This window comes from Manduca sexta, chromosome 22 (assembly GCF_014839805.1).
Source record: "Manduca sexta isolate Smith_Timp_Sample1 chromosome 22, JHU_Msex_v1.0, whole genome shotgun sequence".
Lineage (NCBI taxonomy): Eukaryota > Metazoa > Arthropoda > Insecta > Lepidoptera > Sphingidae > Manduca > Manduca sexta.
The window spans coordinates 3,500,932-3,561,879 of NC_051136.1; the positions used below are offsets into that span (position 1 = coordinate 3,500,932).

The 60,948-nt window shown below is 35.5% G+C and overlaps 1 protein-coding gene and 1 long non-coding RNA gene across 2 annotated transcripts; one reads left to right on the forward strand and one right to left on the reverse strand.

Annotated features, from left to right (window-relative positions):
* Positions 1 to 4,691: 4,691 nt before the first annotated feature.
* Positions 4,692 to 7,521, forward strand: LOC115445694 (putative uncharacterized protein DDB_G0282133). Its single transcript, XM_030172072.2, has 2 exons — positions 4,692 to 6,642; positions 7,377 to 7,521. The coding sequence occupies exons 1-2, from the start codon at positions 4,706 to 4,708 to the stop codon at positions 7,516 to 7,518; spliced, it is 2,079 nt and encodes a 692-aa protein (XP_030027932.1). The 5' UTR covers positions 4,692 to 4,705; the 3' UTR covers positions 7,519 to 7,521.
* A 29,236-nt stretch (positions 7,522 to 36,757) lies between these two features.
* LOC115445703 lies at positions 36,758 to 46,987 on the reverse strand. The gene is made up of 2 exons (XR_003938845.2): positions 46,728 to 46,987; positions 36,758 to 37,687 (listed from the first exon to the last, which is right to left on the reverse strand). It is a non-coding gene; the product is annotated as an uncharacterized LOC115445703 (long non-coding RNA).
* Positions 46,988 to 60,948: the final 13,961 nt, after the last annotated feature.

A 60,948-nucleotide genomic window follows, 5' to 3' on the forward strand; every position in this document is an offset into this window, starting at 1 on the left:
TTATCAAAATATTATTATATCGACTAATGAAAGACATTAGCTTAGCTTCTTCGACTTAGACTTCATAATATCTGGTTACTAAAATTATTCCGGTTCTTTTACCGAATAAACACCGAATGATTCTGAAACACGATTGGTCAGAACGAACCAATATGGAGGATTTTCCGTGTGCTAACCACGGAAATCTAATCCATAATAAAATAATTTTGCATGACTTAGTGGCTCAGTTCAAACATTTTTATTGGTAGTTGTTTAGTGCGGCTAGGTTTTTGTAAATTGGACGTAAGTCTTACGTGGATGGCCCTACATCAGTGGTGAAAAGATAAATATCCCGAAAGGGAATCTGACACTATGTATATCATTGGCGATAAGTTCATACAACTCGATTCCTACCGGCTTCCCTTTTAGGTTTAATTATGTTTGGCTTAATTTTTGTTTTCTGTTAAATTAGCCGCGATATGTTAACTAAGGCAATTTTGTTTTGCCTCGGGTTACCTTTCGAAAAATGTTACCTTTCGCTACTGCTACATATAGGTACTAATGTGCATAAATACGGTCTACAAATCGTTCTAATGATAAAATTCTACATAAAGGGAAGCCGGTAGGCATCGGATTATATGGATCTTTCGCCACAGCCGCATATAACAATAATAAAATTTATATTAAATCAACAGCATTTTTTCACTTAAGTGGGACGTATGGATTGGTTACGTTTGCAACAGCGTCAAATTGTGTCAAGGGCAGTTACTCGTAGATTAAGGTCATCGGTGTATATTTGATTGCTATGATGTAAACACTTCTCGACTTAATTAACTTAGCTCTAGGGAACGCCAGTTCCTGTTGAGTTGTGAAGTTTGGAGTTTGCAATTAGAATGTTGAAACCGCACGTAATAGAGGAAATAGACTCTAAAGACCTGAAATTGTCTATGGAACATTATTACTTAATGAATATTTACTGGTAATTACTAGAAAAATTCGAGGTACTTGAGAAATATTACCGGGTTCAACAAATATTGGTCTTGGCAGTTGGTACGAGCGTCGAATGGCCACTGAGGCGCATATGCTTAAATTATAGCACTGTACTGTAAAAATGACTATCATTATTTAAAATCCTAAGAGATTTATTTATTAAAAGGAACAAATCACAAAACATACATCGATGTCTGATTAATATAAGGTTTCAAACAAAAAGCAAAATTTTATTTTAATTACGAGTCGTCACAGCATGCACCTAATACAATACGAATGAAATATTAAAAGTGGATGAGAGGGGCGGGGGGTGTTTAGACAATTATAATAACAATTTAATAATAATAATCCGATTTAATGGAAAGTGATAAATTAAAATAATTAAATTTAAAACGCGAGTTAGAGCGTTTTGACGCCCGTCTGTGTCACCAACTCATGTCCGAGCGTCCGGAATGCCAAGCCGCACTTCATTAATATTTCTACGATACAGTCCGAACTGAAATAGGCGTCCGGTACCGAAGGTGTTCCTCAGTCCCGGTGTTTCGTAAGCTGAAGGCGTTGTTCACGAAATTCTATATGAACTATCAATAGGTTTTCTATATGAAGTACCAATTTAGTGAGTGAGCTAATATTGACTAAAATTTTACATAAAATTTATAGCATTTTTGTTTAGAGGTCACACTAGTCGGTAAGAGACATTCTTTGCGACACTACGTTTCATATATATTTAAAAACAGCACTTTTTTATATTTTTTAGGCAATTAGATACCAGAAAACCTTATTTGTTGGAGACATTTTTGAAACGATTAATTTGTACCTGATACTGACTCAGGGGACTTCAACAATGAGATTTTTAAGATTTAATCTGGAAGTAACACTAAATATTTTGTCATTAAAAGTGTCGTATCATTTTGAACCCTTTATTTCAAGCAAATTATTAATTATTTTTGTTAAAAATAAATTAATATAAATCGTAATCGATTTTTCTGGTATCTAATTGCCCCTTCTAATGCGACGTATCCAAAAAATTTAAGGCATTCTCTTTCCAGAATCTAAAATAAAAAGTATAAGGTGTTCAACTTAATCGATAACTACAATTTGTCACATCCCTACCATAACTGTAATCATTTGTAAATAATAAAATAAAATGCAATAAAAGAGCCCAAACTTTATTCGGAAAATATAGTCAATGTAATAAACTATATATTGTGAATATCTAGTTATTTCAAGATAAGGAATAAATGCTGATTCTACAGCATAACTCACCTGTGAAAAGTCACCAACTCATTCGTATTTTCTTTCCAGCTTGTATGTGATGAGCAACTTTTAACCACACTTGTTCTGGCTAGCACAAATTCCGAGACAGAGTAGAGACATATATTTTATAAGGATTTAGTTAATATACCATGAAAATAGGTATTTTAAAGGAAAATAAACGTTTGCCGTCTACATTACGTCAGACATATTAGCCATCCAATTAAGTTAAATTCAATTATTTTTTTTAGATTGTGGCTCCATCGTCGGCAGACGATGATTTTGCTAATGTCAAAGTTGAAAGTAGGAAAAGTTACGGTAAATTTATCAAATTAAGTTGATGTGACATATTAACAAATGTCATATAAAGATCGCTTTCTATTCAGACGTATTTTAAGCAATGTGTCCAAATTAACACTTCTTCTGAAGACTCTTTTGAAATAAATATAAACAAAGTATTCATTGTTTCACTCACTCTCGTGTAATCGCTGTATTGTCCGAGATGAATAAGATTGATGTTTCGTAACTTTTATTTCAGTCCGGTATCCATATTTAGTTATTAATCTGAGTAAGACATACTTATGAAATAGTTTATACACAAAAATTTGTGTTCCAAGAAAAGGTTAATTAACTATACTTATTGTGACCTTTATCTACAAATAAAAATATGTGGGACTATTATTTCTTATCAACACCTAATGAAGCGGTGTTAACAAGGGAAACCCACTGTATAGATTGCGATGAAACTATATGAGCCTTAAAAATAATTAATAAACTAATCAAAATGTTTCTCAAATATCTATTGCGTATCGATATTTTTAAAGTCGTCATTGTCACATCATTAGCATAAAAAAATTGCTAAGAAACTAGTTACGTATATTTCATATTAAGGTGGTAGCTCAAGGTCCATTTTCATACATTTTGTTTCGGCTTTAATCTGGGTAACTAAACAAGTATTGGCAAGTAAAGAATTTAAATTCACGTCTAGTTAGTGATTAGTTCTCGCAGTTGAAAGAAAAATGTAAAATAATTAATAATCATGGATATTTCAGCCTTTAAAATTTAATATGACGAAATTTTAAAGGCAGAAATATCCATGATTATTAATTATTTTTACATTTTTCTTCAACTGCGAGAACTAATCACTAACTAGACGTGAATTTAAATTCTTTACTTGCCAATACTTGTTTAGTTACCCAGATTAAAGCCGAAACAAAATGTATGAAAATGGACCTTGAGGTATCGCCTTAATTTAATAAGTATGCATCCCTTTCTGACCTTATGTAAGCGATAAGTTTAAATACTGTCAATATACGTTTATATTTATTAGCAACTTTAGTACGTTTTCTACGGCTTTCAGTTGCGAAGCGGCTTCATACGGCTTCCGATTCCTACCGGCTTCCCTTATAGGTTAATTTACGTTTGCCTTAATTTTTGTTATCTATTGGCTGCGATATGTTAGCTAAGGGTTTTTTTTAAAATTACCTTTTGGAAAATGTCACTCTTCCCCATTGATGGCTTTAGTTTTTATCCGCGGTGTCTTATCAAAATTCTCATAATCTATAACCGTAAGCTGTGGGTTTGAACCTGCGGACATTCGTCTTGGCAGTCCGTTTCACACCCAACTAGGCTATCGCCGCTTCTTGTGCATTTATCGTTCGCTTTAACGGTGAAGGAAAACATCATGAGGAAACCTGCACATCTGAGAAGTTCTCTATAAGAATTTCGAAGGTGTGTGAAGTCTACCAATCCGCACTAGGCCAGCATGGTGGACTAAGGTCTAACCCCTCTCAGTAGTAGAGGAGGCCCGTGCTCAGCAGTGGGCAAGTATATAATACAGGGCTGATATTATTATTATTATTAAGCTGTGGGTTTTGCCAAAACGTGCCCGAGTAGGCAAATAATACGGGGTTTCCGCTGTATGACTGTTCTCTCTCTATGAGTAATTTATGACATCATAAGTTTAAGATGTTTGTTATTTCATTTGAATGCGTTACACCTTTGGACTACTAATTTAATTAAGAAAATTCTTTAACTGATACTGGTATCTTGCAAGAGGTATCTAGAGAATAGCAAGATATATACCACATATACACTTTATATATAAATAAAAAAAGATATTGGAATAATCCCACACATTATCATCGAATGTGAACTCTTAAATAACAATATAATTTTATTATGTATAAAAACAATAAGACCATTGGTAATATTTACGTCACAGTCTATACGAATATACAAAGTTGAAGAGTTTGTTTGAAAGCGCTAATTTCAGGAACTAGTAAACCGATTTTGATTTATTTTCACTGATAGGAAGCTACATTACTCCGGAATGCTATAGGCTACTTTTTATCCAGAAAAACTTATTCAAGCGGGCGAAGCCACAAGCAAAAGCTAGTAACTGATAACCTTGGTCACGCACCTATATAAATAAGTTGGGATGACGAATCGACGACAGACGTTAACGAGGACCAGTAACAAGATGTTGTTTGTGATTGTGAGTTTATTAATAGCGGCTACAGCGCGAGCCGAGTTCGTGACACCTTTATCTTTAAACTTGAATAAGGACCAATTGTATACCGGGAGAGTTGTCGTCAACAACAGTATGAATAAAGCCACTTTGATCAACGAGAATGTGGACCCATTTATTATTAAATTCAAAAAAGATATGGATGATTTCCACCACAGCATGGACGAACTGCGACAAACCATGGACAAGAACCGAGAACAATTAATTAATGATTTTAATAACGACATGGATGAGTTTCGCCGCAGTATTGATAATCTGCAAGAAACCTCGAACAAGAACAAAGAACAATTAAATAATAATTTCAATAATTATATGGATATGTTCTACCAGAGTATTGATGATCTGCGAAAAACTACGAGCGAGAATAAGGACCAAACGATTAATAAATTTTACAATGATATAGATAAGTTCTACGAAAGTATTGATGATCTGAAGCAGACTATGAACAACAAAGAACAATTTAATAGTACAATAAATAAAGATTTGGATGAATTCTACAACAGTTTCAATGATTTCCAACAGACCATGAACAAGAACGAGGAACAATTTCATGAGACATTCAGTAGAGATATGAATGAATTTTACCACAGTATTAATGACCTGCAACAAATCATGAACAAGACGAAGGAACAATTTAATAATACATTCGATAACGATATGGATGTATTTTACCACAGTGTAACTGATCTGCAACCAATCATGAACAAGAAAATGGACCAATTTCTTATTAATTCGAATAAAGATATAAATAATTTTCATCACGGTATTAATAGTCTACGACAAACCATGAACACGAGCAAGGATCAATTTCGTGATAAATTCAACAATGATATTGATGAGTTCTACCACAGTATTAATGATCTGCAACAGACTATGAGCAGAACCAACAATCAATTTCGTATTAATTTGTATAATAATATGGACAACTTCAACCAAAGTGTGGACGGTATGCGACAAATCATAAAGAAGATCATTGACCAATTTCGTATTGATTTCAATGAAGATACAGATAAGTTTCGCCACAGTGCAGACGACCTGGAGCAAGTCGTGAAAAAGTACAACGAACAATTTCGTAATAAACTAATTAATGATATGGATAAATTCCGTCAAAGTATCGATGATCTGAAGCAAACCATGAACCAGAACAAAATGCAATTGCCCATTGTTGTCCATAACGATAGAAACAAGTTTCGTCAAAGTATTAATGATCTACGGCAAACCATAAACCAAAACAAAATCCAATATCGTAATAATATAAATAATGATATGAATAAGTTCCGTCAAAGTATTAATGATCTGCGGCAAGCCATGAACCAGAACAAAATCCAATTTCGTAATAATATCAATAGTGATATGAATAACTTCCGTCAAAGTATTCATGATCTGCGGCAAACCATGAACCAGAACAAAATCCAATTTCGTACTGATCTCAGTAACTATATGAATAATATCCGCCACAGTATGGACAAGCTACGACGAAACATGTACAATTTGACCCGAAGCATGGTGCCCTATGCTGATACTACGATAATAAACGATCGTTACATAGTGACGATACCACTTAGCGGCTACGATGGGAAGGATATTGAAGTGATGGCGAATTCAGATTGGTTGATGGTAAAGGCCGTCCACACAGACGAAGTTGGAGGCAACAAATCTTTTATGATAATAGTAGATTTGTATAGTAACGTCGATCCGGATGGCGTGTGGATGTATTCAGGAAGTGTTTTGGAGATAGACTTTACGCGGAAATTAAATTTAAAAAATAATGGTATATTTTGGTATTCACACAATGGCGAGCTTGTAGTGGCGCAAACGGGGGAACAAGACAGTGGCGGACTTGTAATCAATGGAGTGCCATATAGAGGTGAAACAAAAGATAAAATAAGGTACATATTTTTTTAGCTGTATCATGAAATTTGTAATTTATAAATTTCGTTTCATAACTCGGCATTACCAATTATTGTACGAAAGTTTGTAATTTTGTTCCGCTTCTTAAATTAACTATATCGATAAGCATTACAGCATTTTATTAAATTGTGTTATAAGCATTGTGTAATGAGTTTATGGATAGGATTTTCGAAATTTAGTTGTACGTTATGGTGGTCGCAGGTATAGTTTATATCAGTCGAATGTATATCTTTTACGGATATATGTATTGCCTTTATTTCCAATGTAACACTTTTATATACAAATACAAAGTATTTGTCGCTAGCAGGGACAGCCTGACATTTTAGCTCCGTTCCTTACGTACCTCGACAACTAAAAAACCATGCCATATGAGTAATTTAAAAATCAAAGAGTTATAGTTTAAAGCTGATTTTGTTTTTCTTTATTATTTAGATTTTATGTATATCTATTATAATATTATATTTAAGTAACAAATGAATTCCGTATTATAACAGTTTTTCTTCTCACTCTGCCATAATATGAGTAATTAAAAATCATAGCGTTATTATTTAAAGCTGATTTTGTTTTTTTATAATTTAGATTTTAGGTGTGTATATTTAAGTAACGCGTGAATTCCGTATTATGATAGTGTTTCCTCTTACTCATGACATATGAGTAATTTAAAAATCATATCACTATAGTATAAAGCTGATTTTGTTTTTTTTATCACAAGGTCGTTATATATGACCATCGAGGATGATGGGGATTCCATTGTGGACAGTGAGGCGACATCTAAAGGTGAAATATTAAATAAATCAAGGTATTTTTGGTTTATGTTGTTAAGTTTTAAAATAAAATATGTAAATTATAACTGAGTACTTCGCAAAATTATTGTTTTACTATTTGTTATTTTTGTTCCGTTTTTAAATTAGTCTACCTTCAACTATAAGTCGCAATCTTAATGAAATAATGACCTATTTCAAAAACGTTAATTTGTGGCAGTCGTGGGAAACTAACTTTTGTTTGCTACCTTTTTTTTTGAAGTTGCTATAAAATTGAGTTTATTAAAGATAAGTAAAAAATTAAATCTATAGCATGAAAAAAAAGGGAAAAAACTAAAAGGCCGCAAACAGAAATTGGTTGTTTGACGATTCCCACAAATTGGCAATTTTGGAATGGGTCATTATTTTATTAAACGTGCGAAGTATTTGAACTATTGTGGACACTAGGTTAAAAGTTCTTAGTTAAGTTACATTAGTTTGTTGTTTATGTGATAAATTAAACCTCAAGTTTTATAATTATTTAAACCATAAAAACATGGATTGGTGTTTTTTCCAAACTTTTATTTAACTTATAACTGGTAACACCATTTTGACGTATAATTTTTATTAGGCACCGAGTCCAAAATTGGTAAACTGTATATAAGTAATGTAAAATTATTTTTTTTTGTTTTTTTGTGGTTTTTGAATGCGGTATAATTTTTTGTTAAAAAGTTTTAATTGACTATGTCTATCGATATTTGGTTAAAAAAATGAAACCCACACAGAACATTGAAAGGGTTTCAACAATAAAAAAAATGAATTTATTCAATTTTTTGGCTATAATTTTTTATCGTAAATCTACGGTCGTCCATTTTCAACATTATTCACCAATAAATCTATAATTAATAACAACGTACTTAAGACATGATACCTTTCTGAAAATAAAATGGTATATTGTTTCGCAAATAAGTTGGCAACAAAGAATTTATATTATAAAAGTTCGTTACGTGATTCCCTTCATTTTGGTAAGTGAGAGAAAGAGGGACATTACGTTGATTTTATTCGTAAATGCAATAAAATGCCTGTTGGGATACAAATTACTGTTCAATCCACAGCTATTCTGCAACGAGATATATTTCAACTTTGTTTTAGTTTCGTTACAATTTGTTACGTATACGAAACTGAGTGTAACAATTAGTATACTTATTTAATATTATACTTTTCGCAAAATATACACATAATTAAATTAAGTTTTTGCTTCAATAATAACTTACACTCATTAATGTAACAAGGAAAATGCTTATCGCGGTCAACGTAACAAATTCCCTAGCTGATAATATAAAAAAATGCTTAATTACTTTTCAAGTCATCGTTATCTTTCTTAAGTATTTTTAGCCATTTCACGCCTACAAACCGTGTTATAAAACAAAACTCGTGAAACACATTAGAACATAAAGAACAACCGTTATACTTAAATATACTGTTGTAATAAAAACAAGTTTGACGCACAAAACGGCGCACCAAGTATCAAGAAACATTTTCTTACTAAACATTGGAAAGTGCGGCGCGCCATAAAAAGTCGCATCGAAACTTCTTTTCTTTTTGGCGACAGATGTGCCAATATTAGGGCGGTGATATTTCTTTATGACGTCATTTAAATAAGGAGACACTAACAGCCCTCGGTTACCGCGACCGTTCAAAAGTTTATCGAACATAATTTCGCAGACAGTGTAATCTTAGTGATATAAGGCGTAGATGAGTTACTGAACCGGTCGCACCTGATAGCCTATTACTTTTTAAAGTGCCAGTATTGCTGTTGATGTTATTATAATTTAGGAACTCTGTTCATTAGTTACGACTAATAGATTAGCTGATGGTAGGATTTTTTTTTTCTTTCCCAAATGATTCGAAAATGTATGTATAATTATCGAAAATGGGTGATAATTGTGTATCTAGGGCGCGAGGTTCCTATTGGATATGTAATTCCCCCAAAGTAGGATATATTTCGTATCCGCCTGGATATCGACCATCGTACACAAGGTGGTAAAACCCGCCATTGTGACTATGTAAGTGTGTCGTGTTCCGGAGTCAGCCCGTGTATAACCGGTACAAACAGGCCGGCATGATTGTGTCGACTGCCGAGGGGTAATCATCTGTGGTCAGTAGATATTCCGACTCCACTCCACTTACATGTGCAGTGAGGTATCTCTGCCGTGTCCCGATAAAAATCTCGCACTTTATTCAATTTATTAGAAGAGTTTTAATAAAGGAAAAATGTATATGTTTTTGTTGTTTCTGAAAACGAGACGAATTAGCCGGTCGTTGGATGATAACCCCCATGGCGGATAGTAAACACTAAACTCAATCCGAACTTTTATTTACAAAGTACTTTGTGCATTGCATTACGCTTATCATTTCCAGAAGTAGGACAATAACCACCGTAAAAAATAATAATGGCTAATAATGGCTACAGATACTATTTTAAATCATACGAATTAATACGAATTTTGGGCATATTCACTGAAATTGTCATTGGCTAAATTTCTCTTTAGCTTTTAGCACCATTTGGCAACACTAACGGTCCGCAATCAATTTTTAACCGCATTTGTGGTGTGGCTTGCTGGCATTGAATAGAAATATCATTAAATTCTACCATTACGTACCCCATTTCATGTTATTGAAATCGAATGCATTGACAATAATATAGGTATTGCCTATGAGGTATGACCATATATTATGTAGTTATCAATTAATGCTAACATGAATGATTATAATTTCACAATTAAAGAGGTTTTTGAAACTTAGGCATGTTTACCGTCTGTCGTGTTCTTTAAACCTAATATTCCAATTACAAAATGTGTTTTTTTTTACAAAAGAAATCGAAAATAATGGTGCTATGTTTAGAAACTTTGTAGACATTAGCAAAGAAATATTGTTCGGTGGTTCTAGAGCTCTTTTAGGTATCTATCACACTGGTGGATTGCACGTTTTCATTGTGCAGTAGTGTCTCAGCGAATTCGCCGTGGATTCGCAGCGAACGCGCAGCGCACATGCTACGAACTCCCAACGCCTTTTGGATAGTCAGTAACAGAACGGATTTCAACGAAGAATGATTTTAGCTTTGTTGATACATAGACGCAAAAAATGAAAGCGAAAGTAGGTACAGCGACGCATTTGGGAGAACTACTATAAAATGGGAAGGAAAGCATTTTTTGCTAGTCAATTTGGGGGTGATGGAGAGGTGAAATAATACTATGTGTTGCTATGCCAATGAATGAAACTTTGTTCCTATATGTGAATGTCGGACATATATATATAGAGGTGTTGCATCCAATACAAAAATACTTAAGACGCGACGTATAGTTATAAATGTGTCTTTACATTTATAATTATGATAATTTAATTGCAAATAAGCGTTTTTATACGAGAGTGTATAAAATGACGTTGATGGAACGAAGGTGTTCCGCATCCCGCATTCGCTTCGCGTCCGCTGCGAATTCGGGACAAGTTCGCTGCGCATCCGTTTTGCTCCGTTGTGAATTCGCCTGTGTGATAGGAGCCTTACAATCAAACTTATAAACTTTGAAATTAGTTTATATTATTATATGGAATTTCAAATATTTAATTTCAATAACACATACAAAAATAATTGAGCTTTCGATTTTGAACAGCTCGCAAATTTAGTCGCAACGACCCCTAGCATTCTGTTTTAAAATTAATCTTCCCATAAATAAAATGAAAAAAGGTTGGACATATTTAAATTTTAATTAATTCCCTACGGATGTTCCGCTTTTGTAGCTATTTTAATAACAGCGTTTCTTTTACGTAGTTTATTTTCTTTGAGTTAACGTCATACACTGCGAGTGTGTGTCTCGTAAAGTCCTTTTTATAATGTTTTGGGAACTGGACAGCCATTTAAAGGAAAAACCGCGTTAATATTAAAATTAAAGACCGGATTACATGTTAGGGTTCTTGGCGAGGTAAATATGTAATTTTACTAACACATGGATTATTATTATAAATACGAAAGCGTGTAAACATGTTTCTTAGAAGTAAATGCAGAGTTGAACGGATTTGGATGAAATTTGGAACACAGGCAGGCATGTCTTGGATTATAATAGGCTTCTTTTTGTCCCAATAACTTGCTTAGGAAATAATGATTTTTTTTTTATTAGATCTTTAAAATCGATGGTTTGAGCGTCTTGCATATTATGTTTTCGATCAGTCAAAGTAATAACAAGTTGCTTTAAAGTTTACTTTTATTAAAAATAAATCCATATTTTATAAAGAGCTAACCTACTTTTGGTTTCGTGAATTGCAAATTCATCAACAACAGTCATGGTTCTAAATAAATCGGATGGATCGCCGGCAAATGATCCATATAGATAATAATTCGAACATTTGTCTCGTGCAATCGATAATTAGACAAAGGAAGAGTTTTAAATGCATAAAACATCCTAACTAAAAAAAAATACATTTAAAAACTATAAAAAGTCAGTCCTACCTAATCCAATGAAATAAAAAAAAAATATTCACCAATGTTTTTCATAAGAATGTAAGCCAGACGATTTTTACCTGCCCTCGTTGCTACGATAAATACGTAAAGGTTATTTTCCAAACCACTGGTCGTTTTTATTTGACGTTCATAACTCGTAAATAAGTTTTTTTATAGCCCACGTTGTTACTTTGCCTTTGGAGCGAAAGTCAAAATTGAATCTTTATGGGCACAGTTTTTGTAATGGAGTACACGTGAGTGTCCCGAGGATTAATATAGGTATATAATGTCACCCTAAGTCTTTCTTTCGACTTTGAAATGTCTTTGAAGGTTCGACAGCTACGTAAAAGGACAATTTGCGTATATTTACATCAATTTGATTATTAGATTTGATATAGATTCGTATCTATAGCATAAGCATATTTGATGTTAAAGGCATTTAAGCCTGGCCGCAAACGATTGGTTTCCCGATCAGGAATTTGAATCCGGAATACCGTGTGACTAGCGCAAACGGTTAGTTTTTTTTAATCTCACCACCATTTTGTATAGATTGCATTGGTAAAAACAAACAATAATTTATATTTCAAGGTATTGTTTGTTTGTTTTTGCTGTTTATGGTCGGTTGCATCGCTTACCATCAGGCGAACGGCAAGCTCATGTCGTCATTCAAAGTTATAAAAAAAGTCTGTTTAGGTACGTTGGAACAGACGGTAGTCGTGCAGAAGTAAATGTTCTTTGAGGTGCTTTCCGATTCCAACGCCATAACCAGTTAAATAAATGCATTAATATTTCAGTGACGGCGAGCATAGCTGCGTATGAGGATAATTGAATCAAGCCCGCGGATGGACGCGCCTGACGGGTCAGAACATCCATTATCCGCGCCGATGAGCCAATTTTTACTAATACTTTTACCACGCACTATATTCGATGTTCTCGTAACTAAGTTAATAACGGGAAGTGGTAGGTTTGAAGCAATTTTGGCTGGATTGTTGGGATGAGAGGGGAATATTTCTGAACATAAAAATAAATAATATACAAGTGTGTTTAATACGCATTGTTCTGACTTCGTTCAGAAACTCTTGATCCACGAAACACAGATTCACAATATCGGACAATATGTATGGCCATGTCTATTCATAAACAAAAGGACAATCTAGAACTTGCAATTAATAACTTTTATAAAGCAATGCTACTACTAATTGTAGTACCTAAATCAGTGTTACCTAACCTTTTCAATATTGTTACTCCTTTAATCTACGTGGAAAACTAATTTTACTTCGCCCTAAAAATGTTATCAAAACAAACAACACAAGCAAACACAAACATCTTTATTAATCATAAATTGCAATTAGCCTTACAATTTTAACGTCAACTCTGTTACTTTCTTTTATTTTACGATCGTATAATTAGGTTCTTTGTTAACCCCGTGAAATAGCTGATTTACCCCCACGGGGGTAATTACCTCAGGTTGAGAACCCAGGACCTAAATATATAATAGTAGTACCCTAACTGTAAAGCGTATTGACATTTTATATCTTGACTAGTTGACCGGACAGACGTTGTCCCGTCTTAACTATGAATTTGCAGCGCGTTTTCTGTCAATCGCTGACAGTTATTTCAAACTGTCAGCGATATAAAATATAATAATATAAATATATGAACAGGTATATAAAATTAATATTTTCGTTAAATTTTCTAATTATCTGCGCAGCTTTTTGATTTTTTTTTAAATAAAGTCATTAAAATGCTCACACAAATCTATTCCTATCTCAAATATTGTCAATTATTTTTTAGTGGATGTTTATAGGGGGAGGAGCGTGAACACTTACTATTAGAAACACTAAAATGCGTCAATGCCTTATAATAGATATAACCATAACCGCGAAAGCATATAACCATAACCTAGTATATTATGATAGGATACCGGACTCATTTTTGTTCTTTACTATTATCAAATATTTAAATAATATAAATTATAACACAGAAGGAATTATTGAATTCCGGTAAAAAATCAGCAAGTTATAAGCCTTTGAATTTCGGTAGAAGGGGTAATTAACAAGAAACAGAAAAGAGACGAAATAACCACATGTGACGTCATCGGGAATTACGACACGTGCAAAAGAAAGAGATGAAGCGATATCCCCACATCGCGCCCACTTCTGCACATTATAATATTTTAAATATGAATTACTCACTCATTTTTTAACCAATTGTTATGCAGTTTTCGCAGGAGTGCTTCTTTTTCGTATTATTAACATTACATATAGAATAATGTACAAAATCAAGCATAGGCCGGTCCCCTATTGTGTTTGTCTTTAGGTTTGTCTATCATACCTTAATGTATTAAGTAAATTATGCTGAAAAAATGTGTGGTTAGTGTTTTTTTAGCTGGAACCTTTTCGGCAGTATCATGGGATGAACGTTGCCTGAAACCAATATGTATTACTTTTTGTATTTATACCTTGTTATAGATGTTTGTGTGCCCCACCGTGGCGAAGTGTGACAATTTTCAAAAGTTAAGCTAAAGCAAAAGAAAAAGCCCTAGTTATCATATCCCGGTCATTTTACATAAATCAAAAATTAAACATTAATAAACCTAAAAAGGAAGCCGCTAGGAATCGCGTTGAATGAATGCTTCGCCACTGGTGCCTCAGTGTATTGTGTGAATAAATGTTTCTTTCTTTCTTTAAAAATATTTAGCTACCCATCAACGCCATCATAACAGAGCACGTCAGGCACTTTAATTTTATTTCCACATACAAAATCCATTACCTGGCCTGTGCCCCGTTGAGAATGCAATGTATGCGAAAACAGCCGACCTTCGACTTTCCCACAGGACACCGCCATATTCCAGATATTCAATAAAGCGAACTAACACGTTCAGAGGCGGACCCTTTGCAAGTCCCCGACGTCTAGTGACGCATCTATGTACGATATTATAAGGAAAATAGTGAGGTTAGGTTTAGTATTTTTTATAAAGGAAGTATTATCGTTCGTCTGATGTAAGTTGTTAGGCGTTATCTTCGGTAAGTACTACGATTGGCCATAAACAGTAGTAACATCATCTAGAATTACAAAGATCTGTGGGCCTCACTGGCGCAGGGTTTATATACCACGATTCCTGCCGGATTCCCTTTACGTGGAATTTCTGTAGAATCTCAGTATCATCAGAATGATTTGCAGACCGCATTTATGCATATTACCTATACGTTATGTCGGGTTCCCTTTCGGAAAGTATCCCTCGACGCTCGTCACCCTGAGACACAAGATGTTGTATGACAAGTAACCACGCTCACAATAATGTCCCTCCAATCAGAACATAGTAATGAAAGTACTTTGATGGGCGCAGAAATATTAATATATTTTTGTCAGTCATATATCCTTTAATAAAAATTTTACAGAATAAACCATGAAAAAAAATCGCCAGTAAGTATGTTCGGTAATCATGTAATTCGGTATATTTAACGTACTTAATTTTTATATTTAAAAAAAATCTACGAAATTGTACGACTTCATAGGTAAAACATATTCCACATATTGGTATGGTACCCTTCTTCTTAAAAATATTTCATTAGGCTCGTATAAATGTTTCCTAGAAGCATCTTGACGGCCAACGTAACTCTAGATAAAAAAGGTATAACCAGTGCTAAACTTTTAAAAAATGTGACCATGTTTTATTTTTCTAGAAATTCCGAATGTTATTTATTTACAATCGACTGAACTGCTTCAGTGAAAAAAAAGAAGCGCAAGGAATTACCATGCTGTGACAGCAGAAGTAAGCAAATTTAAGGAGCGTTCCGCCAGACCTATTCTATTTATCTTGACAAACGATATGATTATTATTATTTTACATTACGGAAAACGTTTACCAGTTAACGTGCAATTATATAATAAAAAAAATATTTTGGCTGTAACGAGCCATATTGAGCCGGTTTTAGATATGCGAGCACCCCTTTTCTGGCGACCTTTTTTTAGGTGCTGGAACAAAATTTTTCGCGTACATTCTCAAATCGTTGGCGTGCCTAAATTATTTTATCGCGTGCCATGATTCGACGTTCGTGTTATATTTAATAACCTGATAATTATAATGTCGATAAACGGTGATAGCCCAGTTGGGTGTGGAACGGACTACCGAGACGAATGTTCAATCTCAAGAAAACACACGTCTGGGTTTTCTAATATTATGTGCCTATTCTTTATGAATTACCGGTTGCTTTAACCATGAAGGAAAACATTGTGAGAAAACCTGCATACCTGTCGATAGGAGTTTTGAGTCCGGTAGTAGAGGAGGCCCGTGCCCAGCACTGGGACGGTATATAATACAGGCCTGATATTATTATTATACTTATAATGTCAAGTAACAAAATGTTGCGTTCAGAGAAGTGCACGAAAATGATGCTGGTTTATCTGTTTGGAGGTGCACCGGCTGATGGCGATTCCACCGAACCTAACTACTACGATGGATTCAATTTGACGATCATGTGCATTTAGATGCAGTCGCCAATAATTACCGGACAAAATTATTTTATCAAGGATATTTTAACCAACGTCAGACATTGTCACCCCACTCAAGCAGTGTTGCCAGCGATATTTAAATCTGAATACAGTATACTTTTTCGATATATTTTTCTCGGTATTCGGTTTATGTAATTTAGTTTTTTACGAGATGGAAAGCTGTTGTGAATTGAGCACCGCGAGGTTTTGTGACCAATTTCGTAAAGGGTGACATTTTGGTCGCCGTCACAAATACTCAATAAATTCCGATTTATGATTTTCGTATGTAATATGTAAGAAATCTCGGGGGGCCGTTACTATTTACGATTATCGGGTTTGACAAGTACTTAAAGGGATGAACACTATCTGATAAATTCGGTATTATGTTTGGGACTATTTCGCGTCTGCTAGTAAATGTGACGATTAGAGCCGTTTGTGTAGAGTTTTGTTATTCCATATTGTTTTGTTAGCATATTAGGGCTGCAAACCGACACAATCTTAGCTTCGATCTAAAAGTCGTGTGAGAATCATATGACTTTTTTTTACCATTTCTGGCGAGTACATACTCTAGAAGTACATCGTAGTGGGCACTTAACTTAAATTCGGATATATGGCTGTCAGTTTACAGATTACGTTTAATACGAATCTACTAATCCGTGACAGAATAATTTATTTACATAACATTCTCTCAAACATACCAACATAATACAGTCTCATGCAATATTGGACATAAAGTAAACTTTATTTCAGTTTAAATTGCAGGAGCAAACGTCTAGTCTCATCTACAGTAATATAATAAAGAGCTAAAGTTTGCGAGTTTGTTAAAATTTTAGTTTGTTACTTCGGGTTAATCTTGAAACTAGCCAAGCGTTTTTAAAATTCCTGCCCCGGTTACGTGGGTATAGTTTTTTTGTGAGGAATATTGCTATTAAGAAGGTTTAAGGTTTAAAGGAGGCCATATACATGATCCTAAAGTTATCAAGTACGACTAATCTACAATAAAAGTATGACATCTGCATATTTTGGTATTAACAAAGAGTTCTTAGTTCATATAGAGCGGATATCGGAAAGATTGTCATACAAAATTTTTCGCTCATACGATGGTTACTCTACCGTGAGGTAGCAAAACACTAACATAAAATACTTTATATATTATCCATGTCATAATTTGCACGTTCTTATGCGCATATTAGCATATTTTCTGTGAATGTATTACTTTTGTATTAATATCTAAAAACGCTGATGAGAACAATGAGATCACAACAAAATTAATAAGAAAAAAATCAATAACAATTAAACTATATTTCGGATTTTATCGAGGTTTTTATATTTCTCCAGACGTTTCGAAGACTTTGCAGCCTTCGTGGTCATGAAACGTAAACGTCAGGAGAATATTAAAATATAAAACCGCGATAAAATAAGGAAACAGTTTAATTTTAATGTCTAACATTGGCGTAAACATAAGAAATCATTAATTTTTCAATGCCATTTTATCCTGATTACTTATCATTAGCACGAATATTCAGCAAATACCGGTACCGTCGTCACAACCATGTAAATTTTCCAGCTTTCTGCTAAAAACTACATTACATTACGGTTTTTTCCACATAGTAAACTAACCACCTCGTTTTGTGTAAATGTACGAAACACGTATGGCGGTTTGCATTCTTTGCGAAGAATTCTAGCGCGGTATGTTGCAAATTTTATAAATAAATAACGCTAGATGCCGACGTGGCACTGTAACCGTGTCGGACGTCGCTTTAATTATTTTGAAAGATGAACTAGAAGATAGTGGCGAGGAGTGAAATTTTCTGAAAGGGACCCCGACATATCACCCTTAGTTAAGTATTGGAAGTAATTTTAGTTATTTGTGTGAATTTTATTTTTTGTTATTGCTGTCTTAATATTTTTTTTCAAAGTTAAATTATAATGTTAGATGTAACTGTTTTGGCCAAGTGCTGTAAGCTTTCATTCAATTTATAAATAAGTAACATATAGGTACTAATATGCATAAATTTTAGGGACAATTAGATTAAATAATTTGTGAAAGGGAAGCCCGTAGGAATTGGGTTATATGGTGTCTTCAACACTGCTAGACGACATGGTCGAAACGTAAATCGAAATATTGAGGCGTCGTTGAATATTTGGTTCAGCGATGGGGTGGACTTAAGCACGGGAGGTTTTGAATTCGACTCTTGTGTTAGGCAGCATGTTTGTGACCATTAGTGGGTCAGTATATAGGGTCGTTTTGACATTGCGTTACTTGATTAAACCAAATACTTCTTGAAAATAACAACTTGCAATAAAATACTCGAAACGTTTATGTAAAATAAAAAAGTGTAAGTTTCGAATAAAATAAATAATAATAAAAAGTAATTTTAATTTTACACGCCCTAATGCCTCTAGTATGAGAGAATTCGTCACAGCGACAACATCACACTTTCAGTCAGAAACTGTCATGCACACGCCATATTTGCACTAAACTAAGACATAATATGACAAAATTATCAAAAATCAGTTAAAAATGGGATTTTTCGTGATAGCATAAGTTGTGGATGATTTTGGCACATGTTAGCAGAGGTAAAGACGACTTTGTGTTTTCATTTATTAACGCAACGTGTAAATGACTGTATAGTTAGGCTAGTATTCTAAAAAGTGCCATCATAACTACAGAGTGTAAGACTAACACGAATGAGTATATAATGTGTACATAGAAAGAAGACATTAAAGTCTTAAATGTAGTAGAAGCAAATTGTTTCGTAACACATTTAACCCGAGTCGTCGCCAAACAAGCATGAAGCCAAACAACTTGTTATTCCGCTCCTTTCCGTCTGTCATTCTTTGTTCGTCATTTATTTGCTCTTTTATGAGCATCTGTTCATATGTCTTCAATTTGTTTGAGATGCAGTCGGTATATAATTGCTAATTGTATGTTTCAGTTGATAGAATAAAAAACATACAGTTGAATTGAGAACCTCCACCTTTTTTGAAGTCAGTTAAAAGCGTGTTTTGTGTAAATGACTATTTGACGAAATTGGCATTCTCCAATTTTTGTATGCAGCGTTTTACGATGATGAGTGAAGTGGGCTCGAGAGTAGTGTCGACTGACGAGTGTTGATTAACCCTTGCCAGTTGACACAATTATGCCGGAAAAACCCAGGCTGATCTCGTAACACGACACCTGATCTGACTGGTGGTAGGATATATTTTATATCCGCCCGAATAGCGACTACCGGACAAGGCGTTAAAATCCGCCATCTTTTCAAATATTTTGAATATATCACTTTCAATTATTCCACCTCATCTACAGACGCTTAAGTTTCGAGGATGGATTTAAAAATGTGTCTATTATGCGGAACAAGTAACAACGTTCATACGTAATTAGTTAAAATTGTAATTTACTTTTGCTGGTGGCAGGATAAATTTTATACTCGTATCTGTCTGATAGCGACAACCGTCCATAAGGTGTTAAAACATGTAGGCTTACGTAAATGTGTCGCGTTTCGGGTTTAGCCTGTGTATCAGTTCCAACAGGCTGGCATAATTATGTTCACTTCCGAGGAGTAATCATCTCTCGTCAGACATTTTATTGGACTCTACTTATCATCAGATGCAGTGGCTCGCCTATGCAGAAATTATTTCTTACAATAGTACAAATATAACATTTATTTTAGTAACACCTTCCACTACAAATATTTGCATTCATTCTAGCACTCTTTCTTCGAACAAGAACTAGTAAAGTTACCATTTTAATGACCCACTTATCCAGTTCTAAGATGCTTCTCTCTTTATTATTGTCAGTTCGCGCCAAGTCTGCGCCAGTAGCTAACTATTGCACCGTCTTCGCGAACTATCCACGATAAATATACTCCGGTAACTTAAAAATATTGTAACAAATATGTAAATAGAATTTGTGAAAGTATATTTCGTAACAAGATACGTAGAAGTTCTGGTAAGAATGGGTTGTTTGCTGTTGCGTAACTATTGAGGGATGATCACCTCTCGTCAGTCAAAAATCTATTGGATCTTACTTCACTTACTATCAGGTGTAGACTTTTTGCTGTGCTCGTATAACTAAACATATATACTTTGATCAGGGTTGGGTCTGTAGGTACTCCTAATAATTCAACACATTACCCGAGCTCTTAAATACAGAAGTATGAACTAGTATAGAATGCATGTGGGGAAGAGGACGCTGCCCCTTCTCCCTTTGGTATCCCTATGATTGTGCTTGAACTATACATGCGATTAGTTTTAAAAGGCATCGCATAACGTATAACCATAACAAACAAAGTAACTACGCGCGGATTTAAATCCCATAAGAGCTCAAACCTATGTCTCGTTAAGCCACATTTCCCCAACCTACTTACCCTCAGGTATGTTATACTTCCAAATTTTCGGTACAAAAGTTTTTCGAAACACATTTAACTGTGTCAACACTGTACGATAAGTATGAATTTATGGGATAAAAAGTGTTGACTTGTTAGCCACAATTTCGGGGAAATGTCACCCTTGAGCTGGAAAGTGGTAACGGTTTCATAATTTTATATTTGCGAAATCTTTAGAGATTCAGCGAGTTTTCAAGTAAAACAAGCGGATTGTGGGGATTTAGTTATGAGTATAGCTTTTTATTACGCACTGGGGACTCTACATGGAAATACTTAACTTGAAATTAGCGGATTTTTTGTACCGCCACCACAATTTTGGGGAATTTTGTGTATGATTCATATTAGTGGCCAGAAATTATCTGTTGTTCGCAATTTTTATTTTGCTTGTTCTAGACCGTGCGTTGTCGTCATAGTAGTTTTTTTGTAGTAGTTTTTAAATGTAGAATTTATATAAATGGATTGATTGCTGGTGTGAACGCAGATAGCCGGGTTTCTAATGGCTTATCATCTGTGCTTTTGGTTTGTGGAATACAAAAACTGTTATAATGCAAAAAAGTTCTAAGATTTTTTTGTTAGTTCTTTCAATAATAAATTTTATAATTTGTAGATATCTTGCAATTTAATGAAAAGTTTTAATTTTTTATTCAACAATTCTATGAAGATTTTAAAATAGACCATAAATGGTTCCTTTACCTTATAATAAAACATTTCAAGCGAACCGTAGTCAACACAAAGTATTTCGAGTAAAATAAATGTAAATTTTAAAGGTTGTTGCCAATAATTTCTCTAATACACGATCCAATTTCAGGCTTGAAACTAAAACGATAACTGTATTCGTATTTCATTTCATTTTCTCGTGTCGAAAGCTACGACCCACGCTTTCGTATACTGTTTGGGTTACCAGTAGCAAAACTAATATATGTCTTTAACCTAATGGCAAGTTCTATTGAAATTTAAATAGTAAATCCTATCATTATTAAGGATGGATGATATTGTTAATTTCAACTTGGAACGACATTAAGTATGTCCCAAAACCCTAGCATTTTTAAAGGTTAAATGTCATTTTAAAAATTGACGAGAATATAGTGTCGAGTGTGAGCTAAGTACATAATATGTTGAAACACATTATATAATATATACCCAATATTTAAACATAGCGTCTAAATGCACCATATATGTCTGGCAACCCCGGTTACATTCATGCAACACTAGTTGCACTGTGGCAACACTACACATTTTCCCCTGTAGGCACGCGTATGCGCCACTTGACATCATTGTGATTCTTTTATATTTAAATAAACAATAAACAGTTACAATCTTAAAACTTTAAGTATTTAATGAGCCACGAAGAACCCCCCGCATTAAAATATATTTTTTTACTGCATATAAATTCCAATAAATTATTTTGTTTACATAAATTTGCTATCTACATGAAAAAAAAAAAATGGTAATGCAGTCAAACTTTCGTGGAGTGAGTTCAGTTATTGATACTGCGTTATGAGTGTTGGTATTGATTTGCTAACGTCCCAAATGGAGATTTCGGGTCTCATATAATACAGGGTTTCGGGCGAAAACTGAGGACGGTTCGCACTTCTACGATTTTAAATGATAGCAATCTATATACAAGATTTTCTTGAACTAACTGCCAATAAAACTAAATTAAGTTCGGACATATTCGATCTTGTCTTAGAATAATTATCTGTATAAGTCCGCTCTATATAAACTCCGCGCTCATACCATGGTTACTCAATCTACCAAGAAATAACATAATATTAATGTAAAATACTTTATATTTTTTCCATATCTTGATCTTCACATTTTAATGCGCAAATTATTTTTTTTCCATAAATTATTACTATTACTATTATTTTTGTATTAATATTAAAGTACGCTTTGACATCTTGTTACATGTATGTAATGTCATTTCAAATAAGACAACGACTTAATTAGTAATAACTTTTGGAGCACAAATTTGGTCCTAATATCCGATCTACAATTAAGTATATTGTTCAATGTTTTTATTATTTAATGATCAAGGAAGTAACGATGTAACGTTTATTACGTAATTAAAATTTTTGAATAACCTATATTTCACTGATACAACTATCCTAAACCACCAGTATTCAAATTTATATTCTAAACACTTAAATAAAAACACTATATTCCTAAAACCCTTTTCAAAAAACGTACTCTTCCTTACCAATGCTTTCAAGAAAAGTAGTCGTTTAATGAACCATCCTTTGAAACGTGTCGTGGGGCTGTGAATCTGGCTCAAGAATATTGATTTTGTGAAGGCAATTAAGATAAAACCCCCATGGAGGAAGGCACGGCGACATTATCGGCCTCGGTGACCATGCTTCTTTATTATTGATGGGATAATAGAGACATATCGCGGTTCTATTGGATTATCTATACTATCTATATTGTTATTAGTTTTGACCCAGTCTTTGTTAGGGAATTGTTTTTGATGTAGTATTTTATGGTAGTAAATAAGTATAATTTACTTATACATCGGGTTGTTTTAATGGGAACCTAAGTTTGTAGGAAGGTTTACAAATAATAGTTTGGGTCATTGTCAATCGTAACTCACTTGGTTAATTACTAAGGCTAATATGTTTATTGACGGAAACTCCTCAAATGAAAGTGTTTTTATATAAGTTGACGATAATTAAAGCTAGAATTTAGATGTTGACCAAAAAGTGAAATAAATATTTTTAACATAATAACAGACAATTTGAGTCAACCTTTAGTGTTACGGTTGTAGAAAGGTATCTTGGTTACGAGACCAGATAATCCTTTGTTCTTAATTCAAATAATTGTGTGTTGGACTTGTCGATGTAGCGTGTTCGCTATAGTAGCTATGTATAAGTCGTAACGGATTTTCCGCTTTTATCAAATGTTGGTGCGCATATTACAATCCTACTTAGTTATATTCATTGACGTATATTCTATTGACGTGAACGTCCATTTAAACTAAGTATTTGTTCAACATCTGAACTAAAATGGCAACCAAAATGTCACTGTTATAACCTATATCTTCACTTGAACAATAAATAATTTTACTTATTGGAGTAATATTTTTTATTCGAATCCAGGTTTACACTTAGACTTGAGTTCTTATATCAGGAGCTCCATTCCGTACACAACCACAAGCTGTCAATATTGACCACACTAAAGTCAGTTTGAATGTATTGCAGTTTAATTCATTTGAACACAGTGAATATTCGAAACGCCAAATCTAGTACGTAGTACATATTATATATATATAGATGATTATATCTAATCACGCTAAACAACACGGCAGAACATCATTTTCTTGTGTAAGCGCTTTTGATGATAGATAATATAAATCTAGACCGCGTGCTGGCTAACCTAGTTCGTACTATATTATTAGACCTGATCCTGTCCTAGCGTGTCCCGGAGACCTTGTGAATGGAATAATACCTTCCAAATCCAATACACGAAACGTACAATCACTATTTCAAATCAGGAATTCATAATTCGATGAAAACATAACTGGCTGTAACACGTGACACCATTCGGTCTCGTGTGTTTACGATTCTGACTCGATTTTACGGTCGGTACCTTTACTTTAGGGTTATTATCGTTTGTATTTATGATTACTTACTACCTTTATGAAGTTATATTTGTTTATTATATAGTAATAACTTGACTGTATTTTATGGTTAATTAGAAGTTCTCAGTGATCGTATGAACCGTATCCATAAATACAGATACATAGCATATGATATCACACATTTCCTGCGAGATCGTGGAGGCGAAGTCGAGCTGTCTTATTTATGTGGCAAACAATTTTGTTCAAATTAGATTTTTTTAAATAGCTATGGGCCTTTTCACGCCCTTTTGTGATCCTTGTGTTCTTCACGCATAGTAAGTGCGTACATAGGTACATATATAGAAAAACACTTATACAATTCCTGCTTGTATGGAATTTACTGCGCGTTTTAGTTGCATTTGAATGTCGTCGACTGTTTAAAAAACGCCGTGTGCGTAGACCCTAAAAGGCCGCAGTTCCTTATTCCTTCTATTTAATACAATGGCTCATATTAGTTAATGATGTTATTTATCTATCGCCGAGTGTGTTTTTGTACAATTTTCCTTAACGTAATTACGACGTATATTGTTTTTGTGGGGATAAAAATCTGTTTGTTAGCCACATTATATTTATATTCTGAATGTTGTAAGTGGCATGCATATCAGCCATTTGTCAAAAAGTAATGTTTATTGTTAGATTTACGGATATGTATGCTGTTGGTGTACCTTATTAAAATAAATAAATGTGAATAGTGAATCATTTTTTTTCTTTTTGATCTTCGAAGATATTTTGTGAGCGAAAACGTGTTGTAACTGTAGATGATGTAATGTGAAGTAGTAACTGGTGGATTATACCTCATACTCGCCTGGGATTTCACTGGGTACCAGGTAGGTTAAACCCACCATACTGACCCACGTAAGTATGTCGCTTTTCGGGATCAGTCTGTATATAAAGGGCTTGAACTGGCCGGCATAATTATGTCGACTGGCGAGAGTATCACCTCTCGTTGGTTAACATTCTATCTGGACTTCACTCCGCTTACCAGGTGCAGATCACTTTTCCATGTCTGTAATTTAAGAAAGGTAGCGGGCCTTAGGTTGTCCATCGTCGTCAAGAGCTCCACCACAAACGTTTGGTCTTGTAGAAAAAAATGTTATAGAGGATATCACATAGCGCGCACAAAACTACATTGCATCGTTTATTTGAATAGAAGAGGAAGTACTTTACAAATACGATAGATGGCAGCACTTGTCGCTGCAGAAGTTGCGCTCGGATGTGGTGAAAGATGCAAATGTATTTATGTTAATTTTTTTTTAATAATTCTTAGTATACAAAAGATCTTCATAAAAGTAGTAAAACAAAATGATTCCAAACAAACGAAACTGTGTTATAAACATTGTTCTTGTTAGTGGTGATAAAGCTTTCGAAGCTATCTGTGAAGATTAGTTGTCTGTGAACTGAGAGGTCGCAGGTTCGATTTTCTAATGATAAGTTGTTTGAGTTATTTCGGTTTGGTTATCGTCATAGCGTACATATTCGAATTATTATGTAGGATCAGAAATGTACAGTTGGATGTATGATTTCTAATTTTTTATTCTCAGATATATTTTGTACCCTACTAGACAGCCGCTATCCTAAGTATCATCATCATCATCATCATCAACCGCAGAATGTCCATTACTGAACATGGGCCTCCCCCAAAGATTTCCAGTATAAAATTCAATAAATATAAAACATTCATTAAATAATTCAGTACCTCTAGTTTAAAACATGTACAAAACATTGATCCATATTTAACCCTATACAACAAACGTTTTCAATAGTGCAATAAGGGTCTGAAATGCGAGCCGTCATAAATATCTTGCTCCCAGGCTTGGACCCGCAACTTAAGGTCCGGAAAAGTTTAAGCGCCGCCACAATACTTCGTGAAAGATTAAAGCCAAACTTGAAGAATTCAGCGACCGACCCTCAGAATGGTTCGTAAAAACGTTTCTTTATTGAATATCAAAATATGACCATCTGGCCTTTGGAGCGAGCAAACTTTAAAAATATATTTTCAATTGCCAATTATCGAAATGGCTTTCTGGTTGTAATGCGTTTGTTTGTGAAGATATAAACAAAATTGAATTGTTTGTTGTTTTTTATAATGCAATTTTCCATGGTTGCTAAAGGATATTTATAATTGAAGTGGGTTTGCCTTGTTAGAGATTTTTTTTAGAAATTGTGATTCCTTAAGATCAGCCGCCTACCTGCCATCAATCTTGTATATTCATAAGCAAATCGTGTTAAATTAATGTCCAATCTGGGATCCAAATACAATATTCTTCGTTCATAGCGCATTTAAAATCTACGTTGCCACATACCAAGATGGCGATCCGTTCTGCCATCTTGCGTAAACAGATATATATCTTCTCTCGTCTACAGCATTGACATGGAAAGTTTGAATTTAATTAAGACGGGCATAAAACCACCAATGACGTCACCATGAGTTGATTGTGCCACAGAAGTGAACTCTTGTGGCGCACGGATGACGTCTCGGCCCGTAATGCCTTCGCAAGTTCGAGTCACATGACAAAAGATAAATTAATGAAGTTTTCAAATTAAATGTATAGACTTCTATAAGCCGCTGATGTTTATTAATGTTTCGGATGACAAATATTAATGTGATAACTATACGAGTATGGATCGCGGCTTTGCTTGCGAGACTTATGAATATGGGTTGGATAATAAAATTTATTATACTTTTACAAAATGTTATGTGTTTTGTCTTCTTGCTTTAATGCTTATACTATGGACTGTGAACAAGGTTGTTGTCCTGGGTTCAAATTCTAGGACAGACAAAATACTTTATTAGCTTATATTTAATGTAAGTAAGTTTTCGGTAAGTATTGGATTAACTATTTAACTACATTCAAATATTAACAAAAGAAAAAACAACATTTAAACTCGATTTATGAAAATAACAATTCTTACTCGTAAACCTTCAACATAAACTATAATCTTTCTTGTCTCTTTCTACTTTATATACAAATTATAGTTGTGAAAGAGACAAAACATTCATTAGTAAAAACTGATTTTAAAAGTTTATGACAAAGACCGTAAGTGCACTGTTCGTCAGCACCCTTTGTCTTGGCCTTATCTCCTTATCTTTCTATTTCTGTCGTCTTTCAGGTTTCTTTCTTTGTTTTACAATTTCCCCTCCTTTAATTAAAGTTAGTTAGCAGTTAGGTTTGTTTATTTTTTTTATCCTTTGTTTACCGAGACGCTAAGAAGTTTTCATATCAATAAACTACGGAATCATATTGTTTTTATTTTAGCAAGCTGGAGAGGAGGTACACTTTGTGTGCTATATAGTGGACTATTGTAGATGGTCAAGAACCCAGTACTGCGCTCGATGTAGGGCCAAAAGCAAATGCATGGCAGTACACTGCGTTTGTGTACTTATTTCATAGTCATACTGTCGTGTCAGAAGCATGAAGCAACATCAGATATAGCAATAACGTTCGAAAAATGCATCAAAGTTTATTTTTCAAACAAACACCTTGCCACTTGCTTCAAACGAAATAAACGAACCAATCTCAATCCCTTTACAAATAGCAGTTTCTGCCAAAAGCAATGCCGAAACTGCCGAAATATCATTCATAAAAACAATAGTTCTAAAAGCGTGAAAAACAATATGCGTTGTAAAGTCGAGGTACGCAAAACTAAGAACGTTTGCTTGCCAAGTACTGCGAATGCAAACACGACTCAGAGGTGAGGGCGAAACGGGGAAACACTTCAACTACAAAGAGAGTTAAGCACACCGTCGTCTGCATTCAAAAATCTACCATACAGTAAAACTCCAAAGGCTGGAAATCCTTTAATGAAACAGCAAGGTCTGTTGCTCACACTTATCCGCGCAGTTGGAATGCGACTGTTCCGTGATATGCTAAGCAAAAGCCAAGTAAACAAATTGGAAGCGACACACGAAAGGTGCCTGAATAAAATGTTTCTTAAGAGAATAATATACATGGAATGTTTGAAATAGTGTTTACGCAGATTCTTACGTCGATGGAAATGAATGGGGTCTAATTGAATATTTATGAGATAAAGATACTCTTAGGATGAAATACGAAAATGCTCTTGAGTGTGTTCAAGATTTGAGCAAAATCATAAGGTGGTTGCTGAAAAATACTGTTCAGTTATACTGTCCTATTGTTGGGCAAGGGCCTCCTCTACTACTGGGAGGGTTTAGGCCTTAGTCCACCAAACTGGCTTGGTGCGGAATGGTAGACTTCACACACCGTCAAAATTCTTAAACAGAATTCTAAGGTATAAAGATTTCCTCACGATGTTTTCCTTCACCGTCAAGGCAAGCGATAATTCACAAAGAATACACACATAATTTTAGAGCAGTCAGAGATGTGTGCCCTTGGGATTTGACCCTGCAGTCATTCGTCTCCACAGTCCGTTCCACACCCAACTATACTCCGCCGCTTTTTATTCTGCGCAGCTACTTATATAATTAGCGACAGATCGTGACTACCTGCCTTGACTAAAACTTACCATTTCTTTCTTCTGTTTTATCTTCTTCTTTATGTTTTAATAAGGCAAGGATATATGTCACAACATCCTATGGAAAACGGACCAGCAAACTGTAACAAGCTTGTTTCTAGTTTAATTATTTAAAAAAATCTCAAGTGGTTCTGAAATTAAAATAGAGCAAGACTGGAGTTTAGCAATTTATGCAGACTTACGTACAGTGGACATTTATATCAACGAATAAATGATGGAAGTTCGTGCCAGTTCGTGCCCTGTTGAAGATCTTTATCCAAGAGTTTTGCAACCTGGAATAGAAACAATACAGATTTGTTTCTTGGATCACTGTTATTTCAAAATATAATATGTATTTAGCAGTCTGTTTAAATATCTGGGTTTATGTGGAGTTGTAGCAGTGCAGGATATGAATTTATGCCTTAGTGTGTGGGTGTTTATGGTCTAATCGTATCTAATTACATTCAAAATATTACAATAAAGTTCGTTACATTGCATTTGAACACATGTCTTCAAAATGGCTGCCACAGATCTACACATTTCATAATATTCACTCATATCCATTCCCCATTAGCTTATCATAAGGTTTAAAAACTTTACCACTCCTATTAAACACAATTGGTGTCATTGTTAAGCAGGCGTTCCAGCAAAAAGCTGTCAACGTCAAAGCTCTAAAATTCGGCCGAGTCAAGAGCAAGTTTGTTAAACAAATCCCTTATTTTATTAGGAAAAAATTTCAACTTCGTTGGAGATGGTGTTCATAATACCCAACGCTGTAATTTATACCATATATCCATAAGAGTAAGGTGTAAATTCGTGTGTACGTATTCAGCATTGGTATATTTTTAACCTGTGGCTTGCTAGATGTTGTTTCACTCGAGGGTTGACGCCGTACTATCGAAGGAAGTGACCTCAATCCGTCGACGTGGAAAGTACACAGTACGTTTTTAGGTTTACCGAACGGGGAAATGGAGATTATTCTGCAGTTTTATGTTTCTCAGCTACCTTTGTAACTATGACAATAAAATTATATTGTATCGCGTTACTGAGCCGTTTAGTTTTACTGGCAGCGTGCACTACTTACTAAATTGGGATGGTCTTATTTATATGTAGTTCTATTATTGCTTTTATTGTTGGGACAAGAGAATGTTATTTTTCAATTGGTCCCCGATGCGAGTTCTGGGTAGCATTACTTTTTAATGTTCGGAATAACCTTGGAAGTTCGAGTTGCGAAAACGAATACAAATATAATCGATTCGCCCTATGGCTTATAAAATATGCAGGTTTTAGAGATGTGAAGTAAGTATTTATGAATTTATTGCCTAGAGCAATCGATTTAGTCAATTTATTGCTCCAATCTCAAAAAAGCGACGATAGCCTAGTTGGGTATGGAACGGTCTGCCGAGACGAATGTCCGCAGGTTCAAATCCCAAGGGCACACACCTCTGACTTTTCTAAAAAATCATGTGTGTATTCTTTGTGAATTTATCGTTCGCTTTAACGGTGAAGGAAAACATCGTGAGGAAATCTGCACATCTGAGAAGTTCTCTATAGGAATTTCGAAGGTGTGTGAAGTCTACCAATCCGCACTAGGCCAGCGTGGTGGACTAAGGCCTAATCCCTATCAGTAGTAGAGGAGGCCTGTGCTCAGCAGTGGGCAAGTATATAATACAGGGCTGATATTATTATTATTATTTATTGCTCCAATACAGTGTTTAATCTAGATGGGCTTCACGTCTTCGACTTGGCAAAGTCACGACTGTAGGACGATCTGATTTTATGTTTCCTTTTTTGTATTTTTTTATAGCACAACAAAAGCTTCGTTTCCTTCCTCTATCGCATTATTTCCAGCCAAAATAAAGTATCACCTATATATTATCCAAATTTTTATCAGAAAATAACATCATCTATCACTACCCTTTTCAAACATCAAAAAAATTAGGGAACATTTTCCAAGTCCAAACACCTAAGCGATACCTGCTTTGTAAACAAATCATAAGCAAGTTTGTTTGAGTCGCTAGCAAACATCCGAGGCGGTATCGCGATTCGGTGCCACTTTCAGCCAACTCACCGCCCAACTTTGCGCACCAGATTTATTCATGACTTGGCCAAATATTTGATTGATTACAGTGTCTGAGGCAACCGAGGCCTTCGATAAACTTGGCGACCACTTCATTTGGCGAAAAACTGGCTCTTGTTTAAACTTCCCGGGGCGGAAAGTGATGTTGCTGTTTTTTTACGTCGCGCACCATAAACAGTATTCAATTTTGTTGAAATACACGATGGTGGAGTTATTGCGGAGCGCGCGAAATCCTTTGCGGTTTACGTAATGGGCCGACGTCGGCGGCTCTCAGGCTTAATGCTGGGAAATGAGATAATCTAACTTTTTATGAAAAACTGAGTAATGTCTTGCTGGCATAGTTAGCCGTTAGTTTTGCTTCGTATATACTTACTTTAATGTTCCAGTTCATTGAAGGAAGGTTTGAGCCATTTACCAATATTGGTCTAATGGAAAATCAGTTTCAGTTAATTATTTCTAGAAAACGCTTTGAGCATGCGTTCAGTGAATAATTCTCTGTTACTGGTGGTCGCTAGGCAATAAATAGTATTAGAATATTCTATTGATTTTATAAGGTAGAAACCTTACCTTTATGAATTGTTAATAATTCGTAAAAGTAATATGTAATAACCGGAACGATTTAAAGGCACTCTCAAATTAAATTTTAATATAAAAATAGGAAATTTACCCACTAAATAAACTTACGAATATTATTACGATAATGCGGTAAAAAATGTATTTTACTAATTTTCTGGCAGTTGAACCTATATTTCCTTTGCACAGTTATTGCACCGATTGGCTATAAAGACTTTTACCCCATCAGCTGTGAACTTAAAGTACTTTATTGCTCAGCGTAAGACATTCCAACTTCGAATATTGCTTCTGTTCGAAAATCAAAAATACTTTTGTAATAAACTAATGGAACACAAATAAAAATTGTTTTCCTGCCAGCTTTTATAAGATAAACACATAAAAATGGTACACAGCTCCTATAATATGTTTATAGCAAAGGCGTGTATACGAAGTTCGAAGACAATTTAAATTTGAAAATTGTTTAAATTTTTAAAAAAGGTATGATTTTTTTTACGTCGCGTCATTGCAGTATGCTATAGTAGCGATTTTTCCATTAGAATAATGAGAAAATATTCCAGTGGCTTGGCATGGCAGCTCATTCAACGGCATAGGGGCGCTGTGATTGGCTAAAATTGAGATAAAACTTTACTTCAGTTGGCTGTCAAATTAATAAAGCCAACGAAAACTATGAAATCTGACTACTCGAACTTTGCATCCTCATAGACTCATAGTATATGTAAATAATAACAATATCAGCCCTGTATTATATACTTGCCCACTGCTGAGCACGGGCCTCCTCTACTACTGAGAGGGATTAGGCCTTAGTCTACTACGCTGGCCTAGTGCGGATTGGTAGACTTCACACACCCTCGAAATTTCTATAGAGAACTTCTCAGATGTGCAGGTTTCCTCACGATGTTTTCCTTCACCGTTAAAGCGAACGATAAATTCACAAAGAATACACACATGATTTTTTAGTAAAGTCAGAGGTGTGTGCCCTTGGGATTTGAACCTGCGGACATTCGTCTCAGCAGTCCGTTCCACACCCAACTAGGCTATCGCCGCTTTTTTTATGTACTAAATACTATGTTATAAAATTTAGTTTCCATTCAAAGCAGCAGCACTAGATTTATGTAATTATAACATTATTTATCCAGTTAATCCGGTGATATTTTGTGTATGATAATCATCACTTAGGTAGCTAGTGAAAGGCTGATAGGTTAGCTAGGCCAAGACTCATGTCCTTATCGGTGAGGATCGCGACGCGTTATCCTTTAACTTCCCCCAACCTGGTAACCCGAGCTGGCTAGTTTGTTTTACGTTATACCTATTGCCTTGTATTCCTTATTAATTTTGTCTCTAATTTAAAATGTCCCTAGTTATGTAAGTCATCTTAAATGTTATTTAGAAATAATAATTATTGTTATAAATTGTATTGACGTAGGTGCAACTTTGTCCGCCTACGTGATAATGTATTTTATTTATGAAACCAAGCGGCTCATAATGCTTCGTGACATGGACATCGTGTCACACCGAAATATCCAATACGTTACATAATTCATCTCGCTAATACAAACATGTATCTACTCATACATTCTAGTAGATCCGCGCTGTACCCGCAACCCACCGTTATGACACGTTTTGCTCCCGATCTATCTTGGGCTTAGCTAAATCCCACTAATACATTATTTTTATATGTTCCCGGGCGTTTCCATTAGCTGATCTCGTATGAACTTCGTCGATAAAGTAATATGTCTGAACGTAGCAACGTTACAGCTTATTCATTTTGTACTCTGATGGATTATGTTTAGAAAATGTATTTTCTAGATTTTCTTGGCGGGTAAAGCGACTGTAGGTTGTATATTGTATATAATGTAGTCTATAGTTGCTTGATGGGAGAAGTAGCGTCTATTGATGGTCGCCGGAATCATATGCCATGGTGTAACCTGAAGAGTTGTTGAGATCTGGACAAGACGACGTCAATGGGCAACAGTTACTACTTACTATTAGGTGGGCTGACAGCTCATCTGCCTTCGGTAGCAATAAAAGAGAAAATAGAAATCGTCTTTGAAGGATGAACCGGATTAAAAACGTGATTCTAGAAATTTGTTTAGTATTTCAATTATACTTACACAAGGTGTTAAAATCCGCAAACCGCGTGTGTCGCGTTCCGGGATCCGCCTGTTTATATCCGGTTCCAACAGGCCGGCATAATTGTGTCGACTGCCGAGGGGTAATCATCTCTCGTCAGTAGACATTCTATTGAACCCAACTCCACTTACCATCAGATGTAGTGAGGTCACTTTGCCGAGCACATATGTAGAATAAAAAGCTTATATTTTAATGTTAAGGCGATACCTCAAGGTCCATTTTCATACATTTTGTTTCACCTTTAATCTGGGTAACTAAACAAGTATTGGCAAGTAAAGAATTTAAATTCACGTCTAGTTAGTGATTAGTTCTCGCAGTTGAAAGAAAAATGTAAAAATAATTAATAATCATGGATATTTCTGCCTTTAAAATTTCGTCATATTAAATTTTTTTGTACTGTAATGTTAACTTGGAGTTTGACGAACTTGAACCAACTTTCGTTATTGAACCTTGTCGAGTAATTAATTGCTATGAACCCAAAAATGTTTTGTGTGGGCAGTGATGGTAGACTGATTTGGAAGGTTGCACGATTCCGAATATGTCTAATTAAAATACTGTTAGAAACTGAACCGTTTTTATTAAAATAAAAAGAAATATCACAAAGTTCTGATATACTTTTACAAATATTACACAAACCAAACGACCGGTACGACTGTCAATAAACAACTGCTCACTGCCAAAACGCAACTGCTGTGATACGTCCAGTGTTTATTGCAAAACGTGTCACAAATACCCTCACCAAGATATCTATCTTAACAATACATATAAAGTACTAAGTTTTACACGCAGCTCTGTGTCTAAGAACGTAGCGATGATTTTAGGGTAAATTCTTGTAAAAGTATAAAAGATTTTTTTGAATTGTCATATTTAAGTAGATGTAGTAGAGTAGATGTAACTTTGACTTTTTGGACGACTAACACTTCAGTGCTCCTCGTGACTATGAAGGCAGCAGTCTTGAAACCTCGAGATAAAATTATAATATAAAAAACTGTCATAAAACTCGAACACTAGTTTTATTTCGATGAGTACGAAATGATGATATTTTATGATGGTAATATTTAAATCCTCGATTTCACGAATTTTTCTCCACTGCCTCCGAAGTGTCAGGTAAAAATTACGATAGTGTTCATTTTGCCGATTTGCGTAAAATTTATCAAAAACAAAAATAAATATTTACCGGAATTGAAACAAGACTTTAAAATAAAGATTTTGTCATGAGGAGTGTTCATAAAGATATGCATATTGAATAAATAAATAAATATTGCATAGTCATTTTTAATTAACATATATACTCACACCCTTATCCGGTAGGGGTAGGCAGTGACTATCAAGTACAAACTTGAAACACCTCTTTCCCCTCTTCCACATTCATAGTTCTCCTCAAGTATTTACGCCGCCACGTAACCTGCTCCCTTTGGAGGTATTTTTAGATCTGTATAAGACTTACAATACCTGGATTAACTCCCTGCCGCTCCACACCAATCCGACTTTGCCTAGTAAGGTTTACGGTTGAATTCTTTAAGACGTGTGACATTTGCCAGTCGGAAAATACAAAATAATTATAATGGAGTCGGGCGGCAAATTAAAAAATCTATGGTTCGTAAGCATGTGTAGATTAGAGATAAGTTTATATTTAAGTTATGATTTTATTAAACGATCTTAGTTAAAAACACCATTTATTTCACATTTATACGTTTATAAGATTTTTTTTTAATGTGCCGCCATAGTTTTTGTGCCACTACTCGCTGGCCAGACTCTAGATTAGAAATACATTATAACTCCATCAAGTATGCATATGTGAATTTAATATGGCTCTTTAATGTCACAGACTGAGTCATCAATTGCATAACTTAGTACAAAATTAATCACTTCAATTTGCTTTATTAACCTAGAAATACTAGATAGGTACTTGAATTATTGTTTTTAAATAATACAAAAATGTGCCGCGGTAATAAGGCAGTAAAGGCTTATGTTCCTGATTTATTTTTATAAATATTATAATTAGGCGGTTAAAAGGCTAATTGACTTAAGCGACAATTTTTTTCGAAAAAATTTAACTAGTTTAAAAAACAGAAAAAAATGCTGATTATAAATATGTATGTAAAGCGACAATTTTTTTCGAAAAATTTAAAATAGTTTAAAAAATATATAGAAAAAGGTATTGATTTTAAATATGTATGAAACTTAGTATCGCTAAGAAATGTCGCTTAAGTCAATTAGCTTTTCAACCGATTATAAGCTTTGAAGACGTAGACGCGTCTCATCAAATGTAAATGGAAAGTAACTAATTTAAATAAGTGACGATCACGAATTTTGACTTTACGGATGACCAACACCTCAGTCCCCCCCGTGATTATGAAGGCTGCAGTCTTCGAAACGTCGGGAGAAAAATGAAATACAAAAACCCGCGATAGAATCCGAAAATTAGTTTAATTTCAATGTTCGACGATCACGAATGTTCATTAATAATCATAATATATCAGACGGTAGTTTTAATACTCATCTCATCTCATCGGCCTACAACTGTCCACTGCTGAACATAGGCCTCACCTAAAGCGCGCCACGCTGCTCGGTCCTCCGCTCTCCTCATCCAGCGTCCACCGGCGATCCTACGAATATCATCGGACCAGCGGGTCGGAGGTCGTCCTATTTTAATATTCGCAATATCATAATTCCAGATATTGCATTATAACCCAGTGTGCACACAGCCTAATACCTCGAAACGCCATACACAGCTCAGGCCGCAGTTTTAATTAAAATCGAATACACACGGTATTTGCGAAGTAACCGTTTCGGCTGCTCATATACTCAGTGAGTTCTCCAGTATACCGACTAACTTTATTGGTTCGAACTTGAACAATGTGACATAAATATGGTAATGTGCGAACTGTTGAAATTAACTGTTGGATAAATATTGTTACTTGGCGTTTTTGTAGTCTGAGGATATTGGAGTTACGCTACTTTAGACTCTGTCACATACACATTAGGATTATATTTGTGTAGGTGAGTTGTGCATTCTAGAATAGGGAAAAACTATTTATAATTTTTATGATTCAAGGTGATATACACAATTTGTCTTATATATAAAAGAAACAGTTGGTAAAATCCCATTTATAAATATTTATATTTCTTTGGAAGCAACAATAACAAATAGAATATAAAATAAATATTTACAATTGTATTAGTCGCTTGTCATGGTAACTCGTAAACTAGCGAAGTTAGGGACATTCCATAAATTAATGTAAATTCTGGTCGTTTATGGAAATAAATGGAATGTCGCCTAACAAAGCTTGTAAGTCAATCGAATGAAAATAAACTTTTACATATGGCAACATCAAAATTATTTTTCTTAATAAAGCCAGCCTTTGGGAATTGAAAGGAATAAAATGGAAACTACAAATTCAAAGATATGATATTACTTATGACCATTGGAAATACTAGAAAGTTCCGTCAAACTCCTACTAAGCGCTTGTTCCCAAATGAATACGGAGGCATGTATTTCTAACTGCAGTATGTGTTTATTATCCATCTTGCGTTAAAGAACGATGTTAGCATTCCGTTTGTTTAAAAACCTTAGGTGCATAAGCTTAAGTTTGAGAATTCATTGAAACGGAACTATCTCTGCTTTTGCTGTCTAACTATAGAATTTATTGTCCGTCTCTATATTACGTATTAATAAAAAATGTGATGTCATATCAATCATGAACGTTATTAGTAATCTAAGAAATCAGACAGTAAAACTGTTTTTAAGAGCGCGTGTTAGCATTTGAACGATCAAAATACAATCAATAGACATTTTTTTAAGCGCCGCGTTTAATGCGTGCCTCATCTGAACGCGGTCTTATTTTTCACATAAATCTATAACGTTTCAATATCCCAAATGGCCAAGTAAGTGTATTATTCGTGGTGTTTTGTGACTAGCGAAACGCTTCCCTCAGGCTTTTTCTTGTATTTATCTCGGAGCAGTTTCTTCTCGTATCCGTAGACGGAGTAATATGGCAGGGGCATCACTGTCGACGATACGGGCAGCAAATCTGGAATTAATTAGTTTGGTTATTTTCAGTATTCATAGAGGAAGCGCTTCTCGTATGCCGACGAACTGCGTGTACCCACTTTTCGCGTTTCGTATTCCGTCTCATGATGTGATAGAGGGCGAGCCTATCGCCATATCGGGCACAAATTCCAGACTCTGGGCTGATATTGAGTAGAAAAACCAAAAGAAGGGCTGCTATTAGTGAATTAGACATTGGTGAAAAGGTATATGTAAAGAACTTAATAAAATAAAATAAAAATAAAAATTATGTCATGTTCTATACAATTTAATACAATAGTATTCTGTTGTTGATCAAAAACCCGGTTGCAAATACCTATCGAGTATAGACCTCAGCAGTGCAGTCGTACTGTCCTACAGTTACATCATCGAGGTAGTCTGCCTTATTTATATTTATAATATGGTAATTAGGAGCCATCTTGTATCCGTATCGGTCACAAAATCAATTTTGGTTTACTAATAAAACATACTTTTGTTATTGTCGATTTGTATTTCAATAAAAAGCGATTACATTGCTATTCGACCAATGCCAGTTAAAAGAATTAAAATCCGTCGCCAAATTCCTACGTACATTACAAGTTAATGGAGGAATCTCGTTTCGGAAGGCAACACTCACTTTAGTTCGCTGAGCCAACGGAGTAAGTAAGATTCATTCGTAATGTAGTACATAAGATGAGATAGTGTTAAGTAGATGATTGTAAATAATAAAAGCAATATTTCGGCACAAAGCTTCCTCAAAAATCGCTTAGAATAAAATGCAACTTGTAAATACAAGGCAAAATGGCGCATATGGGAAGAGTCCTAAGTCCAGCAGTGGACAAAGATATAGGCTGATGATGAGGATGATTGAAGTCGATTTGACTTATACAGTAGGTAAGTTTTATTCCAACGTTGTAGTTGACTGCACAGAGTACCGTTATTAAAACCTTATTACTGCATAATTTAAAATAAATTACCGACTGAATGTAAAATGGTGATTAATAATAAATTACATTATGACGGAAGATCTCTACTATGTATGATGAAACTTATTTCTTGTTGAGTATTGAATATCTAGGAAATGTTCCAATCAGTGAATGCGTCGATGTATGTATATGCTTACGCTGGTATTCTGAAGGGGTAGGCGTGCAGGTAGCTTAAAACTATCTTTAGTAAACGTTGGTGATGGAATATATTTTATATCCACCAGTATAGCATCGTATACGAGGTGTGAAAACGCGTGTCGCGTTCCGGGATCACCCTATGTATATCCGCTTCAAATAGGCCGCCATAATAGTATCGACTGGCGAGGAGTATTCATCTCACGTCAGTAAAAACCATATCTGGACCCCAATTAAGGTTTAAAGGGGTCAATGTGTCATGCCCGCATAATAAAATCTAACAATTTTGTCTTCATTCGACTACGAAATACAGCGTCGGAACGAGTCTTTTTGGAGATTTGGCTATGCGCCTGAAGTATTGTTGTCGCTATTTATACCAAAATAAGTAGTAAGCACCTTACTTATATGCCTAGTAATAATAACAGCCTTGTGCTATTTACTATTATACTGCTGGGCACGGACCTTCTCTACTATTGAGAAGGATTAGGCCTTAGTCCATTACCGTGGCCTAGTGCGGATTTGTAGATTTCATATACCCTCAAAATTCTTATAGCGAACTTCACAGGTATGCAGGTTTTCTCACGATGTTTCCTAGTTAAAGCAAGCGATACATCACAAAGAATACAGATATAACTTTAGAAAAGTAAGAGGTGTGTCCATTGGTTTTGAACCTGCAGACATTCGTCTCGGCAGTACCTTCCATTACCAACTAGCTACCGCCAATATGTTTTTCAAATGCGCCTTATTAGAATATCTTAATTTATACGGACTATTATAATGAAATTCAAATGTTTAACGCGCTAATTGTTGCTATTACTGACCCTATTTTTCTACTTATAAGCAGTCGTATTAGTCTTGAGTGTTTACCTCAAATTTTTCACGGAACAATCCAGAATTTGATTGTACTATAAAATAAAAAGCGTTTTTGGCATATCAGTTTAATCTATTATATTCCATACGGAAATGTGTTTCAATGTTACGCTCGACTCAACATAATTGTATGTATCTTTATATTTTATAGCACTTGTAAACTCTTGACCATGGCCCGCCAGCCAAGGTTATTTTGTGACATGCCAACTATACATGTATATGAAACAGGTGCATATTAATTTGTCCGCATATAAAATACCTGAGCGGACTCGTATGCAGTTTTACATAATATAGTTACTATAGCATAGGTGTTAGGATATATTTTACAAGCGCATTCGAATGCAGTTTAAATATAATACTATATAACTTAGGTGGTAGGATATATATTTATATCCGCCCGGATAGCGACCACTGTACACAAGGTGTTAAAAGCCCTTATAGTGGCCCATGTGGGTGTGTGGCGTTCCGGGATTAAGCATTGTATATCCGGTTCCAACAGGCCAGCATAATTGTGTCGACTGCCGAGGGGTAATCGTCTCTCGTCAGTCGAGATTCTATTGGAGCACACTGCACTTATTATCAAGTGCAATGGGGTCACTTTGCACGTATAAAAAAAGCTTTATTAAAACTGAAGTATACATCACTTAACCAAACCATGAACGTATATATATTAGTCGCACATTGTTTTGTCCTGCTTTCTCGAATCATGTGAAACGTTAGAGGAAGCAAGACAAAACATTTGACTATGATAGATATACCTTTAGACTAGAAATATGATGATGGTAATTAATTAAATCAAATTCCACGCCAACAGTCACTGGCTGAGTTAGTTTAATAAATCTATGTACATAGTAACAAAGTGGTTTTAGCTTGCAATCTAACCTATTATACACAGGCACGCCTTTTATTCCCGAAGGGGTAAGCAGCGGCATATCTAGTGCACCCATTTATCGCGAGTATTCCGTCCCATGATATTTCATTTCATTTATTTTGAGGTATTCCTAAAAGTTGCGCGAATGTAGTCCGTGCGTTATGTGCGTAGTATTTTACTTCTGCGAACTTTATCGTAGTAGATAATCAATATTGCATACCATTATAAAAGTGCTAAGTAGATACGTCAAGTTTATTGTTATTATTTACAAAAAAATAAATCTTTTATTAATTTTCCTTTCTTAACATTTATTCTTCTTCGTGTGCATGCCGTGGTCGCCTCCAAATTGTGACATTTAAATCAAGACTATTTTTAACTGATAGACTGATTACTATTTTTTATTGACTGCCTCGGTGGCGTAGTTGTATTGCATGCCGGGTACAATAGCCCTCTGAGGTCCTGGGTTCGAATCTCGCGTCGGGCAAAGTGATATTTGGGTTTTTCTGCTCAGTATCAGCCCAGAGTCTGGAATTTGTGCCCGATATGGTGATAGGCTCGCCCCCTATCACATCATGGGACGGAACATACTTGGCGAAAAGTGGGTGCCCTAGTTGCGCTTCTGCATACCCCTTCGGGGGTAAATGCGTGATGTTATGTATGTATGTATGTAATTTTTATTGTATGTCATGTTGGCGATTTTTAAATAAAATAAATAAATAATAGGGGGCGAGCCTATCGCCATATCGAGCACGAATTTTTGACCCCGGGCTGATACTGAGTAGAAAAATCCAATACCAAGTCGCTCGACTCGGGGATCTATTAAACTCAGCACTGCATACGACCGAAGCAGTCACCTATTATATTAATATAATATAGTTTAATTAAGTGCGACGTCGTGAATAAGCTCAAGGAATGTTGCTCTAAGGATCTGTTTCTTAGAAATAATTAGAAATCCAGTACTTCTAATATTAACTACGGCTTAATATTCGCTTTAGCGTTTGAGTTATGTCAGTAAATTTTTATATCAAAGGCAGGTGAATTATCACGTCACATCACGCCCTTATCCCCGTAGGGGTAAGCAGATGTGCAACCAGGGTCACTCACTTTCACCTGTGTGTTCTATCTCATGATGTGATAGGGGGCGAGCTTATCGCTATATCGAGCACAACGTAATGAGTACAATACAACTATGTAAAGTAATAAGTGACTGGAATAAAAAGTAGCCTATAATACATTAATCTAATTTTATTATGTTTTTGCGTCTAATTTTAAAATACGGGTATTTTCAAAACTCTAACATTCAAAATACTATAGGTTACCTATGGTTAGAAGTGAATTGGGTGACGTATGGTTACACGTTATTTCTCATATTTAACGTCAATATGGAACTGATAATAAAACTTTTACAAGGGTATGCACGTCGAAAGTAACTGAACAATAAAAAAATATGTACAATACCGTAGAATAATCTAGAATCGTAACGTGTATGTCGACTTGTTCAAAAAGCGGAATCGGTTATAATAAGTGTGCGGTAAACAAAACTGGCCTTGAGCGTGGACGGGTCGGTTCCATTACGTTTATGCACGGTTTGGTCTCTTCCGTTTGGTTTTTATGTCCTTTACATATTTGGAGTTTGAATGTATGTCTCTCTGATATTTTTAAATAGATTAATATATTATATTTACTATGAAGATTGTATCTAAGCTAAGAGTAACAAGGATGTGGAATTTATCTTAAATTTATTAGAGTTTCGAAGTAAGGTCTGAGGGGCCTATTCCGTTCACACGTGCCGAAAATTCCCCTATTTACGTATACGTTTATAAAAGCTGTCCTTCAAATAAAACGCTTGTAATTGCATAAAGACGGATTTATCCCCTAGACGGTGTAGGAGCCCTCGACCTTACCTGAAACTAATTAGAAATTTCTGATTTTGTTGGTATCGACGGATCATGTGTTCCTTTGCTCTCATTCCGAGCAATAATCTTAGCATTCACTCCCATTTTGTCTTCTTTTCTTTCGATCCATTAACATGCATGTTCACATCTTAAACGTATTTATTTGCCTGAATGTTTCAACACAACAAAAAGCAGTCTGAAGTCCGGTGTATAATTAATTCATTCGATATTATCGCGTGAATTTTTCCATGTTTAATCCCACGCCTGCATGGGATTTATAGCGTCCGTGTTGCTACTATGCATAATAAGTGCATATTTATTATGCACTCACTTTGCATACTATGCTCATTACGACGCGACAACACAGACACCGACATATGGCGTTGCTTTAACAACCGCTGGTGCAATTTTGAAAGGTGTGATTTTCGTCTTTCCACATTTTTATTTGCAAATACATTTCAAACCGGTTTTTATGTGGGTATTGTATTTTATGAGATATGTCCTTTTTGCCAAACGATACGTTAAATTTACATTTGTTTTTCGCTTATTTATAACAATACTAGCTGTGCCCGCGGCTTCGTCCGCGTTTAAATTAGTGTGTCACAGAGTTTTCACGCGTAAATCCCGAACCACGAGATTTTTTACAACCACCTCTTAACCAGTCATCGTTATATTTCAGTCAATTTACATTAAACCGTAATGTACTTTTAAAGTAAACTTTCTTCAAGAATTGAACTATCTTTCACTAAAAACTGTACAAAAATCCGTTCGGTAGATTTTGAGAAAATCAATCACATACAGACAGACAGCTTTTGGGGATTTTGTTTTATAATATGTATAGATTACTAAGGTTTATTTACGGGTAGAATGTCGGAGTGCTAAGCCCCCTTCTATTTTTACGAACATACAGATATGGGTTTTAATACAATAATGTGGAGAGTTTTAGCATCGCTGCTTATTAGCAGGAATTGATTGCTGGAATATTGCTAATATTGTTGGAATATGTCCTTTGAAAGTCTACTTTAAACTGATATAGATATGTTTAAGTGGGAAGTCTTAATATTTAGTTGTTAAATGTTAATATGCGCTAGGTATCATAGTTAATATATTAAAAAGTAAATATAGTATACCTAGTAATGAAACTTTACTTAGTAATACATAAGTACAAGCTATTTACATCGGAATGACTTTGTTAATAGTGTTGAATTTCCGTTATGAACTGCCAGGAAAATATATAAGAATACTTAGTTCGAAAAATAACGAGAGTGGAGGTAAAGTTACTTTGTAAGTTTGGGTAGAACATGTGGGTAATGTAGACAATCTTTGAAAATACTGATTGGATTCCAAAAAATATTTCACTAATAGCAAGTAACATTGTTTCTGAGTGCTATATGCTACTTTTTATTCCAGGAAGGGAACTAAATATTGGAATTACGAAATAAAGATAATGGTTTATGGTAAAGTGAAATATTCCAAAATAGTGGGTATATTTTACCGTTATTTTTTATATATTTCAGTTATAAATATATGGCGGGACGAGTAAGCTGCTAGTTCGATGGTAACTAAGCATCATGACGACCCGAAAATCACCACGTGTCCACTGCTTCTCTCTTATCATATCTAGAAATACATTAATCTAGTCATTTCTTATGCAAACGTGAGACATTGAAATAGCACTCTTTTTCGGATTTTATCGCGGTATTTTATATATTATAAAAAATTATACTAAATATAATAAAAAAGGTTTTATAATTGTAAAATGTAAGTACATGTCATAACTTTGACTTTTCAGACGACTAACATCTCAGTTCCCTGTGACTATGAAGGCTGCAAATTCTTCGAAACGTCAGGAGAAAATCAATAAAAAACCGCGAAAAGCCCGAAAATAATTTTTTTTAACAATCCGTAATTTCAATACTTTTCATTACAGACACAAGCCTACACAAATAAATACAATTGTCCAAATAAATACCGCACGAATACGAGCCAGACCATTCGAAAGTGCGCTGGCCGGTGCGTGTTGTTATCAAGGTTATGCAATGCAGCCTGACTCTGGAGATCGGCTCTAATGTTCGCGTAATGCAGCGAACTTTACCATTAACGTTGTGTAATGAATACCTTTGGAAATGGTAAACAATTACGTTTTTTGCAAATTTTCATTAGCATACTTTGGATGCCTTAAGCAATTGTAGATCAGAAACTTTATCTTCAATGAGAGTGTAAACTCGTAACGCGGTTGCGTTAAGTTATCTTCGTGAAATTAGCGTGAAATGGTATTCGATAAGCCAATTTTTTTTGTGTTTAAAGCTACGCGGTGCGTTACGTGCTTCTGACGCACTGGTAAAATAACGTGTGGCATACAGAATAAGGCCTCAGTGAAAAACTATGAGATGAGTCACGGATCTTGGCCGTCTCTAGCGCACATTAAGACAGATCGATATAATACCACAAACATTAGCAGATACTATGTCCATAAGTCTATCATAGGATCTCTTTTACTAGTCATCGAGGATAGTACAAGATTTTCGAAACCTCATTTCTCAAGCTCAGAGGGGACTAAATTATGTGGTTCTCGGCGCCTTCTAGACCTTTATTAATCAAAACTTTGACTGGATGCAATGTCTTTTGGATTTGAAATTTCGTGGCCTAAAGATAGTGGTAAATTATGATTAGTTAAAATCGATTGATTTAAAATGTGGATCAGTAATAATGTAAAAAAAAATAACGAATGAAGAATTACTATTTCACTAAATGGTCACTCGGTTGCCATCATGTTGTACTGGCTGGCTACACTCGACATCAGATAAGGTGCTAAGTAATTACACTGGCTATAATGTCCTCTAAATCATAACATAACTGCGCTTGCGCACTGTTATTTCACGGCAAAAATAATTTTCGAACGAAGCCTAAAGCTCGTATATGATACAACTATGTAGAAAAAGTGGTATTTTAAGTCCTGATTGTTTTTTCGATTACTTATTACAAATAATTTTAGAATAAAAAATTACAGTAGTGATTGGAAATATTTCTTAGCGATTTTGATGTGGTACTTAACCATCATTTATTAATTAGCCAAGCTAACTTAATTTTTTTAAGTCTACCAAGCCTTTCTTCAAATTTGTTTTCACGGTGAAACAAACTAGCCCGCGATTCTGAGACGACTGCTTACTAGCTTAACTTATTAAGTCACAAACATTCATTTCAAATAATTAAATCATCTGCCAGAATGTACACTGCTGAATCTAGGCCTTCCTTAAAGATTTCCGGACTAGTAAGCGCAGTGTTAGATATCTTGCAAGGTGGACAAACTTGATAGAGGTCGCTTTGGTTAAGCCAGATCTAGCAGGTCGGTCTGATTTTAATGTTTTCTGTTTATTTGTTTTTATTTTTTATATATTCTGCATATGGTTGTGTGATTCTGACATTTGTATGGTAGGATGTATATTTATATCCAACCGGATAGCGACCACCGTACACAAGGTGTTAAAACCCGCTATAGTGGCCCACATAAGTGTGTCGCGTTCCGGGATCAGCTTGTGTATATCGGGTTCCAACAGGCCGGCATAATTGTATCGACTGCCGAGGGGTAATCATCTCTCGTCAGTCGACATTTTATTCGACGCCACTCCAAATTACCATTAGTAGTAGTGGGGTCATATTGCCTAAAAAAATTGAGGAAATCTATAAAACAATATTATATTTTAATTAAAATTCAGTATACGTAAGACAATTAACATTTGTTGAAATCCTCTTTATATTACTAACGTTTTGAATATATGCGATTGACGTTTTTACTTGACATTTAAATTCGACACGGATTTGGAATTCTAGTGCGCAGTGTTACAGAAATAATATTTTATATTTAAAACTGGTCTCACTGGTCAATAGTGTACGTCGGCTGTAAACACTCAGGGAATAGGTTCGATGCTCAAAATTTCAAAATTTTCTCAGAGATTCCTAAAATTTTCTTTAAGTAGCATGTGCTTCGTTTCTTTTTAATAATGACCTGGTTTTTGATATTTGATTTGTGTCCGAATTGGTAAATAGTCGGATATTAAAAGGATATCGAAGTAGCAGAGAATATTATGGTTAAAAATAAAAGCTCGAATATATCGATAGTTTCATTTCATTAGGTTACATTTAAAAGAAAGCAAAAAGTCTGTTAAAAAAATACCAAATAAAAAAATAAAAACCAACATTTAAAAAAAAAATCTTTGCTTCGAAATTCAAAAGGTCCACTGAACTTACCACCGTTCCAATTATAAATTTAAACAAAAATATCCTCACCAGGCTTCAGCAAATGATCGGAATCACGCCGGTACAGCATCCCCGCACTCCACGCGAACACATATCCAAACAAAACGAAAAACAAACAAAAATTCATCGTTTAAATTGCTCTTGTAGGATCACAGAACGACAGTTGATATATATCGTGGTGTATTTATTTGACAGTGTGCCGTGTCGCGTTCTCCAGGCACGAATAAAGTATTGAATGTATCGGTGACATTCTCGATACGGCCGCGGCGGGCGCAGTGAGATCACGCGGTGGGGGTCAAATGACAGTTCTGTGCAGGTGTGAACAGGTTGGTGGGGGGTGTTTTCATTCAGTAGAGTGGCTGGTATTTATACTGTTCTTTCTACTATTGTTTAGAATATGCTTATAGAGGCAGTTGAGGGTTCAAGGTGATAATAAAGTTATGATTGTGGTATAGACAAGTCTAGTCAGTTTATGTATCGTATTAAATCGGACTAGTTAAATTATCTACTTGCTAAAAGTCATGTTTAATAAAAAACAACACTTAAGTACCTAAGTAATTCTTTATAACTTTAGTATCTAATTCAGTTTCAGTAACCATTTTTAATTAATTATAATATATTACATTTGTACGTCGTAACAGCGCCAACATAACTCCTCACAGGGACTGCCGTGGTTGCTAAGATCTCGTTCGCAGGGTACGCCTGGTGATACCACGGCAGATCTCCAAAAAAAAAATAGCGCCAGCAGACCCCCAGGGCCCCGGGCCCCTTCGAACTCCAGTTCCCACGCCCCACCTGTCCTCTGGCATTGGGAGTGTGGAAATCTAATATGAATACGTTTTCTGTAAATACGTTCCACGGCGGAGGGAAGCGGAGGCGCACGTTGGGATCACCGGCTCCGTAGTAAATAATGTCAGACATGTGCCTAATAAAATGGAAACACTCCAATTCTAGGGTGCATATTGTAGTCGCCTACACGGTAATACTTTATTGTGTGCGCAGAATGCCTTATGGTGCAGTGCGGAGACAAATTTTGTTCTTTAAGAACGTGTTACTTTATTATACACTACAAATAAATAAGGTAACATTACGGTAGTATAAATTCTAATGCGTGTTGGTAGAATTCATATATTATAGAAAACCTTATAAAAAATCTCGGGTTGCGGGAATTCACTCAATATTGGCTACTAATAGAGCAAGCGATGATCTATATATTAATACATAAAGCAAAACACCTTGTTTTCCTTTTAAAGCACTTTACGCGCATGGAGGAGTGTGAGATTTGGTACGATTAAAGTTCATATAGAGAAGGTCTTAAAAAATGTATGCATAATATGTGTTATATTAAATTCGACGATCAAATTTCGATCGTAAGACGCCACTAATAAATATAAATACACCTTACTTCGTAAACTAAGAAATGCGTAGGGTATACGTCCGAAGGATATCAATGCTATTCGAATTTTAAAATCGTTTAACTTTACGAAAGTAAAACTCGCATCCAAGGTGTGGTTTCATCGCGGCTCAGTGATGCGGAAAATGGAGACATAACGTCTACATTGGTTGACTTTTGACCTTGCATCGAATGCGATCGGCGAGGTCAAGCAACTTGGATGATTTTATTATAAAAAGCGACTTTGTGATGTACTAGGGCTTTGTTAGTCGTCATGCACGGTTTCCGAACTAATATAGGTAAATTATTTTTATTTGAAAAAGCAAAGCCAATTATAAATGGTGGTAGGTTTCTCATATATGTGAGAGTCCGCCTGGGTAGGTACTACTGTAATGTCTATTTCTATCGCCAAGCAGCAGTGTTGTTGTATTTCAGTTTAGAGGACATTGTAGCCAGTGTAATTACTGGACATAATGATACTTTACATCTCATGTCCCAAGATGGCAAGCGAAATAATACTTCGTAATTTAAGGTCTTGGATGGTGTTCCTACTGTTTATGGGGTCGTATCGTTTACCATCAGGCGAACGGCAAGTTCGTCTAGTCATTTAAAACAATAAAAAAAAAAATTAATAGATCTTTTGTATGTAAGAGTCTGGCAAGTTACAATAGCTTTGTTTATTTGTATCGCAAAGCATATTCCAAATGTCATAGTCGGAGTAATTACGGGCTAGCATGAGACACATCATTTAATTTCGGATTACAAGCATATAGTGCCGTACAGCGGTTTTGAAATTCAAAGCCTGGAAAGTGTTTCTGCTGTCTACCGTCAGGCGGATAGCTCTTTATAAGAAAGCGTTAAAAATATTAAAAATATATTCACAAAATACAAAAATCGCAAACAATTTCACAACAAATGTGCAAACTGCAATCTTTAAATTGCAAATAAAAATGGAGGCCATTGACAGTCGCTAAACAAGACAAAGTTTATGCTCCCTTACCGCATACGTCGAAAAAACAGTAAAGCAAGTTACTATATTAGTGCAGATGATATCACGACTCTGGTGAAGTGAGTCAATTCGTGGGAGGGGAGATGGCATGACACACGCGTGTTCCAACTACCAACACTGTGTTTACCTGTTCAAATAGATTTTACGACACATAAAGACGCCGTTTGCACTGTGTCGATTGTGTTTTAGAATTGGTTAACTTCCTTAAGTCGGTTTTGTTCCAGTAAATTCGATTTGGTGAAGTGTGTGCGGTGCTAAATAGAAATTTGGTTTCGACATTGTTAAAACATAAAAGGAAAGATGATAAGGAAAACAAAATAACTAATTAAATAACTTCCAAAAGTATCAAACAAAAATATCAAAAAGTGGATTGAGTGAATTTATGACGTAGCTTAAAAATTTGATTTGATGAAGATTTTTAATAATTTTAAACAATGAATTAATAGGACTTGTAAGAAATTACAGATTATTTCGATACTTATTTGTGAGAACTGACATAATAATGATACATGCCATTATTCGACGATGACATCATTTCGTAATCCAGACGGAAAGGAATCATGACTATGTTCCCAAAAAGAAATTATTAAGACAGAGTTGCCAAAAGGACTTAATCATTTAGGCAGCTGCAACACCCCGTCCTGTTTTTTAAACCGTCCTGTTATTTATAGATGGAAGGTTGTTAATAGTAAACTCAGCAACAGCTGAATGGATTTCAATAAATTTTGGCGGACGGGTAGATCATATCCTAAATTAACACATACAATTATCTCAGTATTTTTTTTCCATCGTAAACTAAGGAATTTTTAAATCATTATTTTTTATATATGGCGTTGACGCCATGTGGCGGTATGATTTGCTCAATGTTTTAGGAACTTTTCTAGCAGAAAAGGCTCTTGACACGGGCGAAGACGCGAGCAACTTCTACTCAGAAACTAAAGGAATAGTGATTAAAATGAAAATTAAACACGCGAATCGTGAGCCCGTAGCACCGAATCAAAATTCGCGTCACACTGATCATTTATTAGTTATACTATTTAAGTCTTATATAATTTAGAATAGAATAATCTTTGACACGAGTAAAGGACCTTGAAGGAATCTCGTTTGTGGTCATTTATACAACATTATAATAATTTTGCCGTTAATCTGTAATCATCAATAGACGAAAACCTGTTCCGACGAACCGTTGTGAAGTACGGTCAAACAAGAAATGATTCGAGAAGCATCTTCAAGTCAATAATAAAGTAAAAATAATCTTAAAGTTGTCATATGTTCTTTTTGTTGTATTAGCCGGAAACGAGAAAGTATATCGCCTGATAGCTATTGATCTCCTCTAAATGGTTGAAGAATCATGGTACGTTGAAAGAAATGAAAAGGGTTTAAAAACAGGACGAGGTGTTAAAGCTCCCTTACGCTTCCGTAAATGACAAGGTCCTTATGGAAACTCTTTCTTAACTTTATCTTTTTGGGATCGTCATGGTTGCTTTACATCTGGATTATATCATATCATTGTCGAAACAATGGTACGTGCATAATTATGCCAATACAGCTCTCACAAATAAGTAAATAAATAATCTTTAATTCTGACCAGTTTCTTGTGCTTCAGCACAATTTTGTGATATGCAAACCGCAACAAATACTCGACTTCTTATTGATATCATTACTACCCAGATTCATTTCTAATATAGAAATCGAACCTGTTATCTCATCTTTTATAATCCCTGCTATTAAACCAATACTGCGTAGTATAAGTATCATCATCAGAAGCCACAGGATATCCACTCCTGAGCATGGGCCTCAAGTATAACTACGCTAAACAATAATTAAAATAGGCAGTTGGAAAGGAACTGCGAACATGTATGCAAATAGAATGGCTTGCGGAACGCTGAAACGGTACCGAGCTGCATAAGGGAACTTGTCTCAGACGACCTTTAAACAACCTCTACTGTGACGTCATACACTATTATTAGAATATGGTTGAAGCTTGGTAGTATAAATATGGAAGTATATGAAAATTAGCGGCGATGGCATAGTTGGTTGTGGAACAGACTGCAGAGACGAATGTCCGCAGGTTCAAATCCCAAAGGCACACCTGTATCTTTTCTAGAAAATGATGTGTGTATTCTTTGTGAATTATCGTTCGCTTTAACGGTGAAGGAAAACATCGTGAAGAAACCTGCAAACGAGAAGTTCTCTATAGGGATTGCGAGAGTATGTGAAGTCTACCAATCCGCACAAGGCCAGCGTGGTGGATTAAGGCCTAATCCATCTCAGTAGAAGAGGAGGCCTGTGCCCAACTGTGGGACGGTATGTAATACAGGGCTGATATTATTATATTATACAAGTGAAATTTTAGATGTGAGGCTGAACCTGGGTGATAATGTATGTAAGGATAATTTTTAGTACCGGAAAAGTGTATATGTTTTTTTTTTGGTAAGAACATTGTCTGAGGCATATCAGTCATCAAAAGCTACAAAAAAAAATGTATTATTATAGGATAACTTCCAGAGAAACAATGGTTAGAATTCTTCATGAAATTTAGGATCGAACACCTAATCTCATTAGGACATAATAATTGTTGGTTTTATTCATTTTAATAACAATCAAGTGTTAATGTTCGTGTGGAAAAAATGCGAGAATGGGTTTGCCAACAATTTAAAAAAAAATATAATGTGTGCATTCTGTTTTTTAATCTGTTTTAAAAAAAAGAACTTTTACCTCTTAATCTTTTAAATTTAAATTAGTTAAGATATACATAATTCGTTAAAATAAAGCCAATTCTAATACGAGCCCTTTACATGCGAGTTTTTATAAACAATTTAATTCCTAGCAATAAATAACACACCCAGTGCCAAATTGCGGGTAACTATAACTCGTTGATAAATAAATCATTCTATGGGTAAAGATCTATTAGCCGCAGTAAATATTAATTTGTAAAACATTAATATTCAGAGTTAGAACTCTCGTTATCTAGTTTATTTATTACAAGTAAGATAATAATTTAGTTTTAATATAAATTATAAAAAAATTGAAATTCTAATTTGGCAAATCAGTACTGAGACTACAGCTTTAGACTAGCAAGTTCTCGCTGCAATATATTGCGCAAGGTTTTTATTTTGTTTTGGGGTATTCGGGGAGCTTACGGCTAATTTTACAAAATAAGTTATAACTTAAATAACTATACGCCAATTACAAACTTCTACATGTAGGAAAAAAAGAAAAAATAACAGTAATAATAATAACAATACCTACAACAATAAATTTAAAATAAATTAGTTACATACGCAATTCAATTTGGACAATTTGGATCTTATAGACATGTTTACATTAGCGACTATACATAACTCGGCGCAAGTCCTGCAAGCGTAAAAATTTGCAAACGTTCTTGCCGTAATTGTTACGTATATCGCTTGCGGAAGTAGACTTTAGCAAGTTTTCTATAATCTAAACCGTCATTAACGTTTAAAGATGAATGCAGAGTAATAGTTTAGATTTGTAATTCAAAGTTCTGAGTGGTGTCTTGGTGTAAGGCGCTATCTACAGTTTCTGCTTACCGTCAGACTTAACACTATTCGAGTCTTCACTTAGCTGTACACAGCTGTATAATGTCAGTTATGTATATTTGAGTGAATATAGGCAGCGAAGAGAGCGTACGTCACAGAGCACTAGTGTTAGGTAAATTATTTCCTGGGTAGGTACCACCGCAATGTTTACTTCTGAAGAGTGTACTGTTGTGTTCCGGTTTGCAGAACATTGTAGCCAGTGTGGACATAACAAGACTTAACATCTCATGTCTCATGATGGCGAGCGCGGTAGAATTAAAAACAATACTTTGAACTCAAGGTGTTAGTATCCGTATCGCTTCCCATCAGACGAACGGCAAGCTCGTCTCGTCATTCAAACCAATAAACCCTCATGCTATCTTTATTTTATTTTTTATTAGCTTTAACGATTGTAGAAGGCATTTTGGGTTCAGCCTCTGATATAAATGCGGACAGTGTCGCTTTGACATCGGTCGTTTTATTTAGTCATAGTCTCAATTTCGGAGGGCCCGTGAGACCTACGTCACTCGCTGTCCGCTCCGGGCTTGTAAGCGAATGGGTAAGTAGACAGCATTATACCAATGTAGATTGTAGTTTTACAGTTTTATTAGCATCCTGGTTTTGTAGGAATTTTTCAAAGTTGAATATACTAATTTTATTGAAATTAAACTACTTTTCGGATTCTATCGCGGTTTTTTATATTTTACCTTCATGGTCTTCGAACCGTCGGGAGAGAACTAAAATATAAAAAACCGATAGAATCCGAAAAGTAGTTTAATTTCAATGTCTAACATTCGCGTAAACATAAGAAATCATTATACTATTTTTATATTGTAACTAGTACACGGCAGTTGTTGCAATGCCACGTTATTATATGCACAAAAAAGTGACTCCACTGCACTGATGGTCAGTGGTGTTTGACCAATAAAGTCTAATAACGAGATGATTACCGCTCGACAGTCGACACAATTATGCCGGCCTGTTGGAACCGGATATACATAGAATGATGCCGGAACGCGACAAATGCGGGCCACTCTAGCGGCTTTAACACCTTATGTACAGTGGTCGCTATCCGTGCATATATACCTACCAGCAAAAAACGTAAAGTATAAACAAAAAAAGTGTAATAAATAAAATATTAAGTGTTTGTTTGTATATACTGTTTGTTGAAGCGCTTTTCATTCACTAAAGCAAATAGTTTGATAAATACGAAAAACGTATATTTATATATAGATTTCACGTGTCAAGCATCCAGACACGCGTTCGCAGGATATCCTATCAAAATTTCATCACAATCTGATCAATGGTCTCTGAACGCATAGAGAACAGACATACAAACATTGATTTTTATTTAGAAACATTATATCAGCCCTGTGTTATTTCTTTCTCTTTACTGGTCACGGGCCTTCTCTACTAATGAGAGGGTTTAAATCTTAGTCCACCACGCTGGCCTAGTGCGGATTGGCAGACTTCTCATTCCCTCGAAATTCTAAAGAATTCTCAGGTATGTAGGTTTCCTCACGATGTTTTCCTTCAGCCGTAAGCAAACGATAATTCATAAATGATACACATGTAACTTCGAAAAGCCAAATGTGTGTGTCTTGGGTTTTGAACCTGCGTACATTTATCCGAAAATGAAAATCATCACGCATTTGTCCCCAAAGGGCTATGCAGAGGGGCAACCAGGTTACCCACTTTTCGCGAAGTGTGTTCCGTCCTATGATATGATAAGGGACGAGCCTATCGGTATATCGGGTACAAATTTCAGACTCCGGGCTGATACTGAGCAGAAAAACCCAAATATCATTTTGCCCGACCCGGGATTCGAACCCAAGCCCTCAGAGCGCTGCCGTACCGTAAATACAGTACAACTACGCCACCGAGGCTAGATAAAAATGACTGAAAAAAATATTTATTTAAACAAAAGAAAGGTACAGACGATAATTACCAGAGCAAACAATAGTATAATTTAATAAGCGTGGGTTAGAGGGCGTCAATATTTTGTATTTGTATGTGTGTGTTTGTGCGTGTGTGTGTGTATGCATGTACGCAGGCACGTACACACACACAAATCAAAATATTAACTCCCTGTAACTCTCGCGTACCTAATTACCTATTAAATTTAGTATTTAGTTAGACTTTACGACCGGTCTACACGGCGTGGACTACTCTGGAGAAGCCAATCTCCGGACCATCATAAAAAGCCACACAAAGTTGACCGATTTGGAATTTAAACGTCAGGAATACTAGACTCTCTATAACGTCTTTCTCCCGTACTTGTTAAATCCCCCCACATACGCTAGATTACCCGACGCGAAGTTACACTAGACACGACCCATTGTTTATCTTATAAATAACGGACCACAAACGTAATAATTTCAACAACTTTCGGGTCGGAAAATTAACATGTTAATGTGTGCGTTGCCTATAAAATCTATATGTATGTGAGTTCTGTACCTAATTTGTTCTTATTTACTGAAGGGCTGTTGAAGATGGGACTTGTAATTTCAAGTTTCTAGTCTTGTGATTATGAGTCTTATTCTTATTAGAATAGTAACGAAATTAAAAAAAAAAACGTCGTCTGGTAAGCACTTAATGCGATGAAGCTTAAGTGATAAAGAATATTCATAATCTATAAAAAAATGTTTTTTACATGAAGTATTATTCCCTATATCGTATGACAAAAACATTTTTTAGCTGGCCGTCAATTTGGTTGTTCGAGGTAATATCCGAAAGAGCGTAACCGGTTTTCGGTTTAATATTGGCAGGTAGAGATTAATAGATTGCCTTTTTCGCAAAATATAAATTTAAAGCGGAGGAACTCGCGAAAAATAATCACTGAAATAATTAATGACTTCCATCAACAGATTTGCAAATTATATACATTCATAATCAGATACGTTGTTCGGATTGGTGCTTCCACAATATAAGTCTTATATTAAAGATAATAGTAGTTATTATGGATTGTATACTCCAAAATACATCCTTGAGGATGTCAAGGTTTGTTTTAAGCGAGAAGCGAACGCGCGGCATTTCGTTTTAGAATTAGTTTAGCGTCAATTAAGCCACGAAGGCTGTTTGTTAATAATCAGTTGCGCGTTGCTATAAAAAAGCCTATTTTTCTAGCTACCTTAGTCTTTCTTCCTTAGTTTTAGTCTAGAGGAAAATAAATAATAGCTACCTTATTCTTTGAAAAAAAAAATGTGATTATATATATTTATTTAAACTCTTTATTGTACAAGTCGTATAGAAAAATAAATATACAACAGAGATTAAGAACCAACATGAAGTACATATTGCGGTCTTATCGCTATCGGCGATTTGTGATTAGTCTATAATAAAAATGTTAAATTAAACAATACATGTCGACTTCAGCAAACACGGCAACGTTATCTAATAATGAGAATTACATTAAAACACACCCGATTCCATATCACAGCCTAAATTTGGAGTAACGCGAAATTTCTCACATAATACCCACGACTACAGGTGCGGATTACAACCCTGTGGGCCAGAGGGATCCTGGTATCACGCACATCTCGACCAGTCACCGATGACCTGCACACGCTCACCCACACACCCCGCTCGGTAGTGATTTTTATTTAAACAGGGGGGAACGGGAGGTCATACAAAATTGGCAGCAACTCGCAATAATATGACTGTCAAGGGAAATAACCAGCCATCGCGCAGTGAAGGGACTATATTGCCGCCTAAAATAGTTCGCGAGCGCGTAAACAGTCCGACAGTTTCCACATTAATTTTCATTTAACCGAAAAATATACGTTACTCCGCTGTAGGTTTTATTAAAAGCTTTCAAAATTAATTTGCGCGTTTCGAAATCCATCTGCAAGTATAAAACTATTGCAGTGCAGTGTTAGAAAACAAAGTAAAATAACTGTGACCGGATCGTTTCAAGTGAATAGATCGGGGTTTTGGTGATATAAATATGTTGGACAGCAATCAAAAACGTGCTCAACGGTTGCGGTTATAGAGTTGGTTTTACAGCGACCGGCTCGAAGCCACGCTCCAAAAAGTAATGAAAGGAGGACTAACATTTTTATAGGGGTTTCAACGACTGTCGGAGCGGCAGCGAACGTTTTACATTCAAGGAATCCTCATTCTATTATATGCGGCATAACACATCGTCGTTTACGTGCGACAACTATCTTTACAGATGTTTTCATGCAACGGCGCGTACTCTTTGCCTATTTGTACAATTCCATTCAATTAAACCCTGTACATTCGCCGTCGGTATTTTAAAGTTTACGTTTTTAGTTTAAGTATAATTGTGTTATAGGAACGGGGCCAAGCCTCGGGCGACACGGCCCCGGGTCAAACTATCAGAGCGAGTTAGAAACGTTGGTCTTTATTCCAAAATGTAATTCGTGGATAGTTGCGACCGCTGGACAGAGTTTTATCGTATCCTCTGGCCGAAGAGAGGTGGTGAAATAAACGAATCAAAGCTTTATGTTTTAAAGTGTTAAGTCGTGATTGTTTTGAAGTTTTTTTATGTTTCGTGATATGGGACTATAATATTGTGATTAACGTGTAATGTCTGGCGACGATGAGAGCACAAGGCGAAATAGGGCTTTATAATTCATAATTAATAGTAAAGCTGCGATAGCGTAGTTGAGAGTGGAACGGGTTGCCGAGAAGAAAATCCACAGGTTTTAACCCAAAGGCACACTCCACTGACTTTTCTAAAAGTATGTGTGTATTCTTTGTGAGTTATCGCTTGCTTTAATGGTGAAGGAAAACATCGTGAGGAAACCTGCATACTAAGAAGTTGTTTATAAGAATGACGGAGGTATGAAAAGTCGGCCAACCCGCACTAATCAAAGTGGAGGTCTATAAACCCTCTCATTAATAGCCTGTGTCCAGCAGTGGGCAGTATATAATTCAGGGTTATATATTATAATTCATAATTTTGGACCATGTTGCTCCAGTTTATGGGTAGTCGTTTTCGGATGGTGAGCGATACCACCGCCCATAAACAGCAGGAACACCATCCAACTGCACTCGCCATCCTGAGACATGAGATATTAAGTCTTATTATGTCCAGTAGTGACACTGTCTACAATGTCCTTCAAACCGGAACACAACAGTGACTACACACTGCTGCTTGGCGGGAGAAATAGACATTGCGGTGGTACCTACCCTAGAGACCTACCACCGTGTTTGTTTTAAGGCGCCACGCAGACACTATTAACAGTTGAACCAGACGTACGTTACAAAATGGCGGAAAATTGTCAATATTTAAATTACCCATATAACCGACTGTGGCTTCACGAACAGCTTGTTACGCGATCCCTAAATATCTATCAATTATGAACGAAACTGAGCCAAGGCGGTTGGGCCTAAATGCAAAATAATTATATTAAATTAATGTAAACGCTACGACGCCCGCAGATCGGGTAGACCTCTTATACTGAATAACGAAACTAAAACATGATATCTTTACTAATTAAGTAATACAAGTGGTTGTTACAATAATTCCTAAGTCTACAATTTTACTTACACAAGGCTAAATCTTACACAGAACATACAAACACACAGGCACAAACTTCATATTTTTTATTTTATTATTTTTTTTTATACATGCTGCACCCGATGGTAAATGGAGTGGGGTTAAATAGAGTGTCGAGTGACAAGACGTGATTACCCCTCGGTAATCGACATAATTATGCCGGCCTGATGGAACTGGATTTACATAGGCTGATCCCGGAATGCGACACATTGACTTGGGGCACTATGGCGGGTTTTAACACCTTGTGTACGGTGGTCGCTATTCGGGCGAATATGAAATATATCCTATCACCGGCAAATCGAGAACATTGGGATAGTACCTGTAAGGTACCACTGCCTTATAAAAAAACATCTTGATGGGGCAGTTTACTGGATCCAAGATCGCAGCACATACTTGATTCTTTTGAAAATTTGTATACTGGGCAGTGGAGATCATTTAATTTTATGCAAATAAATACAAAACCTGAAAAGTGCGAGTTGGACTCCCGCACCAAGGGCTTCAAACTTGGAGGTAAGACATGTAAGTATATAAGTATTTGCGGTTTTCACAACATTAGACATTGCTTCGTACCAATTTTCATGTTTCTAGGCCAATCGGAAGTACCCTATAGGTTTTGCTTCCTTTGTGAAATCGCAAAATATGCGATATAAACGATCATATGTTTTTTTACAAGTTTTCGTTTACTTACAAGTTTAATTATTTCATAACTGAAAGAGATCGTATATGCGACTAATTGATTGATATAAATTGCAACTTGATATCTCTACGCATTTCTCAGAAAAAGGATCTTGACCGAAATACATGCGGTCTTGAAAGTGATCTTATAAGGGTTACTTTTGGGGAGAGAATCCTAAAAAATCTACGATACCATTTAAATTACATATGATCAAACGTTCGGTTTTCGCTTAATCTACGAGATTTGTCTTATACAGTTTCAATATAAGTGCAGTGCAGTAAAAAAAGGTCACGCGTAGATCCCCGCGCATCGTTCCAGCGTTAGGGCCAGATCCGACGAAGAAACGTCCGTAATGGGAAATGTACAAAAACTACAAAATTTCTTATTCATGTACATCAAATCGTAATGTGCACGCGTGAACCAAAGCGATATAGGCGGTCGCGGCGGACGCACGCACCTCGATTCGCTTCTCGACAAATGTATTTCCAATTTTTCCTTCATACACCCAAATGTAATAGAGAGTATTTTGCGGGATCCTTTTCTTATTTTTTACGAGCGCTCGCTGGCCGGTATTAGGTCGCCATGTGGCCAGACCACGCCGGTTATTATTTTTGGGGGACGCGGGACGCTCTGGCCACATTCTGTTTTATTTGGCTCGTCTTGTTCAAGTAAGGACGTGAGCTAGTACCTACGCAGGCTTACGGGAGATTAGTTTTTCGGTTCGTGTATTGAAATATTCCGAATTTAAGGTGACGGTCACACTATTCACGCAGTACGGTATTGTCGATGCCCTGAGCGTGCCGAGTGCAATTCTGCGCGTAACGTGGTTGAATGAGCAGCCAACTGTAGCAAATTAGCAGTTGAGCGGTGGCAAATTGCCGAACTACGGCTGGTTTACTTCAAACTAATTAGTTGCTATGGGTGTATTTGACAGCGTAGATTGGACTTTATGCGCGATTTTTTCTAGATCTAATTTAGAATTAGTTATATTACAAGCGATAATCTGTTGAATGAGTTCTATGCGCAGTGGTACCGCTATTAATACTTACTATTCAAAAGACTACTAATGTTACTAACTTTGCTGTCGCTTACAGTCCGTGGTGTGATTGCAGCCTAAGCAGAAACATTGAGGACGATATCCAAGCGGATTATCTACAGACATGAAGGTAGACATATCTGTGGCAGCAGCATAAAATGCGGTGCTGGACTAATATTTTTGATTTAATATCAAAGGATTATTAAATTTTCGTTCATACAATATAGAATACTGTATCAGGAATTTGCACGACTGTAAGGTCACAATTGCTTACAAAAATAATACCAATTTAACATCAATTATAAAGCACTAAAGAGAAGTATAAACTAGTATTTTCACCCATCATTGTTCTAATAAACACCGATATACCAATAAAATCCGCATATTTTATGAAAGTAAGAATTGTTTTTGGTGCAGTTTCCACGATAAGGTAAGCTCAATAAGCCAACTCATTCAGCCCGTGGAACGGATCAAACATCACCGCGCGCCTGCAATATACCCTTTGTGGTTGAAATTCGCATTTATTGGAACATTGAAATAGTAAGGTAGAGCCGCGCAGTTTGTACAGCGCAGTAATAACTTGTGTAATAAATGTGAGATTTTTGATAAAGAAATGTTTTGATAGAAAATATGTAATTGTAGGATGTAGGTAGAAATTGTAACTTTGACTTTTCGGATGACCAACACCTTAGTCCGCGTGAAAAAAGAAATATTTTGATATTATAATTGTAAAATGTACATAGGTATTGTAACTTTGACTTTTCAGATTACCAACACCTTAGACCGCCTCATAACCCCGTGTCTTCGGAACGTCGGGAGAAAATTATAATATAAGAAACCGCGATAAAATCTGTAAAAATAGTTTAATTTCAATTGATAGAAAATTATTTGTCGCTGATATACATAGGTATATAAAAATGTATGCATCGACTGCCTCGATGGCGTAGTTGTATTGCATGTCCGGTACAATAGCGCTTTGAGGTCCTGGGTTCGAATCCCGGGTCGAGCAAAATGATATTTGGGTTTTTTTCTGCTCAGTATCAGCCCGGAGTCTGGAATTTGTGCCCG

Excerpts from the sequence above, each read along its gene's own strand:
- LOC115445694 (XM_030172072.2), top strand. The coding sequence starts at position 4,706 with ATGTTGTTTGTGATTGTGAGTTTATTAATAGCGGCTACAGCGCGAGCC. Across the intron at positions 6,643-7,376 it reads GAAACAAAAGATAAAATAAG|GTCGTTATATATGACCATCG; the intron begins GTACATATTTTT and ends TTTTATCACAAG.